The sequence below is a fragment of the Sinohyriopsis cumingii genome, chromosome 15 (assembly GCF_028554795.1).
Source record: "Sinohyriopsis cumingii isolate HCF-2022 chromosome 15, ASM2855479v2, whole genome shotgun sequence".
Classification (NCBI taxonomy): Eukaryota; Metazoa; Mollusca; class Bivalvia; order Unionida; family Unionidae; genus Sinohyriopsis; species Sinohyriopsis cumingii.
This window is the reverse complement of record NC_142975.1, coordinates 26427925-26488872: the sequence shown is the minus strand read 5'-3', so window position 1 is coordinate 26488872 and position 60948 is coordinate 26427925. Positions and strand designations below refer to the sequence as shown.

At 37.0% G+C, this 60948-nt stretch overlaps 1 protein-coding gene across 2 annotated transcripts; it reads right to left on the bottom strand.

The window, feature by feature from the left end:
- Positions 1 to 3398: 3398 nt before the first annotated feature.
- On the bottom strand, positions 3399 to 35212 carry LOC149781444 (uncharacterized). 2 transcript variants are annotated; one of them, XM_089935521.1, is made up of 3 exons: positions 35027 to 35212; positions 22585 to 22764; positions 3399 to 4582 (listed from the first exon to the last, which is right to left on the bottom strand). In XM_089935521.1, exons 1-3 carry the CDS (start codon positions 35085 to 35087, stop codon positions 4302 to 4304), a joined length of 522 nt encoding a protein of 173 aa, XP_089791647.1. In that variant the 5' UTR covers positions 35088 to 35212; the 3' UTR covers positions 3399 to 4301. The 2 variants fall into 2 exon arrangements, with proteins under 2 accessions (XP_089791647.1, XP_089791648.1); XM_089935522.1 differs by lacking the exon at positions 35027 to 35212 and adding an exon at positions 28152 to 28305.
- Positions 35213 to 60948: the final 25736 nt, after the last annotated feature.

Below are 60948 nucleotides of genomic sequence, written 5' to 3'. Positions count from 1 at the left end.
TGGAACAATGGAGGCAAAATGCAAAAATTTCCTAATGTGGATTTACTTGTAAAGCTGGCCGAATTAGCTCTTTGGCAAAAGAGGTGAGTGTTGGAGTGTAGGAAGGACTGTGTTATAACTGGTTTGAACTTCTAATGGGTGATTTTAATCAGGAGGCTGCAAATTTTAAGAAAAAAATCATTTGATACTCAACAAGGAATAATTGCAACTATTTGATTTAACAAGAACTTGTTTAATTAGCATTCAACGCAGATAGCAAGTTCTTATCGAGAAACCGTTGTAAAAATGAATTCAGAAGTGAGGAGGAAATTGATGGCTAAAACAGGTGTTGATTCATACAGTAGTACTAGCACAGCCAACTTAAACAGTGTATGATACTGACTGTGCAATAAATGCTATATTTTTCAACCTGTGTACCCAACGTGCTGATGAAGTATGATCTCATACTTTCATTGAACCTTGAAATACCATCGTCTATCAGGTCATTACTGTCCTACAGAAATAAGTAAGCTAAGCCTGTAGTGTCAATGGGTAGTAGCACTTCCATTGTAAATATTGCAATTCTATTTGACCCTGTCTTACCAAAATCTCCAGTTTTTACTTTGTTCTTCTACTAGTATTTTCTTCCAGACCAGTTACAGGTACCTCCTTTATTATGTAAAAATTATAATGCATAGCTATTTGAGTTTTGTTCTGAAGATATGGAGGAGGAATTTTACAATTGCTGCAGATCAAATGAAATTGTACAAAGTCGATGTTGTTATTCGATTTTAGGTACCATGGTTGGATAAGGATTTTTTTTCTCCTCCAGGGAGCGATTTCCTAGTATAGAAGTAAACGTTTAATTCAAAAACTGGTTTTGGAAACTCTGGAGCACCTTTCTCTGGTAAATGCCAGCCTGAAATACTGCAACCTGATGTTGTCAGTCATAGTACAAAGCAATTATCTGACCTTGAAAATATGTAGTTTTACAATGTAATGTGTGCCTTTGCATTCACTATTGTTTTAGATTGTGCTTTCAAAACTCTTCAGTTGTCTGTATATGAACATTTATTGGCAATGTTTTATATAGTGTGTATCTTTATGTTCATCTATTATGTCAACTTGATTGAAATAGTTTAATCAATCAAATACATTAAAATGAGTTTCTACACAGGGTAAGGTGCTCTACTGGTTACTTTCATTAACATGAAATCCATTTTCTTAAAATGTGTTCAACTGTGACATTTATTTATAAAAATGTGTTTTAATGTCCGAGTACTTCATCATCTATTTACATTGTCCATGCATATCTAGTATATGGTATTCGGTTTTGTCATTGCCTCCACATGCATTATTCTGTGACATTTGTGAAATTTTACAACTGTTGGTCACAGGGCCATTCTCAGAGATGCATATATATTCAAGTGTCTGTAATGTCCAAGATCAGATGGTAGTTCATGCTTAATTTCTGATATTTCCTTACTGACTGCTTAACCAATTTTCTATGAAGAAACATTGTAACACATCTTTAAAATCGATAAACCAACATATGTGGTATCTTAAATGTTGTTTTAAATCAGAACTAACTAAATGAACCCTACCACTAACAATCAGCTGGTAAAGAGACGTGTGTTTGTATGCACAAATTGAGGACTAGGTTCAGTAGTATGAGGTCTAGTGGAGTCTTATGCAGTAGAGAGAAGTGCTTCAGTTATCATTATATTATTTTTTTGTGTTATACTTAGGCAAAAGTAGGGAAAGTGTTCCAGCATGGTGACATTTGTATTTTGATTCATTCACTTGTAAGGAAAGAGTTCCAGCAATGACGGCATTTGTATTTTGATTCATTCACTTGTAAGGAAAGAGTTCCAGCAATGAGGTAGTTTGTATTTTGATTCATTCACTTGTAAGGAAAGAGTTCCAGCAATGATGTAATTTGTATTTTGATTCATTCACTTGTAAGGAGAGAGTTCCAGCAATGATGGCATTTGTATTTTGATTCATTCACTTGTAAGGAAAGAGTTCCAGCAATGATGTAATTTGTATTTTGATTCATTCACTTGTAAGGAAAGAGTTCCAGCAACGATTTAATTTGTATTTTGATTCATTCACTTGTAAGGAAAGAGTTCCAGCAATGATGGCATTTGTATTTTGATTCATTCGCTTGTAAGGAAAGAGTTCCAGCAATGACGTAATTTGTATTTTGATTCATTCACTTGTAAGTAAAGAGTTCCAGCAATGATGTAATTTGTATTTTGATTCATTCGCTAGTAAGGAAATTAGTCCAGCAATGTTGGTATTTTGTATCTTGTTTCATTCAGAAGTAACGAAAGTGGTCCAGCAATGATGACATGTGTATTTTTATTCATTCACTAGTGACAAAAGTGATTCAGCGATGATGGTACTTGTATCTTGTTTCATTCATTAGCAACGAGAGTGATCTATCAATGATGGCATTTGTACCTTGTTCCATTCACTAGTACGGAAAAGAATGGTCTATCAATTATAGTAGTTGTACCTTGTTCCATTCACTAGTAACGAGAGTGATCTATCAATTACAGTATTTGTACCTTGTTCCATTTACTAGTAACGAGTGTGATCTATCAATGATGGTATTTGTATTTTGTTCCATTCACTAGTAAGGAAAGTGGACCAGGAATTAGTAGCTAATGTACGAGAGTTCGGACATTTTAATTAATAATTCGATCATTTTTGTTTTATTTATTGTGGGTAGCACACCTCTCGTAAACAAAATTAACGGCCCCCCCCCCTTTTTTTTTATTCTCCAAATGAAATGATTGTCCTATATTACATACTTACATGGACGTTTATGTAAACTGAGAACGAATGGAATTTGTGTTGGACTGTTTTACAAGTTATCTGTCTTAGAAAAAATAAATGTTTGGGTGCAGATTTATTATTGTAAGTATTTAATGCATTTAGAGCAGGTGTTCCCTATGGGTCGGGCCATTCCTTTTTCTTTTGTACGTAAATGATGTCGCCAATAGCATGCTTAGTCGTACGATATTGTCAGTAGACGATAGTTCATTTACATACGCGACACAAAATGAAAAAGAATTCATCTTGAAGACTCATCTAGAAACTATCAATCTTGTATAGCAAACGCCTGGTGATCAATCCTACCAAAAACTGGTGTAATATTTTTTATACGAGACTAGCTACCACCCACACCCAAGAGTAGTCGTAGTTGTTGTTGTTAATTCTTTTCGGAGTAATTGTAGCAGTTGTTGTTATCGTTGTTGTAGTAATGGTAATTACACCATCGGCAGAAAACGTTATTGTGTTTATGATTACCGTAACGACAATCCTCGTATTTTATTTATAAAAAAGGAGTAATTTTTAACATACACCATATAGCACAAAATATCACATAAGAAACAAAACAGTCTGCCACATAAAGTTAATGTTCCTATTTAATTATAATTATGTTCATTTCAACCAATGTATGACATAACATTCACATTCATTAGTTTCATAACAACAACTTATACATTTTATATGACACACTGTTAAATAAGATTAAGCTATAGATTATCCAAATATTATGTGAGTTTGTCAGGCAAAGGAAGTAATTCCTAGAAGAAGAAAAAATACAGCTCGTGGCAAATAATATTCCAACTCATCTATAATTTTCTGCCTCATGGAAAGGTCCTTTCATTCTTATTTTGGGAGAACCATTTTAATCAACAGTCATCCAACAAAAGCGTAATACACGTAAAGATTATTATTTATATGAAGGTAAAAACGAAACCCATCCAGTAACAAGTTCTGCATTATGAATTCTTATATTTACTAAAGTATAAAATAAAGAATGTATCAATAAAATGATGTGCAATTTAAGAAAATATATCACAGATGAAGTAAAGGACTGAAAGTTGTCTGTTTGGGTCCGGACTCGAATAACAGTAGTAAGTTGTATGTTTATTACTCATTTCTTTTTACCGAAAAAAGAAGAGATATTGGTTGTGAAGGATTTAATTTATCTTTTTCGTTGGTAACAAATTTTTACAAAAATAAATCCACTGCGAAAAACGGTACATTTAATTGGGTGTTCAAGTAAACAGAGTCACCCTACAGTAGGTTCACAAAGTAACCTTGAAGCACTAAGATTACTGACCCAATCTACACGACAGCGCGTGCTTTTTGATTCTGCAATGCGTCAAGTTTGTGCTTACTACAACTATAATATATTCCTAGCATAATCATAACCTGACGTCAATAAGCAAAAGGTAAAATGTCACTCTCTCTAATATGGAAGCACACAAATACGCACAGCCTATCACTGGCATTGTCTGTCCTCAAACGAGGAAAAACATTGCTACAAGAGCCAAAGAAAAGATGAGTAATTTCATCACATGGCAGATATCATTTGCCGCGGATTCAGAAGGTCCGTTACAGAAATTAGTGGAATTGCACAGGGAAAGGCAAATGAGGTACTGGCCGTTGTAGACACAAGCTGTCTCATTGCTGTAGCTGTTACGGAGATCATCAAGTCGAGAAAAATTTGCTTTGCTACTTGGATCCTTATACGAGAACGTCTTTCCATCTGAACAGTCACGAATGAAACTCGTCGTGCCACCTAAGAAAAGATGTGTAATTAGAAAGACACAAGTGAATTATTGTATTTAGTTATTTAATAATAATAATAATAATAATAATAATAGCAATTTGCATTTAATCAAGACATCCTAGTACAATTTATGCCACTCACGTGGCTAAAATAATTTCACCTTAGTAGTGTAAGTAGATGATGTTCACAATCTGACTCAATGAGATCTCAATGATACAAGCATACATACCAAGTTTGATCAAGATCGGATCAGAAAACAGCTGTCAGAATGATACAAATCTCAGTCATTAAGATGCTAGAACACATCAATAATATCGCTCATAAATAAACTTGTACGAGATCTTGAGGATCAAGCTTTCCTATAGCAAGTTTGATCACAATATATTAATGTACATTAGATGAAGCTTGCTTGGACTTCCGCCAGGTAACCTATTGATTAGCAGTGTGAGTCTCTCTCTCTCTCTCTCTCTCTCACGCCCCCATACCGACCCATATCAAAATGAGTGCAATCACCTATAGATCAGTAGAAATGTACCGCATTCAGAAATAAAATATTAAAATCGTTATAAAAGTAATACTATTAATTTCATAAGATAGATTTGTATTTTGCTGTTATTCTTTATCAGACTGCTCTCTAATAAGATGGGATGCTACAGAACAATCCTTGGCATCTCTTACATGGACCAAATCACAAATGAAGACGTGCGTAACACTATCACGCGCAAAGTAGGCCAGTATGAAGACCTCCTCACCACCGTCAAAATGAGAAAGCTGAAATGGTATGGCCATGTCACTAGAGCCAACAGTCTATCCACAATAGTCCTGCAGGGCAGCGTCCATGGTGGCAGAAGGAGAGTTAGACAGAGAAAAAAGTGGACTGACAACATCACAGAATGGACCAGGAAAAGTTTTGCGGAGACACAGACATTGGCACATGATCGAGACAAGTGGAGGGAACTGGTCAGATGTTCAGCAGCACAGCGCCTCGACGACCACACTAGGTCAAGAGACTGATGATGATGCTGATGATGATGATGGTATGATGATACCAAGACATATGTTTGCTATTTTCTTCTCGTACAGGATTTGAGAACAGAACTTCCGTGATGAAATATTGTCTCATCCCTAACTGATTTTTAATTGTATACGACTCAAATGACACGATTTTAATAGTATGGAGCATCTGTGTTAGCAGCAGAGGGGGCGAATCCTACAAAGGTCTAGAGACCACCAAATGATAAAATAAGCCTTAAAAAAAAAGCTAATCCTACAACAAAACGAGACTTCCAAATGCTAAAATAAGCCTTCAGAAAGGGGGGGGGGGATTCTACAACAGCAACGAGACAAAAAAACGCGACCCCCCCCCCCACAACTTGTTGTCGCCGCCCGGGGGCTGCTCTCTTCGAGTTTCTCACGTTAACCATACAATGTATCAAGTCCGATACGGTATCGTGTCCGCGGGTCGTGTAAATTTATTGTCACAAATCCATGCGGGGTTCTTTGAGCGCGACTAAAGAAATTTTTGAATTTATTTATGTCCATATCACCGCTACACCATGTCTGATGAATGTTTCTCAGCGTGTGAACATCAACTCCATTAAACACCGCAAGAAGATTACAGTTGTCTCTAATTACTTTAGGAATTTGTGTATAACGCTGAGTAACATAAATCACATCAGTGTTTTTATGACGACCTCGTGAAAATATTCTTGCAGGATTTTTTTGCTTGTCCAGCATCACATCATGATACACTACTAGGTTATTTATTTCCCCGTTAAGGTCTTCCACGGACGGAGCTTCTTCAATATCAGTTATAAATTCAACAACATCCTCGCCGTCTTCACTCAGCGCTTTTGCACTCTCATTAAAATCTTTTATAACATCATAACAACGTTGATCATCCACAGACGGAGCTATCAAGTATAGTTTGTCCCATTTCATCCACTTCATTATCATGTTCAGTAGCAGTTGCGTTTTACCTGATCCTGACGGTCCTATGATGATCATTCTGATAGAATTTGGTAGCACGGAATTATGCTTGACTGGTTCTTTCCTTCGCGTCGCAGAAAAATCAGTGATCTCCATTTGTATATAAGGAATAATAATTATGGATCTATATTGTGTAAAGTGTAAGGCACGAACCCCTACAAACGAGATAACAACCATTACAACAAAAAATAACAGACAAGCACTCTCTGGTAAGTGTGCGCGATGTGGCACAAAAAAATTTAGATTTCAAAAAAAAAGCCTGACAAAGTCAGCGGAGGTGACATCGCAGCAACCCTCGGACGACTTCCAGGTACCCCTTGGGCTAAATATCCCGGAGAAAAACATCTTCCGGGATACAATTACTGCGGTCCAGGGACACGACTAGATATCAGACTTGATGAACAATCTAAACCAAAACCGGGAGAGTATCCGATAAACGCTATCGACGCAGCGTGTCACATACATGATGTTGCTTATCGAAGTAAAGATCTACAAGACAGGCATATCGCGGATGTGAAATTAATTCATGCACTAAGCGCCATAAAAAATAAATCATTTAAGGAGTCACTCGCTAATTGGTTAGTAAGATCAGCGATGAAATCTAAATTAGCATTAGGCGCTGGATAATTAATAACAATGGAAGCATTTCCAATGCAAGCGATTTATTATTCCCCAATCGGATACTGGAGAGGTAACTCAGCAATTAATAAACTCGCCAACGCGGCATCAGTAACACGCGAGGTTGCCAAAAAATGGCTGTCAAAACAAGCAATATGGCAAATCTACTTACCACCACCTCGACAAATCAACTTTGCACATTTTGATGTTAGTACCCCCAATGAAGTTCATCAGGCTGACATACTATTCCTGCCTCATGATACTGTCCGTAGAAAAACATACAAATACGCGCTAACAGTAGTTGATGTTGCTAGTAGATACAAAGAAGCAGAACCGTTAGCGACTAAAACAGCCGCTGAAGTTGCCTCTGCGTTTAAACGAATTTATCAGCGAGGACCTCTAAACTGGCCACGATTATTACAAGTTGATCCTGGTAAAGAATTTCAGGGCGCGGTATCATCACTGACAAAGCAGCATAACGTTGTTATACGACGAGGGCATACTGAAATTCATCGGGATCAGGCAATTGTTGAGCGATTTAATAGAACACTCGCTGAGAGATTATTCGGATACCAGTACGCGAGGGAATTCATTTACGATACAAGATCTCGTGAATGGGTTGCAAGACTGCCAAACGTGATAGCCGCACTGAATAATGAAATTACCAGAACAACAAACATGAGACCTGTAAATGCAATCACAAAAAAATATATACCCGGCGTCGAACGTGGACATATTTCAACGCAGCCAGGGACGCTAGCGTCCCCGTTGCTGGGTAATGTCACCGTTAGGTATTTATACGAACCAGGCGAACTAGAAGGAGGAAAAAAGAGAGCAACCGATCCAACATGGAGTGTTACTACACATAAGATATCCAGCATAACCAGATCAACTGGGAGAAACGCAATCTACAGATTAGATTCAACTGCTCCTCAGCGTGGATTCACACGCGAGCAACTTCAGGTGATTCCCACGGATACACAATTACCACCTCGATCACTTAAATAACTGCAGCAGCACCTCTGCGTCGATTACACTCAAGACAGGTCAACATCACATTTTCACGCGTATGACCGCGATTACTATCTATTCTATCTACGGTAAATTGCCTTGGATTATTTTTCGAATACTGCCACAACAATAAACAATTACAACTTGCACAGTGATTATTCTGCTGTTGTTGTAATTGTATAATAAATTCAGCATCGAGATCAAACTCTCTACCATTTTTTTTGTCGCTCTGTTTGTAACCGGCTAATTTCTTTCTTATTGTATCATCGGCGATTGATCTGTTGATGCTGTCGTTGACAACATCATCTAATACAATTCTTCGTAACTGACCTATCCTTCTTACTCTGGACACGGCTAAATAGACTAAATTTGACCACTCGATGCGATCATCAACAATCCAAACTGTTGTATCTGAAATAGTTAGTCCCTGCGAACTGTGGATAGTCATAGCGTATCCTAGCGTCCACGGGGATTTGCTCATTTTCAGTGCCTGTTCAACAGCATCAACATCAACTGTGACAATATCATTTAATACTAAATTCTGTTTCTCCACCCCCGACGCAGTCCCGCGCGTTGGAATATCAACATCAATATTCTGCAATCGCGTATCAGCTGGTCTATAACACAACGGCACTGGCAACATGGGAAATTTCTTCTGATGTAACTGAAATAACCGCTGCTGAAGTGTGTCCCTGACTATCTTTCTACTTGCCACAATTAAATCACCTGGTTTCCACGTTTCCCAAAAGTCGCTCAGCTCCGTCTCTGGAATTATTTCACGCATTATCTCACACTGGACTTTATTGGTTTGTAGCCTGATCAGTGCCTTAAACTCTTTCAGCGTTTCATCGAGTGCTCTAACATCGTTAGTTATTTCCTCATAATAATCTACAAAAGTTTTCAGCCACGTGTGTGGAGATTCACCTGTAAATGGGGGTGGTTGACCATGATCGCCGCACATCACCACTGCGGTATTTTTCTTTAGCAACCAATCCAGAAACTGTTTTAATATATCTAACGGCACAGTGTCTATCTCATCCCAGATTATTTTCTCGGGAATATATTTCGTTCCCATTCGTTCAGGTGTCCACGTGCCGCCGCTGTATTTGAAAAAACTGTGATACGTGCACGCGTTAACATCCCGTTGTCTCATCTCCCTGGCAAGTCTGTGTGTGGGAGTCAGCACGACCAAGTCAGAACCGCGAAATAATTCAATCGCCCGAGTTGTCTTACCAGAACCACCAGGTCCGTTCAGATAAACTGTTTTGTGTCTTGTAACAGGATCGTGCACCGGCGGCAGCAACGAAGTTGCCCCCGACGAAGATATTTCTGCGCTGCGATACTCATCCACGATTTCAACGTCAGCTGATTCACAATATCCGTGTAACATTTCATTCTTTATTCTCCACGAGCCCCACGATGGATCATCCGATATAACATTATTCAACACCGCTAAGTGTTTTTTATCGATATAAAATGAATCCGTTGCAACTCTCACTGCGACAACAGGGAATCTATTAATCATCGACAACAAATTTATGGATACATAAGCTAGCATCGAAGATCTCAAATGTGTGTACTGAGATGATTCTCCGTCGATATAACTAAAAACAGTCCCTAGTTTTTCTCCGTTTGACAGAAACACATCTTCGCGTTTACAGAACATGTTGTTCGTGGCTGCATCAGCGACAACAAGATCCAATTCAGTCTTGTCCATGATTAATCGACTGTGATGTTGTTTATGATCATACGCTCCACCTTGAGTGAATTTTCCTATTATTTTTCGTCCTAGATCTTTTGCTGTGCTTGCATCATTTTTGATAATATCGTCGATAGAAGCTTCTGGATATTCTCGTGGCCAATCTTCGATGACTTCTTGTGACGTAACCGGAGTTGGCAACCAAACTTCGGTTTGACGACAATAACATATAATCGCTTCGCTGACCGTCAGCGACAACAGTATTCGACTGTCAAGCATGTATCGCAATAACACTATCGGTGCCCATCGCTGTTCAACGAAATGTCTGCCAAACCAAACATAACACACAGGATGTAAATCCTTAGCGAATTTAAACGACGACACACAAGCAAATCCGGTCAGGTCAAAATCAGGCAATGGTCCGTTTACAGCAACTCTTGTCATCGAGTTTGTAACGTGGCCAAATCGTTTAAAATATTCGCTGCATTCTCCACGCCCAAGGAAACTTCCTGGATAACACGCCGTCATGTCCACGGATATCATATCGCGGTAATCATACCGAGTATTCCACAAACCGCCGTGTCCGTATTCAACACAGCTCTGTTGGATATCCGCAAGAAAACTTTTCGGAGTTGGTCTCCATGAATTTCGTTCCCGGGCTACATGCGCGGCAACACCCGGGACAGTAAAACAGTGTCGCAGTAACGTATCAGTGTCCGTCGCATGATATTTTTCTGCGAGTTTTTTCATTTCGTGCTGTAACGCCGCCGTTCTGTATATTTCCCCGTCGGGTCTCACAAACTGATTATATTCTCCATCTTCGCTCGAGAATAACCACACCGACACTGGATCGGTTTTACTTATCCGATGAATACAATCAAACATATTTCCCGAGGAATACTTCACAACACGGTCTCGCGGAAATATTCTAACCTGGTCAGTCCAAGCGTGACTGTTATGATCGATAATATTTATTGAAGCTCCATTGCGATTATATTTACACTCATACAATACCGTACCGGTTAACGATGAAACCGTTATAGGAAATCTCAGCGAGCGTTCCAACGCGGCAACATCATTTATTGACGCTCCTGTATCCGCTACTCGTTTAGCCCATTCTGTTATTTTATTTTTTCTGATCTCGGTTAGACCATTTCCACGTGGTGCATTTTTAAAATGTTCCATTACTCGCTCAGCAACACAATTCATCCTTGACTCTGTCAACGGCGACACCCTCATCGGGGCGAGTTTATCGACACTTGGTTTCTTTATCGGATAAATTCCATAAACGACCGCGGTCACAGGATACGCTCTGGCATAATACGGTTTATCAATCCCAACAAGTACTCCCGGGTTTGAGTCTTTGCTCAACAAAATGGTTTTTCTGCGCGGATCAAGAACAGGGTCTAGTTTGTCTCTGATAATCCACTTTCGGGTTCCCTCGTCGTCGACTCCAACAATAAATTTTATCTGCACGAAATATCTTCTCGTGTCGAGATACTCAATTATATTACGCGCGATTGTATCGTTGATGGTACCATCAATGATGAAACTCGAAGAGTTTTCACGGGAAACTCTTCGATGAGCGATGCTAGCATCGTCGGGGATAATTTTATACGAAGACCACGTGTGTGCGGCACCATCACGACGAAACTCTTCTTTGGCATCCTTGATAACACCAATTACCGTTGCTAACTCTCTTCGTCGACGATCAGTGGTTAACCGGTCAAGATCGAATCGACCGCCTGCGGGTTTTATTCTGGATAGTCTTTCAAAACTCATTATTATAATTAAGACAAGTATTTAAATAGACAAATATATTATATGCACCAATGCAAGTGGATTAAACTAAATTCATCAGCGCCGTGTAGCAGACGTTGCAGAGGCGAATACTGTGGACAACATGCTCAACAGGTCCGCGGTGGGAGTCTAGGACCGATACCGTGTATCAGATGCGGCATTGGAGTACGAGGAAAAACACAATTATGTTCAGCGTGTGGGGGAAAACGCTATCGAGAACTAAAACGGTATTATGATAAAAAATATCCAGCCTCGAACACTCTCTGTGAGCGTGATTACATAAATAAGTTTTCAGACAAATTATGAATTAGACAAATGATTTGCTTATAGTATAATGAATCAAGAATTCGTCCCCGAACAAGAATTTGTTCCACATCCAACTATTCCAAATTATGAGGCAAACCGAGATGGCATAGTACGACACTGCACGCGAAGACGACCAGTTGGTGGAGTTGATAATGCTGGTTATTTAAGATTTACTGTTGGGAAAGGGAGGTATTTATGTCATCGTTTCGTCTATGAATGTTTCTTTGGAGTGATCCCTAAGGGTTTTGTCATTGATCACATTAACGGTAACATACTTGATAACTCTATAAACAATCTTCGCGTGGTCACTCAGAGCAAGAACTGCCTACTGGGTAACACAGGGCGTTGTAAAACAGTTGCAAGAAGAGCTATTAAATCTATAAACGCAATTACAGGTGAAGAAATTGTATTCCAGTCAATAAACGCCGCCGGTAGGTATTTCGGTATTTGTCCACCTTCTGTACAGCATGTCGCAGATGGGATCCACAAAACAGCATTTTCAAAGAAGCTCAAACAGAAGATTTCATTCTGTTATATAACTCTTATCGTTGACACAAACGACGATAACTCCTCCGAGAGTGTGTAACGCTTTGCAGAGTTGTCGTCGTCAGAGGATTTGCTCCCCTGAGAAAGCCACCTTGATAAAATATTTTATCGAGTTCATAACATGTAATCATTTATTTACCGTAGAATATATATTTTTTTACAAACAATATCCTCGTTTTACTGAATATATCCGACTGTTTTGCTCTTCTGTGCTTGTTATATGACCGCGCTCGAGAAAACATACAATTAAAATATTTTAAACAAGTCCCGCCCACTGCTAGAGCGAATTTCCAACTCGCAAGTAACAGTTGGGTTATATACGAAATCGCTCCCTAAGACCTTTGGGTCGATCGAAAGTCAGCACGCGCAAGCAAAACCATAAATTTAATCCGCCAATGGCGGGTGTCTTTTGTGCACCATCCAATGGTCGATTCAATGGATGGTTTTGCTCTGCTGCTGACCGTAGAAAATGACCCACCTGTGTATGTTTGTGTCGTCATAGGATAAGGTCTTAGGATAAGTTAGGATAAGATTACATGTTCATTGTGCCTTTACTTGCTGTCATACTCGAATCAGAGGTAAAGGTTGTTCTGTGTTGTATCGTCCCTCCCGAGCTTCTAGACCGTTATTTGACGATCTAGAAGTTCCTCATGGGGTGAGTGACCCCCAAAAATAAACAGATAGATGGATGCATAAAGCTCTACGTCACCTGGGTGCCCACCAATAGAAACATTCAGAAAGAGTGTTGGCCAAAAATAAACGGTAACATGAGGTGCCTAAGGGAAAAATCACAACACGAAGGTCTAATATAAGACCAAGAAAAAAAAATCCTAACAAAGGACTCATGAAAGAACCGTAGGCCGGTGAAGAGTACCCAGTAAGTGATAACCGCTCATCATCTATCTGTTTATTTTTGTTTTTGGTGATGCTAGCATGAGAAACTCTTCGAGTTTCCTCGCTCATGCAAAGCATTTTTCATGCATTTAAAAATATGAAAATATATAATAATATGAATCACGAAAACATAAATACCATACTTGTTGAAATTAAAGAATTACAACAGCGAGGTTTTAATATTTTACTAGACACTGAAACAATTATGTCAGATTTTGAATCCTTGAATGAGCTATCACAATCGGGGAAGAACAATCTCCCCGCCCGTTATAGGTTCATTAAGGGTTTGCAAGATCGCATTTACAGATCACTTGCCGGGATAACTGAAAATCAGGTATCTGAATTTATTCCACTGTGCCGTGCAGTTGAGAAGATTCGTCTTGGATTGTCAAGCGAGTATGAGACTCGAAAATTAATTAGCACCAGGGTGAGACGGTTAAAAGGTTATATAAAGAATCTAGACACGGAAATGCCTTGCATTTCTGACGAAAATACTAGTATTTGTGACTACGAGGCCGACAAGGAAGTATAAACCGCATAGCGTGTGACTCACAGCACAAAGTGAAAGTAGAACCTGAGAAACGCTAGCCCCCCCCCCCCGCTTAAGTGTAAAGCACATTTCCACGGGTAAAAAAAAAAGTGTATTATTTTTTTTGCCCGAGCGTGGAAACTCTTCGAGTTTCTCATGCTAGCATCGCCAGAAACTCAAAGCATTTCTCTGGAAGTCCAAAGGACTTCTCAGGGGCGTTTTCAGAGTGTGAAACTCAAAGAGTTTTCGAAATGTTTTACATGAGAAGTCCTTAGACTTCCAGGATTTGCTCGAGCGCTTCAACATCAATACAACAATGAGAATAGTTCATAATCTGTTCTCGTTGACACCAAGCTGTAATCATATGATTTTGCTGTAGCTGCGTCAATTGTGACGGAGTTAACAAGAAGTCTTCGTTGCCATACACGTCAACGATTATTTTAACGGGGAAATACTGTTCCCCTAGGGAAACCCTAGGGGGCTGACTCTTTGAGTTTCCAGAAACGCTAGCGTTTCCAAATGCGGTTTTTATTGCCGTGTGAAGAATTTGCTTATCATGAATATGAACTCGTGCGTGGATGTATTCGTGTTCCATTATACACAACTGTTTTTTTTTAATTGTGAAACGCTATGCATTTCCAAAATGTGCTTTGCGCATTTTCAGGATTTCACCAGTAAGTTCACGGAGACAGTCTCGCCACGCAGGTCCAACAAATTTCCCCGTTGGTCGACGAGTTTGAAATTTATCGTTGACAACCACGGATTATTACACCGCAGATAGACCACATTGATTGGTTCTTGCACAATCAGAAAACCAGGGGGGTCTTTTGGTGTGAACGTATACAGGATAAACCCCTGTTGGGCCGTCGTAGTATCTGATGCGCTGTAGCTACCGTCGATGACGTCACATACAAGATTGACCGCAATAACATCTGTGATATTTACGATCCCGGGTGAGATGTGTCTGCCATCGGATGCTGTACTGTTGTCGTGTCTTAAAATAACAGGTTGTGGTTTTGTTCGCGTGTACGCGGCAAGAATATCTTTAAAAGATTTATCAATGAGATCCTGAACCGATTTTTTTAACTCGGGCACATTATATCCGGGGAGTTTAAACCCGGGAATATCTTCCACGCGGATATTATTCAACGTCGCAAATTTTATTCTTCTGTCCGGGGTAGGATCAATCAGAAATCTTTGAATTACTATATGATTTGTAAATATCATCAAGGATGCGAGTTTATTTAGTTTTTCTATGGTAGTGATAATTTTATTATGAGTCGCGATTTTATCACTGGAAGAAATATACTCTTGAAAATACCACCGCAATAGTCTTAGCTCTTCTTGATGATATTGTTTGATCAGATCAAATATATTTCCTACCAGGGTCACGTGTATATTAAGGGAACCAGGGGACCCGGTTCGGTAGAACCTTAATCCCAACCCGTCTTCGAAGGTATCCATGAAATAAACTTCATCATATAGTGGTGGAAATTGAAGTATGCCACGCCTGTCGGTCCTTGGTCGTGCGAAAATGTCGTGTAGTTCTTCTTTCGTTGTCTCGAAATCCGATTTTTTAGGTTCTGGTGGACCCTGTTCAAACCCCGGTTGTATTTGTGGCCATCCTAATACGGACCTGATTGAGCTGCTATAAATATCCACGGCGTATCCCGGTGTTGAGATTTCAATGACCGCAGACAGCGTTGGTTCGTGCGCGGTCACAGATATTTTGGCTTCCTTGCCGGTGATTCGTTTTATTTGGCGTTGTATCTCATTGTTGATTTCTTCGATCTGATAACTCCCAGTGGGTAGCGTAATTGTATCCCATTCAAGTTCACGTTGTTGTGGGTCCGCGCTGGGTTTCCCGAACACAAACGAATTATTCGGCTGCAGACCACCAAATGATGCCGACCTGACATTGGGCCAGCTGTGATACACACTGAGCTTCGACAACGCGATTTCGTTCACCCGAATTGGAGTTCGAAAATTAATGCTGAATTCTGGTGTCGTCGAGGACACTGAGATCATTGTGGTCCTTACCGGTGTTGTGTTTGTGACTATTTGCTGAAGCAGTTCTTGTGACATTATTTATTTGTTTAGTTTTCAAATAGTCATTGTACGCATCTGACATTAGTTTGAATTCAGAATCTGATATCAACGCAGCATCGCTGGATTGCACGTCTAACGATGATGATATCAGCGATGATAATTTCTGATATGCGGTCGTGGCTGTATTTAATTTTGTCGTGTAATCGTGTAATTTTGTGTTAGCACACGAGGATATTTTTTTTGCTATGATGCCGAAAACTCCTGCCGCGGTAGTGGTCGTACAAACACAGATCGTGGCAGCGACTACTGCTGTTACCGGAGTGACCGCTGATAGTATTACTCCCGCGGATGCAACAACGGCGGATACTGAATAAACCATAACGTCTAACACTGTTATGCGTCTGCGGTATTTTTTTACTTTTTGACTGGTTACTTCGATGACAGTTTTTAACTCAGATTGCCACTCACGGACTTGATTGTATCGATATTGTTGAGCATCTGGAAATCCTTCGGATTTCAACGTTGACATTTATTTAAAAATCGCTGCCGATTTTCAATTACGCGGTAACCAATTGAGGCGTTGCAGCGACGAATTCCAAACAAAACCAGTAAGATGTTGCTGTTAAACTATCGTCCTCGGCTTCAAGCATAAATGTTTCCTCGGTTCCGCTGTTTAGTATTACAGTGCAAACCCCGGAATACTTATCGGTGGAATGTCTCCAAGGATATGTTGTGAAGATTTCAAATTTAGCGGCTGAAAACACAGACAACCTGTAAACACCGGTGGCTGTTGCTGTATATTTGATAGTGTTATTTTGTCGTGACCATGTTGCGAATCCCGATGATACCGTGAATACGATGTTGGTGATATGCCCGGGAGTAACTCCAGTGGGAACTTTAATCAGACTGGTTTTGTTAACGATATCAGGAATTCCCGCTACGATATTCTGCTGTGTTTGTTTGATCGTGTTAATGTTATTTTCTATTATCTGAACTTGATCTGAAAAACTTTTTTCCGTTCTGACTACACCTAACCGGGTATTAATTTTGTTGATATCGTTGGCGTTATTAGTAAGATTTGGTATGATTTCAGAAAGTTTCGTGTCGACGACTGGAGGAGTCCCAAAGAACTTATCCACGACCTCATCAGTTTTTACGAAGTTTCTTTGGAGTCTTTTAAACCCGTTCACGTGAACATCATACTCTGACCGCAGCGTATTTAGTTTACCGTTGACGATGTCCACGTATTGTTTGTTTGACGCATCCTGGTCGGATTCGGGATTCGCTAACGCGGTTATTTTGTTGCCGTTCATGCTGAGTTCTCCGGTCATTACGTCGCCGGATTTTGTTACTTTATCGCTGACTAGGCCAGCAACGAGTTGGTACTGCGCGTCGACGTATTGTTTATTTGCGGCATCTTCGAGACCTTCCGGATTTTTTAGAACGGTTATTTTGTTGCCGCTCATGCTGAGTTCGCCTGTCATCGTGTCACCGGCTTTTTTCACACATTTATCAACACCTTTATCAATACTGTCTTTGATGCTTGCGATTGATATATTCGAGTCCTTGATCCGGCCGCCATCACTAAATGCAACGAAGTTATCCTTGGTAGCTCCAAGAACTCTGCGAATTATATCATTCCACTTAATGTTGCTCGTTCTTAGTTTTCCTTGCCTGTCTTGGAAAATAGCAACTTCATCTGGGTCAACTCCAGCTATATTCAAAAGATTATCGACTTCATCTCGGGTCGCATATTTTGAGAGATCAACATCTGTGCTTGGTTTACCTCTTCGTGTGAAAGGTCTTCCGTAAATATCCACCATTATTCTTATTGCTGTTTTTCAAATGCTAGCATGGGAAACGCTAGCGTTTCTCGATGCGGTATATTCATACATTACCTTATGAGGAGGAGTTGCTGGATTTCTTGAGATTGCATCAAGAACATTTAAAACCTCGTTCCCACAAATGGGCGGATCAATTAATGTTTGTGTTGGTAGCGTCGACTGCCACACTGGAACATTAAAAAATCTGCTGTTGAGAGTGCGAGGCACTCCGCGGACATACTTGAGAAACTCAACTGGCGGTGCTAAACCGTACGAATCAAAATAGATAATTCCACGTGGATCGATCGCGTAAGCAACCCAGTGAGTTCCAGGACCATCTTTGTTGTCGAGATTGATAATGCCAGTTTCTGGATTATTCGGCCGCGTCGGTAATTGATCTCGCATAAATACGCCTCTGAAATGTTTTATACGCAATTTTTTAACAGCATCGAGTAAATCAAAATTGCTCATTGGAGACTGCGTCTCACGAAGCGTTTTTAAACCCGTTTTGGATACCATGATGCCGGAGTTCCTGGTAGTCTTAGCCCTGATCCGCGAGTGGATCTCCCCTTTTTTTTCTTATACCCGTGTCCGGTTGCCTTTTTAAGTGCCATTCCAGCTGCGGTTCCAACTGCACCTAACGCTGCAGCTTTTGCTACGGCTGGTGCTGCCGCGGCAATCAACGCCGGTATTGCTGCGAGAAGAGGAAATATTCCACCGGTTTTGGTCATATCTTTGATTGCACCAGCAGAGAAATCTATTCGTGCTCCTTTTGATGCCGCGATGGCTTTGTTGATGCGATTTAGTTGAGTGGTAGTTACCGATATTTTGTTTGGACCGCCTCCAAGTTGACCTTTTTTAAGCGTTATTGTTGTACCTGAGATTGCTTTTTTCGACTGTAATTTCTTTACTTGACCGGGAGTTAGCGTAACATTAACGTGATTGTACGACATTTATTTAAAACGGGGTTGATTTAATTGCGTTACAAATCTCATAGATTTTCTACTGGAGCGTCAATAACTCTCATTCGACCACCAACACCTTCAAGTAGCATTGCTTTGTCGGAGAGTATAACCGCGACAGCTCTAAAACCAGCAGGCGGGCCGGCGGGAAACTCACCAATGTTAGCCTTGAAGTGTATATCAACGACCGATTGTTTGGTTAGATCAAGATGTTCCAGCGAAAAGTAATAAATCGGATACAGCGTTGTAAAATCCAGTTGTGATATCTGCAACCCGGTATCAATATTTTGATCACGTCCCATAAATGTCATCAAACGATGATACGCACACGCAACTTGATTATTTGTAAAATCTATCACTATATCCTCGGATGGTTCTTGATGTCCGTTTATTCGCAGCGAAACTTCAGAGACATCAAGTTTGTCAAATATCATATGCGATCGTGTTTGACTATTTACTCTCACGTTAGCCTGGAGTGCTATGAAAATATGTCGTGGTGCTGACACCCCCTGCTGTGATGCTATGTGCCACGTAAACTGTCCAATACCGGCACCTTGAATAGAATCTGTTGTTGTTGTCAACCATGATATCAGTGATTTACTACCATCTGTGTTCATAAAAGAAAGTAACCGTTGCTCTTCAGCGAGTGATGGAGACATTACTGGCATCCACAACGCAAGCTTGAATAATATTACTTTACCGGCAGCGACACCGGCATCATCGTCTCGCCAGATAGCGTCGTTGTCATCACCTTTTCGGTTAAGTACAACCGTATGCTTGGATCCAAAAATAACCTTTCGGACATTTCTGCAGAACCCAAAGATGTGAGACAGTGGAATTGCGCATGAAAATCTCCTACGTACACCTGATAACATTAATTTACGCGTAGCAAAACCAAGATTATAATTAGGGTTGGGAAATGAAAAATGTTCTACGTCGTTAAAATCAGCATCAGCAACAGGAGGAACAGCACGGTTGGTTGGTTGTCTCATAATGCTAGATCTATGATCCGGGTTATTAGAATTATCCTTAGCAAACATCATAGTCGGACCAGCTGATCTAGTGTAATCATCTGAGTATCTTGCTAATCCCAGGATTGTTGTTGCAACGTCGACGTTATCCTGAATTGTTTCAATTTCTCTCCCGTCAATGCTGTATGAGGCACTTTTAAACAGCGCCATGATACCGTTGTTAACAAAACCAACTCGAACATTAGCTCCGTATTCTGTATTAATAGGAACATCTGTTACAAGTTCACCCGTGACTTCCAGAAATGCTTCAGCGGGCAGGAAATATCTACTTGTATCCTGGACTCGTAATTCAATTCGTCCCCGTTGATTAGGTACTGTTGCCTCATAAGAATAATACTGATAATCGCGCACGGATTCGTCTTTAAGAATTGGTGCTTCCATATCAAATGCTGGATCAGATACGCGTTTAAACATTTTATATAAAATTATTGTCGTCTAAAACGAAGACCACTTCGGGAAATTCCGCTTCCTGATATCAGGCTTGTATTTATTTGTTCGGGTATTTGGGTTACAAGCTCTGCAAGTTTTTGATTGGCGGCTTGATTTATCACTTTACTGACATCCGCGGGCATAAGTTCAGTACTGGCCAGTTTCACCGGTGGCGGTTTTTTTGATCTACGAGTTAACCGTAATAGTCTATCCTTAATTGACGCGAATGCCTTCCCGGCGAGATCACCAACAGATCCAAGGGCTTTATCCTTGACAACATCAATAGCTTTCATCGACAATTGTTTTGCAATTGGAATCGCTTTAGGGGCTATTCTTGAAAACAAACCAGTAATTGTATCACCGAGACCATCTCCGTAGGTTGCTCTGTAAACTGGTAATCGCGAGTTCACTACGCGGACTGATAACACACTAGCGTGTCTAGGTTGAGAATTGTGCACGATCATTTTATTTAATTATTGTTTCTCTAACTAAATTCACTAGTCGCTGTAGTAACCATCCGCGAGTTCATCAATGAGTTCCCGGTAAACGCCGATATCCATAATGCCACTCTGAAATAGTCTCTGACAAATATTTGCGGCTTCATTTATAATTTCCCGAGAGTTGTTTCCGGCTCGTTTTCCTCCTATGAGAACTTCCAACCGTGATACGTCATTGATGATATTATCAGGGCAAGTAATGTGACCACCAAGACCACTACCTGTAGCTTCAAAGAGGCCAAGATCTCCGAAAACATCACTGCCTTCATCTGGACGCCTCTCTGGTGGCGGTGAATAGGGAGGAGGAGATCCTTGTTGTCTACTTTTGTCAATTTTCTTCATTGCGCCTATAAGTGCTGAAAATTTTGAATCGTTAGATTTAACCGTTTTCTTGTCGTAGTATATACGATACACCCACTTAACAAAATTGTAATCAGCCGTGGACTTATATTTCTTGTTTAAAACTTTTTCTTTGTTGCGTAAACCCCCTAATATCAATTCAGGTAATTTTTCTTCTGGCGTATTTTTAAGGAATTTAATAAAACCCGGATCAAATCTCGCAGTTAGTTCAACAATTTCCTTTGCTGGTTGGGGTGTAGCAGCTTCGGAGACTTCAGCGACTTCAGCGACGGGCGGAGGCTGAGCTGCAGCGACGGGTGGAGGCTGAGCTGCAACTATGTCAGCCGGAAGATCTTGTAAAATCTTTTTTGTTTGCTTCGTTCTTTTTGCTATTTTTTGAGTCAACGGGATAATACCCAACTTTTCTCTCTCCTCCTCTTTAATATCGCCCCATATTGCCCTTTCAGCGGCTGTTGCGGCTTTTTCCGTAGCTGTTGTAACGGGCTTAAATAATTCTTCTACACCGGTTGCAAATTCGATTTTTGCTTCTTGTCTTGCCTTTAATTTTTCTCTGACACTATCACGGACGGGAATAAATTTTTTAATTGCTTCGAGTCGTTCTCGTGCTAGTCTAGATGCGCGAGATTCACCAATATTTGCCATTATTTATTTGTCCATGATTTAATTCCCCCGCATGGATTTGTGACAATAAATTTACACGACCCGCGGACACGATACCGTATCGGACTTGATACATTGTATGGTTAACGTGAGAAACTCGAAGAGAGCAGCCCCCGGGCGGCGACAACAAGTTGTGGGGGGGGGGGGGGTCGCGTTTTTTTGTCTCGTTGCTGTTGTAGAATCCCCCCCCCCCTTTCTGAAGGCTTATTTTAGCATTTGGAAGTCTCGTTTTGTTGTAGGATTAGCTTTTTTTTTAAGGCTTATTTTATCATTTGGTGGTCTCTAGACCTTTGTAGGATTCGCCCCCTCTGCTGCTGTGTTACAATATACAAAATAGAAATGATTTGGGCCCAGCATCACTGATGCAAAAGCAGAAATCATGCCTCTGTTTCCTCTTCGAGTATGCAACTAGCTGTTCTGACTAGAATTTTGTAAATTACCATTAATTCGTAATTCGGAATGTAAAATGTTGTCTAAGAAGAATGAAATTATCAATTGGTAATAGTTTATTAATCAACTAAACATCCATCCATAATTTTACTCAACAAGAACATTTACTTTCAAATGTGCAACGTGTAAGGAAGAAAACGTAACATTTCGATTTAATGCATCCAAGATCGTAAAAATCAGTACGACCTTCCTGTATTACAGGCTTTCAATTTGTTTTTTTAACTTTTAACATTTGTGTTTAAGAAACAGAAATACCTTGGTTATCTTTTCCTCACAAAATTGAATCAAACATCTGCTTTGTAATACAATAGAAATAAGTATAAAATAATCTTTTCTTTTGAAATTAAGAGACGATTACCAGATTGCATGAAGTGCTCGATGCTGCAGCATTCGTCAAATGGCGGTTCGCATTCTTTCACAAATGTAAAAGACTCGTTCTGCTTCTTGGCATTGATTAGCAAATCTACATTCACTTCGCAGTCCGCCCCAGACCCTGTACTTCCACACGAGTAACACCACTTAACTTGCCCTGAGATTTCTGTGAATAATAATAATGATAATAATAATAATAATAATAATAATAATAATGCATTGTACTGCTTTTGCGATAAGAGTCATCAGAAAGTTGAAATGTTGGGAGAAAAACAAGTGGTGCACCGCTTGACCGTGAGTGGCTAAAGATGATTAGCTTAGACATGTCCGTCTATCCAGTCTTATGAATTAAACTTGAATGCACTGAGAAACAAAGAATGAAAAAAAAAGACAGGAAACAAGAAAGTAAAGAAGAAACAAACGAATAAAAAATATGAGGTCACTAACATTAACTCGGAAGAGACTGAATAAATGAAACAAGGAATATAAATAAAAAATAAAATAAAAGAGAAGAAAGACTGCTAGAAGTCAGCTTTACATAAGTATAGGTTATTGACTGAGGATTGAAAATTATTATATTCTTCATTAGTTTAATATCGTTGCTACGGGTCAATACCCAGTGGTATTGACCGGAGTTAAGTAAATATATTGACAGCTTCCTTATATGGTAATTACGTGCCCGCGTTTGAAGAACTACTTTTGTCCACGTCTATCTACGTTTAATACAATTGAAACAATACAATTATTTTGTTTTGTTTCATATTTCACAATTTTTGAACGAAACCTGAGCACCGCGCATTAATATACATTAATACTATGAACGCGCTCTTCAGTAGTGAACAAAACGTAGCTTGTAAAAGAGAATGGAATGTTGTGTAGCCAAAGAAAAAGAACGAAATATTGATACGAGAAACAAATATTTATGTGAGGAAAAATTGACTCAGTACATCAATACAGCAATGGAAAGGGAAGGTACACTTATGAAAAGATACGCCAGAATAAAAAAAAGCGTCGAATAGGTCTATGGACTTTGTGGGCGATTTGTTCGCTTTAGACGATGCTGTCATAGCCGAATAAGTAAATGGGGAGTGAGGTGGATTTGGAACAGTAGTGTACTTCAGGATTGAAAAAAATATTCCTTCTGCTTATTTACACTTAATTAAGAGTCGTATGCCGTGGTTGATGAAGTATGTTTTGTATTTAGAGAGCTGCATGATTTTATTTGGTGACACTCCGGATTTTGTGAGTGTGGTAACTGTTGTTGTCCTGACGAAATGATTTATGAATCTATTCTAAAGTCCCGCATTGTCAGCGGCAAATTTCATCAACGATCCCAAGGTGTTGTGACCCATCGGTCTTGGGCAATACCTCAAAATATGGATTGATATTCATTTTCACGTCGCTGTGTTCACGAGATTCCAAGTAAGGGATAAAACAATGTTCTTCAGAGTGGATAAAAGTGCACCGTTTACTTGAAACAGAACATGCCCATGAACCTGAGGTTAGTGTGATGTTCTCAATACCCTCCCCCCCCCGTGTGTTTCCACATTTTTCATGCAATTTTAAGTCTCTGAAATTTGGTGGTGATTACAGAAGGTATCTGGCAGTTTGCAAGTGCTACTTTTCTTCTGCATTATTGTCAATGGCTGCTTGCAAATGCTACATTCATAATTCGAGTAATGAGTTTTCTATTCTTCATTAGCGCACGCTGTAAATGGCTGCTAGCAAGTGCCTATCCTTCTGCGTCATTGTATCTTGCAGTTTGTCAACTACTGAACTGATTCTGTAGTTTGTCGTATGGCAAACGCTATGTCAGTTATTACAAGTTTGATATATTACTTCACCGTCTCCAGCATGTATTTGGCATTCATGACACAGCCTTACTGTGGTTCAAGTCCTACTTGGTCAACAGGACACAAATTGTGTCTGCAAATGGAATACACTCCTATACAAAGTCCTCATTATTATTATTATTATTATTATTATTATATTCTGTTTATAAACTTGCCATATTACAATTACATCGTTCCAACTTGCTGTTTTCATACAGATTTGGCTTTGGAACAATGTAAATACTAAGTTTTATCAGCATCGTCTTTGTTGCTTAACTCGTGTCGCTACCTGTTGTCATAATGGCATACTAGATATCAGCATGGCATTATAACAGACGGTGCTCTAAAGTTCTAAAGTTTTTCCTTTACCAGAAGTAATGAATGCTCCCCATGGAGCTTGACGGCATTCATTTTGAGTCGATAAACTTTGTAACTCTTTCAGTCCCCCTTTTTAAGGTGTAAGTTAGCAACGAAGGTTTAATCGTTCTCTAAAACCATGTCCTTTCTCGAAGATCGAAGTGAATTATAGCACCTTACGAAAACAAAAACACACACACTACAGCATCAATCTTCTTCAACATTAGTTTTGACGCACTTAAATATTTACTTCTACCATTTAAGAACTCTACTTCTAGTGATATCTCATTACTTTGGCCAAAGGTAGCCATTGGTTTATATTATTTTATGCACTGAGTTATCTACTAGTTTATATATTTTATGCACTGAGTTAGCTATTGGTTTACATGTTTTTATGCCGTGAGTTAGCTATTGGTTTATAATATTTGATGCATTGAATTGTCTACTGGTTTGTATTATTTTATGCCATGAGTTAGCTATTGGTTTATATTATCATATGTCCTAAGTTAGCTATTGGTTTATATTGTTTTATGTCCTAAGTTAGCTACGAACCCAAGCCAAAACGTACTCAAGTCAAAACGTACCCAAGTCAAACGTACCCAAATTTAAACATGACCCACACTCGCTTTAGCTAATGACATACTTTGAGTGTATTTTGTTTCTTGAAAGTGAAATGGAAATCGGCAGACGCAATGGAACTATCTTGTCTTATAATCTAGCTTCAAGGCACATCAAGAAAAACGTCTTTAAGTTAAGAAGTATCGCTTGAATATATTTATGTTGAGTTTTCACGTGGAGAATATTCTGCCAACATATCTGAACCATGCTTCATGACTGCTTCATGTGTTTTAACCAGTAATCAAATGCACAGGTTTCATACAATTGTTAAAGGAGACTAGAAATCAAAATTTTCCTCCTACGTATGTAATTCTCTACAGATTTTAATTCGACTGTCATGTTTATAAATTAAATATCGTAAGCGGGTAGTGATTTTATTGCATGGAAGATACCACGATTCCGTAAATTGCCGAGTTTTTCCGAGTTTTAATGAGACGACAGATCACGTGGTACCGTGACGCAATACTAGCCAGTCCTCGAATACAAACATAAACATTGGCGAGCGAGGCAGACGGAAGGAGACCACATCTGGGTTGCACATTCAAAACTTGAATCTGCAGTCTGATATAATAGTTTATGTACTGTACTTGTCAGTGCTAAAAGAAATTTTTTAGGCACAGGCCCCGGGCTGGTGACTTAAATAAACTCAAGCCCTGACTGAAATTCCACAAGCCCGGACAGTTCATACCTGTCAATTCTCAAGCCGGGAGAAAAACCTCCCGATTTTGGGGGTATTTCCTCATCTACATCCCGATCTCGTAATATCTCTAAACTTTTCGCAGCGAAGTCCCGATTATTACATTATGTCTGTCAATTTTCATTTGTCAGAAGAAAAAACCCCCAACCCCAAACCATTTATAAATAGATATAACGTATGTAATCCACAGTCTAAACTGCCACACTGCAGACATCGTAGTGATATGCCAGAAAAATTGTTAAAGCTACGTTAAATTTCGTTTTCTATTTCGCAATAGAAACATATATGTATACATCTGATGACTAAAAGCTTACTTTTGACTTTTTATAATTAAAAATAAAATTAAGAACACAAATAATTTCCATTTCGTCTTCATTGGTGCTTGTTCCATTTTTCCATTTCGTATTTTTTAAATTTTTTGTTGCGTTCCATAATTTCTATTGTGTATTCAAGTTATACCAGTTTGAATCATAAGTACTACTCGGTTACTGTGACAATTAACTGCTCCTGACAAAAAAAAAATGCCGAAAATGCCAAGAACAGAAGCACCCTAAATTTAACTGGATTTAGGTGAGTTTTTTGGTGTTTGTCAGCACATATTTCCAGTTCACTTGTCCGTATGCGATGCATTTAATTAATGTAATAATTGCATTTCATAGGACTACCGTAAAAACAAATGCAAGAGCATATAATGCAAGAAAACTGTCGGCCAGTGAACTCTTTTATAATAATTAGCATCTCTGCCGAATGTTACATAGGACTTGGATAGATTGGAGGTGTTACATTGGATTTGGGTGGATTACAGGTGTTACAGCGGATTTGGGTGGATTACAGGTGTTTCATTGGATTTGGGTGGATTGCAGGTGTTACAGTGGATTTTATAATAATTATCATCTCTGCCGAATGTTACATTGAATTTGGATAGATTGCAGGTGTTCCAGTGGATTTAGGTGGATTACAGGTGTTACATTGGATTTGGGTGGATTACAGGTGTTTCATTGGATTTGGGTGGATTGCAGGTGTTACAGTGGATTTTATAATAATTATCATCTCTGCCGAATGTTACATTGAATTTGGATAGATTGCAGGTGTTCCAGTGGATTTAGGTGGATTACAGGTGTTATAGTGGATTTGGGTGTATTACAAGTGTTACAGTGGATTTGGGTGGATTACAGGTGTTGAATTTTTCAAGATAAACTGATCTGATTAATCTAAAAGGTGTGTAGGAATACACGGATTTTAATGCAGCTAACTTTTTTTTAACACTCATTAAAAGCATTAGTATTTGACAAAAATAAGTAAAGTATTACTGATGATTTAAGCTGGCATGACTAAAATAAAGAATGGGCAAATGGAACGCCATGGAAATAAAATGAAATACAAAATGGAGAAATGGAACGCAACGCAAATAAAGACGCTTTTGAAGTAGTCATCAATCATGGTTCAGAAAACTTTGTAGAATTTTCTCCACGGGGAAACGCAACATAAATACATTGAAACCATACTTAATGACTTAAACGTGTATTTCGTAATGTGCGTTGGAGCTAGATCATAAGATAAGATAGTTCCATTGCCTCTCTCGATTTCCAATGCTCATCAGGCCGGTCACTGTCATATGAAACACATTACACTAAAATTATGTCATTATTTAAAGCGAGCGTTGGCCATGTTTTAATTTGGTTACATTTTGACATGGGTACTTTTTGACTTGAGTATGCTTTGACTTTGGTATGTTTAGGTCTGGGTACGTTTTGACCTGGGTACGTTTCGGTTTGGGTACGTTTTGACCTGTTCCCATATATAGTATCTATGCATAGAAACATGTTAGGCTTTTGTTGATGGTACGACAAAACTAGTCACTTATTGTGATCATGATCGAATCTTCTTTAAGTACCAAAACCAAAACAACACTTTCCCACCTCCATTCCCCGTTTATGTGCTTTTGTGTATACATGACTTCAAGAGAGTGCCTACTTACTTCTAAAATCATTAGACAAATAAGAGATTATGTATCGCATACACACTTAAGAAAATTTAAATAATACCTACCTTTATGACACAGAAATAAAAGTAAAATTCCAACATCAATGTATATACCCCAATAACCCATTGTAGTGCCTTTTGACAAGGAGGAAGTGACTATAATGATTCTAAACTGTTCTGGGCGAGGCGCATATCGAGATATTGGTATGTAATGGTTAGATTTGAACACTTCATTTGCCATTATCTATGGTATCCCACAGGGGACTATACATCTGTCAACTGGATAAGGCGCTGATTGACATATTGGCGCGTATTGGTATAATATGAGCAATGTAGTGGCATGTTATCTGGTGTAGGTTACACGGTGTAAATGACACGTTATCTGGTGTAGGTTACACGATGTAAATGACACGTTATCTGGTGTAGGTTACACGATGTAAATGACACGTTATCTGGGGTTGGTTACACGGACTAAATAATGTGATGTGAAGTTGACCATTCTTTAATGACAGTATGATGTGGATGATCCAAGAGCACTGGTCTTCCGCACATTCAAGTGCCTCACTTCATTTGCGAAGAGAAAAAAAGATCTGGCTTCCATGAAATTCTTCAAGTCGGATATTAAGAGAATTATTTTCCTGTACCATGATCGCAGACAGTGAAGACACTAAAATTTTATTTCATGCAAGCTCTTAAATATTAAATCAATTGTAAAGAACAACTAATCACCTTCTGTAGAGTCATCAGAGACTTTGGAGAGAAATATATGTACACTTTGTGCAGAGATATCAGACTTAGTAGAGAAATACCTATAATTTCTGTAGAGTTATCATAGACTTATATAGAAATATCTATATACTATCTGTGGCGTTATCAGACACTTAACAAAGAAATATGTATACACTTAAAACAAGTACACCCATAATAAAATAGAAGGAACATTAACAAATACATATTCCGTACAATTATACTTTGATAAGTCACGACATGAACATGGTATATAGTTGCAAACCCCAGATTTAAATAGGGTGCACTAATTACGAAACAATTAAGGAAATATTTGTCTTTACCAATTAAACTTGATTTTTGCTTTTCTATTAGGGTGGAAATTTGGTACATTCCTAAATAAAATACAAAATACAAAACATTTCCTTTCTAATTATTTTAGACCTAACTGAATGTCAACATATGATTTCGAAATCAGCATGGGCGGCAGCTTGTTGTCCACATTCGTTTAAGTGAATATACAGCAGTACAGCCTTGAAAACTTAATAAGAAGAAATGTTTCTGCAAGCGAGGACCACAGCTGGTTCAGATAATGGTGGTTGTTTATTTCAGATGAAAATATTTTGTGTTAGTCTTTAAGTACTGAACATATTTATAAAAAACTGGTTTTTTGAAAATTAAAATATTGTTTGCATGGTTGACGAATAACTCTTAAGACGCCTTTATTGTTAATATAATCATTTCACCCCTACACGGGAATCCTTCCTTGGAATAAGATGAACATTTACTCATTTCATATTATTATTAATTTATATAAATATATGTACATATCTATGAGATGTACTAAGTGTTACTATGGCACAATGTTTCAGCAAATCAGGATAGAAGAAAATAAAAGTGACAAACCTCATACGAGTACGTAAATATTGGCAGTCTTAAAACGCTTGGGAATATAATTAGTAAGATTCTTGAAACACGAAATCAATAATTCCCTATAAATAAATTAAATGTTTACCTCTCCCAGCAAACAACTCAGACAACCATTCGGAAACAAAGCCACTCTAAATGACAGTACCAGTATTGCCTTTTTAAGACTTTACAAGTGATTTAAATGTTCAGAAGTTTACATTTTTTTAGTTTATGCGATTTGACTGTAACTAAAATGCATCTTGTTAACAGAAAGAAAAATCTGCGAAGACCTCTCAAGACTTTACGCCTGCCTTAATGATACAAATGCAGTCTCTTTAAATGTACTTTTCTTTTTAAAAAGTATATGCAGGGGTGATCTATAGGAGCATGCACTGCGAAGAGAATAGAAAATCAATATTTGCAATGTTCCTCGGACACAAACTACACGTTATCAATATAGCTTATCAGACCAACCAGGATATTTACAGTGTATAGCATGCCCTCAAGGGGTATAAGTGTTATTAGGCTGGATTTTAATAACAGTTTGAACATATATATATATATATCTGTGCTATATCGTACCAAGGAAACGGGACACTGCCGAATCAAGATAACCTGGGGGCGGGTCCCAACCCGGGACCCTTGCATTATGAGTCATATGCCCTACTAAGTGAGATAGGTAATAAATTTAAATTCAAGCTCGAAAGTTCATGATATCCCTTCAAAATCAGAAACCGGAAGTCAGACCAATACAGATCCAATCGATATTGCAAACGACCTAAATACATTTTTACACGCCATTAACGTCAATACTTAGAGAACAGTCTTACACATAAAAAGGTTCTTCACTACTTGTAGATCTTGTAGCGTCGAAAGTCCCACACAGCCTTACCCAGATTCTTTAAAAATATGTTCAAGATTTTAAAAATATTTGCAACAAAGCATCAAACCTGGATGAAATCTCACCAAATACTCAAACTATTAACTCAAGTTGCAGCCCCTTCAATTGCTAACCTAATGAATAAAAATATTGATGGCGGAATCATTCCAACCAATCAAACATTAGCCAAAAGTGTTTACAGTCTTTAAAGAAGATGACAGATCATTGATCTATATCAGTATTCTAAACATTCTCTAAATAAATGTAAAAACACAACGACTTTCTTCTTCGCCGATTTTTAACGAAATATAATCTTCTACGTAACTCACAATCAAGTTGCAGAGAAAAACATCCATGCAAAATTGCTCTGACGAAGTTTTTTGATTAATGTCTCACAGCTATAAATGGCAACAATGATCAGAGCAATTTATTTAGATTTTTAAACGCGTTTGATTTATTAGATCATGAGAGTGATGAAGACACGCAAGACGTAAAAAAACTGAGAAATCTCCTACATGGTTAGATTATGAACTGAGAGGATGGCGTGTTTCTGTGGCCAATACTACATCTTCTTTGCAATACGTCCAAAGTGGAGACCCTCAAGGCCCTATTCTTGGCTCATGGCTCTTTCCTCTCTTCATTAATGATTTACCTCTTCATATGAACGCCACTGAAACTGATCCGTTTGCAAAGGACATAGCCTGACATGCCATGAATGATGTAATACGTTTTCCTGAATAAAATGTACAGCAGCACGTTGAGGCTGCTATGCTGTGGTGCGAATCCAATCAAATGCAACTCAACACAAGAAACTAACATTGGGACAATTGGAAAAAAAGGCAAAGAATGTAGAAATTAAAGGATATCAATATATTTGTTCAGATGACTAAATTAAATAACATCTTAAATCAAAAACGTTCACGTGTGGTTACTGACAGGCATTTATTGTGGGGAAAGAGAAAAAAAGCACACAGTAGTCCGACAATTATTAAAACAAATTCAGCTCAGTGCACATACATGCATAGAGAAGATATAAATTACAGCAACGTTTACTGACTGAATAACTCAGTCGAATAAGTCGAATAACAGTTTTGAAAACCAAGGGATGATGTGTTCAAGACTCACGGCCAAGAAAATATTTTGCACCTATAACTGAGCACCTATAGCTGGCTAGATGAAAGCAGATAAAAACAATCTATACACAAAAGCGAACAAGATGCCTGCATAGTGTACGCAATAAGAACCTCGTGATACAATGCTAAATTAATAAATGGCTTTGAAATTCATAAACGAAAAATGTAACTGGGTACAAATTTTATGACGGTAACATTCAAGTCTTGTCCGAATTGTCAACGCCATTGAACCATTCCCGCGAAAGGTAATACAATCATTAAATTTGGTCTTGTACAACTTTAGCTTGACTGAACTTTTAAACTTGTGACAAGACCAACACAAGATAGAGACGGTTAAATTCAGGGACGTTTACTACAAGACCTGTGAAAATAACAAACAGAGCTGAAATGGATAATGTATTGGAGAGTGTATTCAACACTTCGATGTTAAGTAGGATTGAATTCATGACACGACACAAAGACATGTATTGACTGATAAAAGTGAGATTATGTACACACGTTCTCTCTGGTTTCTAATTATGTCTGAGTTCCTTCTCCATATTAGATTTCAGTACTATCCAGATGGAAGGAGTCTTGCCTCAGTATAGTTTCGAAAATTGATGATCAATACACATCTAGACATTAATTTCGTATTCTTCTCAAATTATTGTTTCTTTCTATCAATCTCTTTTTTTTTAATTAATTCATCGTAACCTTAATACAACGCTGTTTACACACATTTTCGAGCTCAATAAGGTTTGAACGCATACGTGTGTGTGTTTAGTTTGGTGTTAACGCTGTCATTGGTACCACTTTACGCGAGTGTTTTTCTATTCATTCCAGTTTTAACAGCCTCTATGTTTGTGTCAACTATGTAAATGCGGCTACTTCACTCGAGTGACTTTTTATCCACTTCTGTGTGCATGAACTTGGAGCTAAATACGGTTGACGACGTATAGTTCTAAATGCTCCATTGTATAAATCTGTGCTAGCTTGTTCGACTTCAGCTTGTCATTTGCTGTCAAACATGGTGAATGCAAAACGTTTTATATTGCTTTATCAATTAGATCTGCGAAACCGTATTCATTGATCACTTCGACCTTGAAGTGATATATTTCCAAATATTTTGTACCTACCCTTTTTACGTACTGTGGAGGACACATCGTGACAATATACTTCAATGCAATACTCATTTCCAATGCTGATGCTTAGACTGTTAAGTCTGCCACCTTGTAACTGATATTAACTGATATTAACATTGTACGAAACAAATTCTTCGTGAAAAACAATATTAACTGGCGAAGACACGAACAAGCGGCATTACTTTAATTTTTGTGTTATTGGGTTGGTCCAGGAAAATAGACACATTTTGAGGTTTTTCACATCCGTCAACTTTCTCTGATTCAGTAGACACCTGTCGAGTTCTATAGCTATTGTATTCCAACATTATAGTATTGTAGAGTTGTAATTGTATGACTATTGAATCCCAACAGTTTATTATTGTATTTGACGCATGTAGAGTTCTATGGCTACTGAATCCCAACCGTTTTGTATTGTATTTGACACCTGTAGAGTTTCTATGGCTATTGAGTCCCAACAGTTTAGTTCTGTATTTTACGCATGCAGAGTTCCATGACTATTGAATCCCAACGGTTTAGTATTGTATCTGACGCCTGTAGAGTTCTATGGCTATTGAATCTCAACAGTTTTGTATTGTATTTGACGCATGTAGAGTTCTATGGCTATAGAATCCCAACAGTTTAGTATTGTACTTGACACCTGTAGAGTTTCTATGGCTATTGAATCCCAACAGTTTAGTACTGTATTTAACACCTGTAGAGTTCTATGGCTATTGAATCCCAACAGTTCAGTACTGTATTTGACGCATGTAGAGTTATATGGCTATTGAATTCCAACAGTTTTTTTTATTGTATTTGACGCATGTAGAGTTCTATGGCCATTGAATCCCAACAGTTTAGTATTGTATTTGACACCTGTAGAGTTTCTATGGCTATTGAATCCCAACAGTTTAGTACTGTATTTGACACCTGTAGAGTTCTATGGCTATTGAATCTAAACAGTTTAGCATTGTATTTGACACCTGTAGAGTTTCTATGGCTATTGAATCCCAACAGTTTTGTATTGTATTTGACGCATGTAGAGTTCTATGGCTATTGAATCCCAACAGTTTAGTACTGTATCAGACGCCTGTACAGTTTCTACAGCTATTGAATCACAACAGTTCAGTATTTTATCTTACTATATCTACTGTGCATCTGTTGTTACTCGGAGTGGTGTTAACTTTTATGCTTCAACCATGCGACATTTATACTTCCTTTGCTGTCACAGTTAGATGTCATTCATTCTTTAACTTATTTATTATACATGTTGAGGTAACCATTCGGAATCAAAACAAAGTTTCATTCTTGTCATTGATGTAGTAAAATACTGTTTTTTAGTTTGTCTGACAAGTTGTAATACCCAACATCAAAGTGTCTGCAATGAAATGTATAGTCTACCATTTCCGTTATCGATTGGGTTGATAAAATAGGTTTCGTTTTCAGGTGGTGGCTCAGTTGAAATGTTGATCTCTTGATTTCAGTTGTCCAATTATCTAACGGTGATTATTTACCTCTTCGTATCTTTTTCATGATTGCGTTTTTCATCTCTTTGTACTTGTTAATGATAAACATGAACTCATCCTGCATTCGGTGATCGCTTTGCTTATTGATTCGCCACTAGGTTTGCTGCCTTGGGTATTATCTGATTAATCGGTTGAAATAAAAAGAGATGTTGACGTGTTTGAGGGCAGTGAGTAGAGGAGGACACCAAACACCTTGGTATCACACATAGAAAGGTCACTAAATTACATGGTGACAGATTATATCACAAAGCAATACTCATACTTTTATGTTAACAAAGTTACGTGTGTGTTACATAGAATCCATACCCAAATATATACTGATATGTTAAAGAAAGTTGGTGATGAAGACTTGATACGTATTTGGGTGACTTACTCTAGAACCACTTAAAGAGAATAAATTTTGCTGACAGGTGTGAGACTTAAACATTTGTTATAAAACAAATAAGCAAATACATATACACACACGTACACAAACCCTTGAGGATCTCTTCTAGTTCGTGTGTGTTCCTTTGTGTAAACATTACTTTTACGAGAGTATCTACTTATTCATTTACAATATTATTAAATAGATCATGTATCATACATATAAAGACACACACACACACACACACACACACACACACACACACATATACACACAAAATAAAACAGACAACTGAAAGCTACTTACCTTGCTGACACAGAACCAGAAGAAAAATACCAAATTCAATGTACCTACTCCAATAGCCCATTGTTGTGACTTTGACAAGGAGGAAGAGATCGTTAGATTGTAAACTGATGTCGAGATAATGGCACGCTCTAGTTTGATATGAACACTTTTGGTGCCATTACATCACGTAAGCCACAGGATGAAAATAAATGACTGCAAACCGCGCATGTCACTGATCGAGATACTGGCATGTACTAGTTTGATATCAGCACTTCCAAGGTCTGTTATCTGGGGTACTCCACAGGGTGCAGATACTTTCACATGTCCTGGATCGTTTCTTTAACAACAGTATGATGAGCTTAAAGCTCAGATTTAGACGGGTTATACATTCGACGATTGCACTTTGCCTTCACGAAAAATTAATCTGGCAATTATGACGTTCTCTCAGTTATACACCATGAACGTTTTGTAATACACAATAACTCAGTTATACACCATGAACATTTTGTAATACACAGTAACTCAGTTATACACCATGAACGTTTTGTAATCCACAGTAACACATTTATACACCATGAACATTTTGTAATACACAGTAACTAAATTATACACCATGAACATTTTGTAATCCACAGTAACTCAGTTATACACCATGAACGTTTTGTAATCCACAGTAACACATTTATACACCATGAACATTTTGTAATACACAGTAACTCAATTATACACCATGGACGTTTTGTAATCCACAGTAACACATTTATACACCATGAACATTTTGTAATACACAGTAACTCAATTATACACCATGAACATTTTGTAATACACAGTAACTCAATTATACACCATGAACATTTTGTAATACACAGTAACTCAGTTATACACCATGAACGTTTTGTAATACACAGTAACTCAATTATACACCATGGACGTTTTGTAATCCACAGTAACACATTTATACACCATGAACATTTTGTAATACACAGTAACTCAATTATACACCATGAACATTTTGTAATACACAGTAACTCAATTATACACCATGAACATTTTGTAATACACAGTAACTCAGTTATACATCACGAACGTTTTGTAATACACAGTAACTCAATTATACAACATGAACGTTTTGTAATCCTAAGTAACAGTTATACACCATGAACGTTTTGTAAAACACAGTAACTCAGTTATACACCATGAACGTTTTGTAAAACACAGTAACTCAGTTATACACCATGAACGTTTGTAATACACAATAACTCAGTTATACACCATGACCGTTTTGTAAAACACAGTAACTCAGTTATACACCATGAACGTTTTGTGATACACAGTAACTCAATTATACAACATGAACGTTTTGTAATCCTAAGTAACAGTTATACACCATGAACGTTTGTAATACACAATAACTCAGTTATACACCATGACCGTTTTGTAAAACACAGTAACTCAGTTATACACCATGACCGTTTTGTAATGCACATTAATTCAGTTATACACCATGAACGTTTTATAATGCACAATAACCCAGTTAGACACCAAGAACGTTTTAAAACACACAGCAACTCAGTTATACACTATGAACATTTTGTAATACACAATAACTCAGTTATACACCATGACCGTTTTGTAAAACACAGTAACTCAGTTATACACCATGAACGTTTTGTAATACACAGTAACTCAATTATACAACATGAACGTTTTGTAATCCTAAGTAACAGTTATACACCATGAACGTTTGTAATACACAATAACTCAGTTATACACCATGAACGTTTGTAATACACAATAACTCAGTTATACACCATGACCGTTTTGTAATGCACATTAATTCAGTTATACACCATGAACGTTTTATAATGCACAATAACCCAGTTAGACACCAAGAACGTTTTAAAACACACAGCAACTCAGTTATACACTATGAACGTTTTATAATGCACAGTAACCCAGTTAGACACCATGAAAGTTTTGTTATACACAGTAACTCAAAATTTATTGTCAAGTACCATTTTGATGTACATTCCCAATATTCAAATATCGGTGAAGCTAAATATGATAAATGAATTAATTTATCTAAAGTTAAAAATGTGCATGAAACAAACGTGATTTTGAGTTCTTAATTTAAATAAAAAAATTTCAGAATCTTTTCCAGTGTGCATATACAGGGGCAGTATGGAACTGAACAAGCAATAAATAAATAGATAAATTCAGAAGCCTGCATTACCATAAAATATTTATTGAGTGATTGGGTAGTGAAGAATCAGATGTTTTGAGAGAGATAGAGAGAGAGGATATATATATATATATATATATATATATATATATATATATATATATATATATATATATATATATATATAAAGACATAATGAAACGCAGTACAATTCTACCGTATCAGGGTAGCAGTATCAGGGTAGCAGAATAATCGTCATATTGAAGTAGTATTGATTTGTACGTTATTTTATTTATCGTACCTATATCACTTCGAATGATTTATGTTCACATGTCGGGTCGTAATCCGACGTAGTACACTTAAGTTAGGTAAATCCATACTGTGCAAGGTCATTGCCGCCATAAACATGAAATTAAAACAAGGTAAGTAAATTTGCAATAAAGCAAGTAAAGCTAAATTACTACATGCATTGTTGTAAAATGAACGATTAAGGCTGAAACAATGAAATCAATCCTCAGATAAAGCAAGGAAGGCAGAAAACGAAACAGACACGCACTGTATGATGTATGTAGGGGAATAAAGTAAAGAACAAGCCGAAAAGGCTGATGACGTCTAAAACAGACCAAAAGTCAAAATAGCACATGTTTAACCAAGCAATACTCAAGTATGACAAACAAATGTTAAATGAAACGAATAGAATGTAATGAAAAAATGAAATAACCACATACAAAAGTAAATGTTAGTGAAACACAAATGTCAAACAAAAAAAAAAAAAAAAGCAAAATGCGAATGAAACTATCAAACACCAAACTTCAAGCTGGTTAAGCTTACATATAATTAAACAAAGCAGCAACATAAAGTTTAAATAAGCACAAAAATATGCATCATCCATGCGCAAATACTACTAATAAGTAAATGAAACATCCACCTATTGATGGGGAGATTATTTTTTTTGCGCCAAGAACACAAAACATTAAAACATAGCTTGATGTCCACATATCAGGCAATGCATTAAAGTTTGCAAAGCCCCGATGTTGATAAATAACAGTTACACTCGGCGGTGCAAGCCCATACAAGCCAAAATATTAAAGATATTGAATTGTCACTTCGTACCTAATACTGTTCGTTCTAGGTCACGTTGGCGACCTAAAGCTGACGATGCCGGTTTTCAATGAGAGGGGATCATGAACACAAGTTCGTCCTGATTAGAGACGCCTTGGAAGTGTTTGATTGATTTTCTTATCGTGAGAAAAATTGGCGATCATCAACAGCTATGCCACAACCGAACAATCTGTCCGCTTTGAGTCCGCCAGAGTGGCCGAAGACCTATTTGTAGGCCTGTAGGTTCCACCGATTGCCTTTTATACAGCTATCCAGGGTGCGGTTCCGACGAACCCTTAGTTAGACGCTTTCGCAGCCATGGGATCAGCATCTGTCAACAGTGCTAGTATCGCAGCGAGAAATGGAAATACTTTCCACGGCTCTTTTCCATTTGCATCACTCCCGACTTGGACTGATTTAAATGTTAATAAGGTTTTCTTTTGTTTGGCCATCTTCACATGATCAAGTTGTGCTTTGATTAACATGATGATATTTCAGGTTAGGTTTGCAAGAAGAACGTTTTAAATATAAAGTTAATATACTTGTCATCTTCGTATTCTTAACTTCATGGTATGCCCATCACTTTAGTTGCATGGATCAGTTACGAGTTTTCCACTGTCGCGTCAATGACCGTCATTCAACCACCCGTGACCTATAACAACAGAGACTTCTCCAAAAGAGTCATAGCATGATATCTTTGACCGGTAGAGACATCAATAATGCGTGCTTTGAAGTTCATGTCAATCAGAGACTGCTTTAACAGCCCAGGTGTTCTGACAAAAATGAATAAATCGAGTACATTGTAGTGAAGTCTTTATCTTAAATCTGCAGAGCAGTGTTAGTGTTTTTGTTTCGGTCTATGGACGACAACAACTTATCATGTGTACGTGCCATTTTATTGTTTTCAAAGTGAAGCCAATTGTCTTCCTAGAGTTCCTTATAACCGCAGAGAAACTCCAGAAACTTGTCAAATATGATCGTACTAGCGGTCTGTGTACCATACACGGAGACACAGACCGAAACAAACGCGTGACTGGGTGTGCTAATACATTGTTGGGAAATTATTTGCCATAATAACTACTGAACAGTGTTGTTACGACCCTATGGTCCTAAAGAAAGTAACAGAAAAGAACAAAAACCAACTGTTTGGTAACATTCAACAAATAACTTTTTTTTTCTTCCAACAATAGAAGGGAAAATATGTAAAAAGAACATACAGTATTGCGAAATAAATTCCAAATAATCCTGGAATTTCTAATGATTAAAGTTCTGAAAAAAACTTTAGTGGTGTTCCAAAATAAATCCAATGCTGGAAGTGTTGATGTGTCTGTGATGGTCTATGTCGTAGCGATGTGTCAACAGTCTATTGTTGATTCACAATAATACAATCCAAGAATATATTATCATTGAATATATTCTTATTTGAATTTGACTATAAATCCAAGTCTCTATTTACAAAAACTGTTAGTTTTGAGCACTTTGTATTTCCAGAGACGAATAACTTGAATTAAATAATTTGAATAAATAAATTCCAGCCCAGATGAATACTGGACACTACAATAATGCAACTGATTATGTTCATATCTTACAGAACGAATGACTAACTTCTAGACAAACAAGATTATAAGTCCTCTACTTAAACTCAGTTCACAATTAGCATGTTCTTAAAAGAAACTATTACCTAATGGAAAATTTCTTTCTGGAAGTTTCCGAATATTTACTAGATAAACTCATATTTATTATTAGAAGGTCTCTTGCTAAAATTATAACATAAAATATGGCAAGGACAGGTAGACCCTGCAGTTCATGGGAAATTTCCAAAGTTCTGGACTCCGATTGGGATAAACATGTTTGTTTTTTATGAAACTAAAATCAATAATTCAGGTAGAGAACGAGCTTGACTTTGGACAAGGCCAAGTCCAAAATAACATTATACGTAGCATATTATGAATTTAAAAAACCTAACAAACAATGCAAACTAAATACACATAACAGTGTCTTCATGCGAGTCTGTGGTGAGCGCGAGAAAAGTTAATGTTCATGCGCCTCCGGGGTCCACAAATGACATTAAACGGTCTATTACACCCACCGAAGGAGTTATGACAAGCATTCACAATATTAATCATTACGAGGTTAGTGTTAGGACTGGTTGGCCTGGTATCAGGGTAATGTGATTGGGTGGGACATCGTGCTACATGCCTGCGGCATGATGCTCCAGTACTAGACATCACTATAAACTGACAAACTGCAGACACATACACTATCAATTTCAAAAACTCATCTTTGCCAGCGGCAACTCCATCACGAAAAATTACATGCTTGTCGTGACCTTTACGGTTTAAAACAGCTGTGTTTAGCTCCGAAATAAAGCATTTGGAATATCCGAGAGGAATCGCAGAAGTAAACATCATTGAGTCTCCATAAAGTTCTGACTGAATCTCAAAATTTGCAATTTGGATTGAAGGCAGTTGCAGCAGGCTTTTGTATATTTCTTGCCACTTTTTGACTTTTGCAACATGTTGGACATGATCTGCATGGTCGAATGTATTTTGGCATACATCATAGATATGCCAACATACCTGCATATTGCTCGCTGCATCTGGCGAATCCGAGAATTGTCGTGGCAACGTCGACTTTGTTCAAACATTTTTCGATTTACTTTCAGTCAATGAGATATCGTGCCCTGTTGAACAACGTCATGATGCCGTTGTTAATCAAACCAACTTTGGTGTTGGCGGCTTAATTGGCATCGAAGGCCTGTTTAAGTTTTCCATTGAGTTCCACAAAGTCATCACAGGACAGAAAATATTTTCATGTAACATGCACTTACACGAGTGCACAGCGTGAGAACCACTTGCCCACTAACTCAGTTGCACTAGCTTAACACCACATACGATATGTGGCCGCATCACGTGGTTTTTCTGATTACGACTGGTGCCGAAACAATCCGAATTGTAAGATTCCGCACGTAACAACTTCGACGATTTTGAATGCGTTATGATTATTGTTAGTGTTTTTATACAATCTAAATATAATTGAAATAAGTATTTTTTACACAAACATCATTTCATGTTTAATCTTTTAAAATATAAAGTGAAAAATATCGCTAGCATCACAATGTTCTGATTCAACCCTTATTGGCATCACGACGAGCACAGACTAGGAATGACTGATCTAACTGTTTATTTGGTCAAAACAATTTGTAACATTACTATGCCAGGATGGGAACAGCAATCACCTCGATCATGGATATTATTTCATTCACTTTGGTGTCTTTTCGACAGCGTTGACGTCGACGACATAGATGACATTTTCCTCAACAGCATCAACCACGTTTCCCATTTGTGCTTACGCGTGCGCGATTATATTCGTCAGCAGATCCTCATAGATTATTATGCTATTTGATTCCGATAGCACATATGATGCATGGATGAGCGCCTGTGCCAACACGTATGTGTTTTACAGTATTCATAAGGGCATGTTCACTTTTTTTTTTCTTCCAAGGCATAAGGTGGTTTATGGATAATGATTCAAGACGGATAATCCAGATCACAGATTGGAGCTTTGGTGTCCTTCAAGAGACGTATAATATTTTCGTTTTATCGTGATTCGAAATTGTAAATCAGGTGTCTGCAAATAAACAGGCTTACTCTTTCCAGAACCATTGTAAACTTCGCTTGCAAGCCTGGACAAAATGTCCATCAAGTAAGTATCGGCCCGATGAGTTCAAATGACCCATGACTAAATGACGAAGTGCATCAACTCAAACACGGTATTCAACAACATTAAATATGTTGCAATGACTGTACATCTCGGCTATGGGTTTTGCTTCATTAAATATTGGAGACGGTTTCGGAGAATTTCACGTAGTTTCTGCATTGCTCCGCCTTGCAGTTTTGTACTCCAATTCAGCCTTTGAAGATTGGCTAGTGTGGATGCCATTGATATTGCATAGATCATAGGCATTATCGAATTGTTTTGCTCATGATAATCTTCGCTGTTTTCACTGGTCATTCTAATATTGTTACTGTCTTCACTGGCCAAGCAACAGCGACTTGAAGATTTTATGGCACATTACTAAGCAATGGCTGTTCACGATACCTGTCGTATTCATCGCCGAGTTATCGCGTGAACGTTCTAAAAGGACCAACAACCCTATTAAGTTTTCACTGTGTTTCGAGTACATGTTTAAAAACCACAGCATATTCGGGCCTCATTGGTAAACCGATATAATGTATTCAACCTAAACAGAAATTTGGCTATTTCCACAACAGTATAAATTCACCACTACATGGGTAATTTAATTCCTACATCAGTTACACGTATGAATTTTCACGATACTGTGCGTGTTAAACGGTATTCAACATTATATAATACCCGCTGCAATTATTTTATATTATCTCACACAAAAGGAAATAGTCTCCGCTAGGAATGTGCCTTTCAATAGTGTTTCTTTGAGATTTATTGGATACTCTGCTATCTCTAGCTGTTGCACAGATATTCCTTAAAGTCAACCAACGTATTAGTAATCTGTTCGGGCGGATTACAGGGATTTGGATTTGCAACCCATAATGATGCATTAGAAGGACAAACTACTTCCTGGAATGCTCAGAGATTGTGTCAAACGAGATTATGTCTCAAAACATATGTGTGGCTGGTATTTATAATGACTGATAACCATAAATTACTTTGTTTTATATCGCACTGATAATCATAAATTACTCCATGTTAAATCACGCTGATAATGTTACATTACTCTGTGTTAAATCATATTGATATCCATATATTACTCTGTGTTCAATCATATTGATATCCATACATTACTCTGATCAATCACAAAAAATTGGAACATATCCTAGTGTGTCATAATATCATATGAAATTTCTTAAATTTGGATTGTTTTGTCAGTAACAAATCCAACTCAGAATATAAAAGCCCTACTTTTGAGACTCTATTGCATTACAAGAATATAACATAGTTTTTTTGTAGGCTAATCTGTTGGATTTGAGAGATTAGTTTGTTCAGTGGCCTCAGAGTGTTTTGCTTATTGTTGGTTTGCTTTATTGCACTACTTACATTATACAGAGCTTGCTAGTTTCTTTTGTGCCTCATTTGTTTATTTGCGTATTGGTCTTACTGTCTGAGCTTTGATCTTTTTAAAATCATGCTTGTTTTGCTGCAGCTTTTCTTGCTTTATTTAAATGTTACTTATTTTGTTTTAATTTCATATTTTTGATGGCGATGGCCTTCCAGACAGTTCTATAAAAAACAAATAGGCCACTTTGAAGTCAACAGTTTCATGGAATGAAATGAGTCATTGTTTCGCAGCAAAGCAAAGGTGTAAAATAATCACTTTTTAATCCCATTTTACTGAAGGATTTAATTTAGTCAAGGAAACTTGTTTGGCAATTCCCTTTATGGTGATGTCAGCACTGTTCAAAATTTATTTCTTCATTGTTTCTTTGTTCATCATTGTATTAGCAGTTGCCTGTTTGTAATAGAATCTGAATTTTCTGCTATAATGGAAAGACTTGGGGATACCATAGTTGTCTACCGTGAATGAAATATTCGACTGGGCCTTCTTCTCTTTTATTTTGACTGCTTCCTTGTTAACGCCAAACTTTGGGTTGTGAAAATATTAGTTGAATTTATGCATGTTACTGGGATTTATATATGAATTCCCATCATTTTTCAAAACTGCCATTGTAAAGCCTCTGCTGAAGAAACCAACACTAGACCATAACGATTTAAAGAACTACCGCCCCGCCCAGTTTCTCATTCATATAAAAAATCTTAGAAAAGGTTGTTCTACTCCAGCTTGTATCTCGTCTGAATTCAAACAGTCTTTTTAGCAATGTACAATCTGCATATCGCCCTTGCCACAGTACTGAAACTACTCTTCTAAAAGTAGTTAATGACATTCGCTCTGCTTTGGATAGCGGAAAGATTACAGTCCTCATCCTCCTTGATTTGTCTGCAGCATTTGACACAATAGACCATGATATAATACTTCACCGTCTCCAGCATGTATTTGGCATTCATGATAGAGCCTTACTGTGGTTCAAGTCCTACTTGGTCAACAGGACACAAATTGTGTCTGCAAATGGAATTCACTCCAGCCAAGTTAATCTATGTTGTGGCGTTCCACAGGTGTCTATTCTTGGAGCTGTTCTCTTCATTCTATACACTCAGCCGCTCTCAAGTGTCATTGATGATCATCCAGTGTATCACCAATTGTACGCTGATGACACCCAAATATACAAATCTAGCCACCGAACTGAAGTTGATGCTACCATCCAAGGTGTAGAGAGGTGCATTTCTGATGTGAAATCATGGATGATATGTAACAAGCTGCAGATGAATGATGATAAAACTAAGGTCATTCTGATAACAACACAAATACTCTCATTCACATCCTTTACCTCAAAAATAAATATCAGCAACACCAACATTAAATTCACACAGTCAGTACGGAACCTAGATGTTACTCTGGACAGTACTCTCACATTGCACCAAAATGTCATGAACATATGCAAGGCTGCATATCTTGAGCTGAGACGCATCAGCTCAATTCGCAAATATCTTTCAGTTGATGCCACTAAAACACTTGTGTGTTCATTAGTACTTTCAAGACTGGACTATTGTAACTCAATTCTGTCTGGTTCATCTCAATATCTACTCCAGAAACTTCAAAAAGTTCAAAACACAGCTGCTCGGATCATACTTAGAGTACCACGATCAGAGCACTCTGCTGCTCTGTACGATACACTGGCTATCCATTTGATCCAGAATCAAACACAAAATTTGTTCTCTGAGCTACGTTTTACTGACGGACTCCAGTCCAACATACCTATCCGACATCACCCATATGTACACACCAACAAGATACTTACGCTCCTCTTCTGACAATCGTATACTCATTATTCCCACTATGAAAACAAAGTCATAAAGACAACTTTCTTTTGCATTCCAGGGCCCAGTAACGTGGAGTGAATTGCCCACTGAACTTAACCACAAAGACACAGTGATCCCATTCAAGAGTGCTCTTAAAACTCACTTATTTCGACTGCAAGAACAAACTTAAAGACCTAATATTTCCAACCTTAAATATTTTCAGCATGTTTTTTTATGTTTTCTAATTTCATAATGTTGTTTTTTTGTAATCGTATCATTAGATATGTTTTTTATGTTATAGGTGTTGTCTAATTTTGTAAAGTGCTTAGAGCTTCTAAAGATTAGGTGCTATACAAAGTTTTCATTATTATTATTATTATTATCTATCGCCTCCAACTAGAAACTGAGTAGTTTCGCGGATGCATGGCCTGCACGTATCAGCCTCCATGCTATTTCTTCATATCTGCACCCCCTGTTATGAATAGATAAGTTGTATTGTGTGCTTGACTTTTGTAGGTAATTATTGGTAGAGGTCTACCTGATTACTTTTATGTTTGTCTCGTTAGCAAGCTATAAATATGTTTTCACTTGGATTTGTGTTCCAGACCCAGGGTTAATTATGACCTTAGAAACTTTTCGGAACGTATTTATTTATTTATTTATTTGCACTTTGGGGTTATTTCCCATTAAGATGGAGGACTTGTTTGTGCAACATAGGTTAAGTGGTTGTTTACATCAAAATTATTATTTCCTCCTGTTGATATCAGTCTGTAATCGTTTAATGTTCTATCCAGATTAAATTTGAGAAGAGTAATTTATTTAAATAATTTTGATGGAATTACAAAGCGCTTTTGGAATTATTAAAAATGTATTCAAAGACATTCTGGATTATATCATTGTGATACATCAAAGCTATTGGCACATCAGCACATTCAATATTGGAATTAATTCGGAACACGACTGGAATTCATTTTGGAACACTATACTTTCGGACTTGTGATAGAACTTTTAGGATTATTTGGGATTTAATTCACAATACTGTAATTTCCTTTTAAATTTTCACTTTCTATTCGAGAGAAATAAATTATTCGTTATATTTTACTAAACTTGATGGTTTTACTTTTTTATGTTACTTATTTTAGGACCATAGAGTCGTAGCATTCTTTCGGTTTGCCGTTGAACGTGCAATGTTATGCTCTTTCCGCAAGTGAAAACATCTACCAACTATTGCCTTTAAAGGAAAACGAAATTAAACATTTATGTGTAGTCAAACTTATAGACTGATACGGTGGAGGTCATAACATTAGTCTTTAAAGTATTATTATAAGATATTTGAAGGCTGTGCTTTTTTTTACTGTAGTAATATGCATTTACACGAACCGCAAGAGCGTGAGGTCGTTCATTGAATAGAAAATAAAGACGGTACCTTCCACAAATAACTATACAACCAAAGGTTCCAGCGCTAGAGAATTTCTTACACGTTCAGGTATGCTAGCTAAGGCTCCCTCTACAGCCGAATTTTCCCTGGCCTGTTAGAAGAAAGCCCCATATTTCGCCATTATAAGCCAAGGGGCGCCATGTGAGGACTAGTAACTGGATAACAGAGAGTTCCTTGTAAATATAAGGCAAAACTTAACAAAACAGATGAGGCTTTACTTTCTAAGACTGAAAGTGTTGATTTACTAAATTGGTCCATTATCTTAAGTCAGAATCCGGCGCTGTTAGGAGTGCTGTGCATGCTGAGGTTAGAGTGCTGTGGATACTTAGGTTAGGAGAGCTTTGGATGGTCTGTGGATAGTTAGGTTAGGAGTGCTTTGGAGGGCCTGTGGATAGTTAGGTTAGGAGTGTTATGGATAATCAGGTTAGGAGTGTTATGGATAGTTAGGTTAGGAGTGTTATGGATAGTTAGGTTAGGAGTGTTGTTGATAGTTAGGTTAGGAGTGTTGTGGATGATAAGGTTAGGAGTGCTGTGGATAATCTGTGGATAGTTAGGTTAGGAGTGTTGTGAATAGTCTGTGGATAATTAATTAGGTTAGGAGTGCTGTGGATAGTCTGTGGATAATTAGGTTAGGAGTGCTGTGGATAGTTTGTGGTATGTTAGGTTAGGAGTGCTGTGGATGGTCTGTGGATAGTTAGGTTAGGAGTGCTGTGGATAGTATGTGTATATTTAGGTTAGGAGTGCTGTGGATGGTAAGTTTAGGAGTGCTGTGGATGGTAAGGTTAGGAGTGCTGTTGATGATAAGATTAGGAGTGCTGTGGATGGTAAGGTTAGGAGTGCTGTAGATGGTAAGGTTAAGAGAATTGTGGATAGTTAGGATAGGAGTGCTGTGGATAGTTACGTTAGGAGTGCTGTGGATGGTAAGGTTAGGAATGTTGTGGATCGTTAGGTTAGGAGTGCTGTGGATAGTCACGTTAAGAGTGCTGTAGATGGTAAGGTTAGGAGTGCTGTGGATGGTTAGGTTAGGAGTGTTGTGGATGGCAAGGGTAGGAGTGCTGTGAATGGTAAGTTTAGGAGTACTGTGGATGGTAAGTTAGGAATGCTGTGGATGGTAAGGTTAGGAGTGCTGTGGATGGCAAGGCAAGGAGAGCTGTGGATGGTAAGGCAAGGAGAGCTGTGGATGGTAAGGTTAGGAAAGTTGTGGATAGTTAGGTTAGGAGTGCTGTGGATGGTAAGGTTAGGAATGTTGTGGATCGTTAGATTAGAAGTGCTGTGGATAATCACGTTATGAGTGCTGTAGATGGTAAGGTTAGGAGTGCTGTGGATGGTAAGGTTAGGAGTGCTGTGGATGGTAAGGTTAGGAGTGCTGTGGATGGTAAGGGTAGGAGTGCTGTGAATGGTAAAGTTAGGAGTGATGTGGATGGTAAGTTAAACGTGCTGTGGATGGTAAGGTTAAGAGAGCTGTGGATGGTAAGGCAAGGAGAGCTGTGGATGGTAAGGTTAGGAAAGTTGTGGATAGTTAGGTTAGGAGTGCTGTGGATGGTAAGGTAAGGAGTGCTGTGGATGGTAAGGTTAGGAAAGTTGTGGATAGTTAGGTTAGGAGTGCTGTGGATAGTATGTGGATAGTTAGGTTAGAAGTTCTGTGTATGGTACGGTTAGGAGTGCTGTGGATGGTCAGGTTAGGAGTGCTGTGGATAGTCTGTGGAGAGTCACGTTAGGAGTGCAGTAGATGGTAAGGTTAGGAGTGCTGTATATGGCAATGTTATGAGTGCTGTGGATGCTAATGTTAGGAGTGATGTGGATGGTCAGGTTAAGAGTGCCGTGCATGGTAAGGTTACGAGTGCTGTGGATAGTTAGGTTAGGAGTGCTGTGGATAGTCTGTGGATAGTTAGGTTAGGAGTGTTGTGGATGGTCAGGCTAGGAGTACTGTGGATGGTAAGGTTATGAGTGTTGTGGATGGTAAGGTTAGGAATGTTGTGGATAGTTAGGTTAGGAGTGTTGTGGATGGTAAGGTTAGGAGTGCTGTGGATAATCTGTGGATGTTAGGTTAGGTGTGCTGTGGATAGTCTCTGGATAATTAGGTTAGGAGTGCTGTGGATGGTAAAGTTAGGTGTGCTGAGGATGGTAAGGTTAGGAGTGCTGTGGATGGTAAGGTTAGGAGTACTGTGGATAGTCGTGTTGAACAAGCAAAGGAGAGAATAAATGAGGTAAGACTAGTATGCAATTTTACTCAAATAAAGTTGAGGACTAAATAACCAAAGGGGATGTAGGTGCATAGATAATCAGACAATGAAACTACTAAGTAATTAAACCAGGGTAGGTAAAGAGGTGAATGTTCTTAAGTTTGAATTTTTTAAATAGAAATATTAATGAACCCTTCTAGGGTGTGCCTGATAGAGACAGTCATGAAAATATGCAAAATGTTATTCGAAGTTTCCTTAACGAGACACATGGTTGGCTAATGTATACAAGCTCTATATTGACATATCTTGATTCTAAGCAGTCATATAGTACGATTGATGATTTTTGAGGATGACGATACAGTGTGAGCATGGTTAATCAGCTAACCAATGAACTGAAAATTGCATCATTTTTACCCCCATTCATGAATAAAAGAGAGAATAGTTTGCAAGTACCGCTTTTTAAGTTACCACTCCCTAGTAATTCAGTCCATACAATTAAAATAACAATCAGAGAAATTGTGACATCTCTGGTTATGGAGCAGTTACGATGAGTGCTGAAAACATAAAGCGTTTATGGACTGTTACTTGCGCTGCGATTTCTAACACAAATGTCCTGCACTAATTCTTGCGCTTACCCAGGTGGACTAGTGTATGGGTTAATTCCGGCTAATTTAAGATGACGACGAAGCAAAAATAAACCGAAAATCGAAAAGAAAGAAAAAGAATTTTGTAAAATAAATTGGTAATTGTCTTCTAAAGTATAACATGGGGGGGGGAATATAAGGATTCTCATTTGAAAATGTTATTGTTACATAATGCCATTACTTTCCTATTCTGAATACATTCTTTATTTAATGCAGGCTTCGTTTTGTGTTCAGGTATAAATGCCACGTTCCTTTATTTTGCACATAAAATAAATGTTTTTTTTTTCTTTCTAAATTGTTGTTTTTGTTTTGTTTGTCGACTTTTACGTAGTTCAGCCTTGCTTCTGTACCTTTTTTTGCAATAGGCCCCAATATCTTTCTCTCTTCCCTTTGAGGAGAGGCGGTGGCTCTTTGGTTATCATGCCGAATTCAGAACCGAACGTTTGCAGGTTTGAATCCTACCATCGGACCAGACTGGGTCAGCTACTCCGTGGTATGTCACTTAACTCCAGTTTCCTTGACACTAAATAACCTACTTGTGTTTCTGTGCTGCAAAGAGCCAAACCAATCTAAACCCGTCACTTTGCATTACATTGAACCAAACAAATCTAAACCCGTCACTTTGCTTTACATTGAACCAAACAAATCTAAACCCGTCAATTTGCATTACATTGAACCAAACCCATAATGTACACAATACATACTCATCTTTTGTTCATTTACTTTTTCTCTGATATTTTTATTGTTTGGCAGAAGCAAATAACTCATATTTTGTTGGTGCAATGTTATTTTTTATCATGCACTGTAATGCAGCATGCAAAGTGATCACTGTATGCGGAATACATCACAGTCAATATCTGGATTAGCTCCCTTTGTCCACGCATTATAAGTTTTGGGCAACGGTGCAAGTGAGGTGGAAGGGTTTTGTCGGTCGCATCCGTATGCAGTATTATTTAAACAAGTGCGTACTTATTTGTTTTTTATTTCTTGCCTTTATTTGTCTCATATACCACGCTGTCGTTCGCCTTGCTCGTCTATTTCTGTCCTGTATGAATTTCAGAGCAGATCCTTTTAACGCATGAGAAATACCAAAAAGGCGCTATGTCTCAATTTTCTTGAGTAAAAAACTCACCCAATATATGTTTAAATAGTTCCAGACGAGGCAGTATACAATTATTTGTCTCATATGGGGATGGAAATGTTTCTTTAACTCGCATGCTGGCCAGTCTAGTGCTGCCTAAATCCTTCTCGACAGTAACTTGGATCATCAGTTAAACAGTTTCTAAATAGATACAACCGTTTTGTACAGATCTATTACCAGAAGGAAGACATCTTTCACTGGTTCATGTATATTGTCTTAACTATGATATACCGGCATTTTAGACAGAGATATTAAAGGAAATATTTACATTTCAAAACGTATATCAAACTGCTTACGTAATTATGACAGGAGTAGTGGGAAAGAATTTGAGAGCATATACCTTTCTCATGCAAAACTAATTTTTGCAGATAATTTCTAATATACAAAAATCGTTTTTATATGACATTTTTCACATAAAATTATTTGTTTACAACCAATTTCAGATATATAAGATGATTTTTGCAGTTCATTTCTAAGGAACAAAGTCATTGTTTGCAAGTCATAAAAACGATTTTTAGTGTAATTCTTATATAAAATTTGAACAAACATTTGACCAAAAATTAAAAAATACACTCCCTAGAACAATTAGGGGAATAAATACATAAAAGACAATTAAAAAAAAATGAAATGAGAGGATCAGATTGAAGCCAGTTCAAAGGACTATAATAAAATGAGCGAGAGTAGATTTTCAGAAAAATTAAGCAATAAATGGGTTGTAATTATAATTTGGGATTTCAGTTTTAATAAAGTATGAGAGGTTTAGTTGATTTAAAAATATAATTTCAATATTGATTATATTACAAAAGAAAAGCGTGAAAAATTGAAGCAACAGATATTAGATTATAACAAAAGGAATGCAGATGAGAGAATAGCAAAACAAAAAAAACCCAACAATTTTTAGGGTTTTTAAGAGTACCAAAGAGAAACCCAAAATAAACAAGGAAGCCAAACAAGATATTTGCAGTTTCTGAAAGTAGACAGAGACAAATAATATACGACGAAGACAAAAGAAAGTAATGCAAAACAACACAATAGGAGACCGGAAAAAGCAATTATTCTCTTATAAATCAGTATGCTAAAACTTACCTTAGCTGCAGAACAAGCACGATTAAGTTTAGATTGAAATGGTTTTCCGCAAGAAGAAATGTAGAATCTCTAATACTCCATTAGTATTGTAAAAAATGAATTAAACCAATCTAGTATAAGATTTCAGATATCACTCGATGTAATTTTTATGAAGACAGACGCTGCTGAAAAAATGCTGAAGCTTTTTTTTTAATGTCCGCATAACTTGCTTAATGAAAGCATTTCTTATGTATATTTAATTTGTATTATTTGTTGGCTTTTCTTAATGCTTATATGTTATATACATTTGCATTTTTACTTGACCTTGTCCAAAATCAAATTTACCTGACCATGAACATTTATTTGGTAAACAACATAATACATAGCTAATATTTCTTAATTAGTTTGTATTAAATATTCAGATCATTATTATCTGATTTGAGTTAAAAGATACAGCCTAGATTCTGACCTCTGGATCTTCTAGAAAGGAAAACTACATTAAGTGACAGAATATATCAGAAAATAATGATTGCAACATAGATCAAGTAGAAGGGTACATAATCTTGTTTACCTAAACGTCACTTATTCTCCATAACATTTTGAAGCAGAATCATTCTTATTACTATGTTCAGTTTTCATCTGGGTGAATTTATTTATTCACATCATTCTTCGCTTGAAATACAAAGTTCGCATCAATACTATTCTTGGACTGGAACATTATATTAGTGCGATACATCAAAATCCTGTTAGCACATCATGACACAACAGATCACGGGTATATTATCACATTAGAGACAACAGGCACATCAACACGTTTAATATTGAAATTTAATAGGAATACCAGTGAAATTAAGTTGGAACTTTATAAATTTGGACTTGTGATAGAACTTTCAGGACTATTTTACATTTGATTCACAATACTTAAAGCTCTTTTAAAATTGTTACTTTGTATTCAAAGGAAATAAATCATTTGTTGAATTTTACAAAACTTATTGCTTTTCGCTCTTATTGAAAAGAATGGTCATACATGTTTCATGTAGTCTATGTTTGCCGCCTCATCTTAAGCTAACCGCGCTGGAGGGAGAGTATAAAAAAATGAAAATTATATTAATAAACAAAACTTTAATGTATTATAATACAGTGATAGCGCGAAGAGAACTTTGTGTTTACTGTTACTGGGACACAAACATTATTAGATACTAATCAATGTTATTGTTTAAGTGTTTGCGAATTACCGGTAGGATAAAATAAATCGCAGGGCCAGATGTAAGGAATAATATATATCAGAAATCAGAAATCAAGAAAATAAAACGCAATGAATCTATATTGATATTGAAACATTAAACTAACACTTAACAAACTCGTGGAGATTACACCTGGTAAAATACAAAAAGATAATCGAGTATGTACCGTCTTAATAGGGCTACATTGGTTTAAGATATGTAATGGGTAATATTCATTATTATCGAGATTAAGATGAGGTACAACATTATATGAAAAGCTCAGAGGCGACAACAGATTAAATTAGTTGACATATAAATTAATTTAAAACTCAATAAATATGAGAGAAGAAGATGCAATTATTTATTAGCCATTAACTGTCTGTCACGAACGTGAAAATGATTCGAAAAATCTCAAATTGAACGTTATAAAAGTGAGGGGGAAAATACCAGGCTGCTGCAAATTTTGTTTGTAATAGTAAAGAAAAATCCAGAATAAATTAATTTAAAAAAAAAGCGCAAAAAAAACAACGAAGAATAATATGAAATAGAAGCAGTTGTTTGGTTTATATAGAAAAGAATTTAAGGTAGTAAGGGGCCATTTTGTTGTTCATAATTCACTGGATTATCACTGTCATTTTATTATGAAAGAGGGATGAAAAATATCTGAATAATTTTTTTATGTATTCCGAAATATATTTAACAATATTTACAATTAGAAATCGGGCGGTTAACATTTTTGTTTTAAAGATTTCAGTTCATATCGTGTAGTCGTAATGAAATGTGAAACTATTTAAGTGATGAAAATATCAAGATTACAAAGAAAATTGTAATATAAATAAATCTATATTTAACTTATTTATTGAAAAATAGAGTTTATCTCTCAAAATGTGGGCACTCTCGTAAACAATTACCGGGAAAATACTCTTTAAACAATGATTAGTGTATTAATTTCTTAAAAATGAAGCAGTAGGTTACGGTGAGAATAAACATGGGCTGAATATAAAAAAACATTTAATGGAGATTGGGGAGTGTAATTTCTATTTAGCAGCAGATGTTCGTATTGTACTGAGATGTTCCAAATATAGAAAGACGATGATCAAAGAGTATAGTCTAGATCCAATTCATTTCATTACCATCTTTCGCGTGGGATTGCAGATTACAATAATTACAATATGACAGTCAAAAATTGGAATGGTTGACAGAATCGAAATGCATTTATTTGAAGAAAGACCAATAATACATGGTATATCAATGGTAGAAGGAAATATATTCTGAAAGGCAAACAATAAATAGATATGGAATATTATGATAGATATACACGATCAAGTTATGTTATCTACCTTGAAATTAACACATTTATCCATCAGTTATGGTTGCACCCTTACTGGTTAACACTGTAAAATGAGTAGATATAAATAAGATAACAATAAATGAAATTCTTAAACCTCAAATTATTCGGATTAATGATGCCAGGTTGAGGTAGATCACCTCAAATTATTCGGATTAATGATGTCAGGTTGAGGTAGATCACCTCAAATTATTCGGATTAATGATGTCAGGTTGAGGTAGATAACCTCAGATTATTCGGATTAATGATGTCAGGTTGAGGTAGATCACCTCAAATTATTCGAATTAATGATGTCAGATTGAGGTAGATAACCTCAAATTATTCGGAGTAATGATGTCAGGTTGAGGTAGATCACCTCAAATTATTCAAATTAATGATGTCAGGTTGAGGTAGATCTGGAGTATCCTGAATAACACCATGAGTTAGACATCGATTATCCGCTTGCTCCAGAATGTATTCGTGTAGTGCAGCTGATGTAGAGGGAGCATGACTATTAGATTTCCAGAAAGAAAATATTTTATCAAATAATACGTAATGATTTAAATATATATGAAACTAATTTCAAATTTGGCGAATAAATAAAATTACATCGTTCATTATAATTTAGTCAGATTATGAGGAAAACTAGGTTTAAAAATAACCAAATTACACCGCGTATTAAAATTAAACCACAAGCATTGATTACAACAATACATACACTATAACATCAAAATAAAAAAAGCAAACAGTCGTGCAATTGCATTAAGAAATTAACGACTCATTATATCGTCAAACTGAAATTGTCATAATCTCGTCAATCGGTCGGTCAGTCTACACGGAACTGCTGCATATAATCATTTCTCCAAAGTCGCCTGGGGAAGAAAAAGAAACAAACCTTAGCAACAGTTTGCTAGTTTAATAACCATCTACACCATACGTATTGTTTTGAGGGTCCCTTCCATTGGAAGGGGTGCTAGGGTGGGAAATGGTCAGTGTCAAATGTACAAAAATTTATTATCAAACTTTGTATCTGCAATCATAAGAGGACATCTGAGTCACGGTCTAGAGCAGGGGTCTCAAACACGCAGCCTGTGGGCCGCATGCGACCCGCCAAGCCATATCATGTGGACCACAAAATGATTGGCGTTACAAGGTGTCTTGAGAGATAACAAATGTGGTGCGGCCCTTGGGCCATCGAAAATGACACTATACGGCCCTCGGGGCGGTTTGAGTTTCAGAGCCCTGGTCTAGAGGGTCTGTTATAGGCATAAGTCAAGTACATATAATCAAAAAGTGAGACTTTGCCGTACAGAGCTATAAGGACGTAGCTGTAGTATTACTTAATGGAAGGCTAACGCAAAAATCCGATTCAATCAAGATTTTAAAAAAGAATGATCGAATGCCACGTATCTGAGTACATTGTGTTCATGCATATTAATCAGTAATGGATGAAAGACGCCTCGCTTTGTTAACTTTTGTCTATTTCATATTCAGTATGACGGTCTAATTACTCGGGTCTGCATTTTTTTTTTATCAAGCTATATACGTAGATAATGATTTTGTACTTTAAAAAGGTCCATCACCTGTGTCTGAACTAAAAGAAGTAAAATTAATTTCAAAGCTGTGGCAAAATGATGCATGTAAAGGCGTTAACATAATTTTAAACATATAAAAATAATAATGTAGTACCTTTTTGTTTTCCTGGAACATATCTAGGTTTGTTTATAAATACTGGAGTTTCATGTAAACTATTTACATAGCGTGCCACTTTTTCCGGATTAATTACAAAATGAACGAGCGCGTGCCACCACTAAAACAGTAGCACTGTTTAAATCGAGACTATTTTCTGCCATTCAAGTGCTACACAAAACCTCTTGACGTGCCACCTTGTGGCACGCGTGCCATAGGTTGCCTACCCCTGATATCAACTTTACTGAATACACTGTATATTTTCTTATAACAAAATAACATATTTGTGACGAGGAGCTTTTTTTTGTGGTTATAAGAGTTTGAGGACCATGCACATTTTTTAAAATTTATTCTTAGAATTTCTTTTTTATGTTCTACGCCATAGTCTGGTCATTGATCAGAGAGAAATTCCATTCCAGACGTACAAACATTAACATACGTGATTGCATATGAGTAAATATAAAATATAATTACCCCAGTTCTATAATAGCAAAAGCATATTAAATTCATCTGTATAATCTTTCTGTATTGTAAGTGCGTAACTCAACTTCATTAACCAATCGGTGAGAGCAGAATAAATAAATTATGAGAATATGATATTTGATTTGTTAAACACGGCCATTGATAATGAAACTATTACTTCACCTGAGTAGTAAAAATAACAAGTAAAAGGAAATGTCATAAGGCTCTAGTAGTTTCTTTGTGTCCACAAAGCTTGTATGATCTTTCTTGTTTTCTTCGCAACAAAAGCAATTGCAGATTATTTTAACGCGAAATGGTCAAAGCAATTGTCAGAGTGATTCAATGCATAATGACAAAAGCGATTGCCAGATTGATTCAATGCATAATAACAAAAGCAATTACCAGACCGTTACAATGCATAATGACAAAAGCAATTGTCAGAGTGATTCAATGCATAATGACAAAAGCAATTGCCAGATTGATTCAATGCATAATGACAAAAGAAATTGCCAGATTGATTCAATGCATAATGACAAAAGCAATTGTCAGAGTGATTCAATGCATACTGACAAAATAAATTGCCAGATTGATTCAATGCATAATAATGAAAACAATTACCAGACCGTTACAATGCATAATGACAAAAGCAATTGTCAGAGTGATTCAAATCATAATGACAAAAGCGATAGCCAGATTGATTCAATGCATAATAACAAAAACAATTACCAGACCGTATAACGCATAATGACAAAAGCAATTGCCAGAGTGATTCAATGCATAATGACAAACGCAATTGCCAGATTGATTCAATGATAATGACATAATAAACTGCGAGACTGACTCAATGCAAAATGACAAAAGCAGTTGCCAGATTGATTCAATGCATAATGACAAAAACAATTGTCAGAGTAATTCAATGCATAATGACAAAAGCGATTGACAGATTGATTCAATGCATAATAACAAAAGCAATTACCAGACCGTAAAATGTATAATGACAAAAGCAATTGTGAGAGTGATTCAATGCATAATGACAAAAGCAATTGCCAGATTGATTCAATGAATAATGACAAAAGCAATTGCCAGATTGATTCAATGCATTATGACAAAAGCGATTGTCAGAGTGATACAATGCATACTGACAAAAAGAAATTGCCAGATTGATTGAGTGCATAATGACAAAAGCAATTGTCAGAGTGATTCAATGCATAATGTCAAAAGCGATTGCCAGATTGATTCAATGCATGATGACAAAAGCAATTGTCAGTGTGATTCAATGCATAATGACAAAAGCGATCGACAGATTGATTCAATGCATAATAACAAAAGCAATTACCAGACCGTTACAATGCATAATGCCAAAAGCAATTGCGAGAGTGATTCAATGCATAATGACAAAAGCAATTGCCAGATTGATTCAATGCATAATGACAAACGCAATTGCCAGATTGATTCAATGCATAATGACAAAAGAAATTGCCAGATCGATTCAATGCATAATGACAAAAGCAATTGTCAGAGTGATTCAATGCATACTGACAAAATAAATTGCCAGATTGATTCAATGCGTAATAAAAAAAAAAATTACCAGACCGTTACAATGCATAATGACAAAAGCAATTGTCAGAGTGATTCAAACCATAATGACGAAAGCGATAGCCAGATTGATTCAATGCATAAATACAAAAACAATTACCAGACCGTAAAATGCATAATGACAAAAGCAATTGCCAGAGTGATTCAATGCATAATGACAAACACAATTGCCAGACTGATTCAATGATAATGACATAATAAATTGCGAGACTGATTCAATGCAAAATGACAAAAGCAGTTGCCAGATTGATTCAATGCATAATTACAAAAGCAATTGTCAGATTGATTCAATGCATAATAACAAAAGCAATTACCAGACCGTAAAATGCATAATGAGAAAAGCAATTGTGAGAGTGATTCAATGCATAATGACAAAAGCATTTGCCAGATTGATTCAATGAATAATGACAAAAGCAATTGCCAGATTGATTCAATGCATTATGACAAAAGCGATTGTCAGAGTGATCCAATGCATACTGACAAAAAGAAATTGCCAGATTGATTCAGTACATAATGACAAAAGCAATTGTCAGAGTGATTCAATGCATAATGACAAAAGCGATTGTCAGATTGATTCAATGTATGATGACAAAAGCAATTGTCAGTGTGATTCAGTGCATAATGAAAAAAGCGATTGCCAGATTGATTCAATGCATGATGACAAAAGCGATTGTCAGAGTGATCCAATGCATACTGACAAAAAGAAATTGCCAGATTGATTCAGTGCATAATGACAAAAGCAATTGTCAGAGTGATTCAATGCATAATGACAAAAGCGATTGTCAGATTGATTCAATGCATGATGACAAAAGCAATTGTCAGTGTGATTCAGTGCATAATGAAAAAAGCGATTGCCAGATTGATTCAATGCATGATGACAAAAGCAATTGCCAGATTGATTCAATGCATAATGACAAAATAAATTGCCAGACTGATTCAAAACATAATGACAAAAGCAATTGTCAGAGTGATTTAATGCATAATGACAAACGCAACTGACAAATTGATTCAATGCATAACGACAAAAGAAATTGCCAGATTGATTCAGTGCATAATAACAAAAGCAATTACCAGACCGTTACAATGCATAATGACAAAAGCAATTGTCAGAGTGATTAATGCATAATGACAAAAGCAATTGTCAGAGTGATTCAAATCATAATGACAAAAGCGATTGCCAGATTGATTCAATGCATAATAACAAAAGCAATTACCAGACCGTTACAATGCATAATGACAAAAGCAATTGTGAGAGTGATTCAATGCATAATGACAAAAGCAATTGCCAGATTGATTCAATGAATAATGACAAAAGTAATTGCCAGCTTGATTCAATGCATTATGACAAAAGCGATTGTCAGAGTGATCCAATGCATACTGACAAAAAGAAATTGCCAGATTGATTCAGTGCAATAATGACAAAAGCAATTGTCAGAGTGATTCAATGCATAATGACAAAAACAATTGTCAGAGTGATTCAATGCATAATGACAAAAGCGATTGACAGATTGATTCAATGCATAATAACAAAAGCAATTACCAGACCGTAAAATGCATAATGACAAAAGCAATTGTGAGAGTGATTCAATGCATTATGACAAAAGCGATTGTCAGAGTGGTCCAATGCATACTGACAAAAAGAAATTGCCAGATTGATTCAGTGCATAATGACAAAAGCAATTGCCAGAGTGATTCAATGCATAATGACAAAAGCAGTTGCCAGATTGATTCAATGCATAATGACAAAAACAATTGCCAGATTGATTCAATGCATACTGACAAAAACAATTGTCAGAGTGATTCAGTGCATAATGACAAAAGCAATTATCAGAGTGATACAATGCATAATGACAAAAGCGAATGTCAGATTGATTCAATGCATGATGAGAAAAGCAATTGTCAGTGTGATTCAATGCATAATGACAAAAGCGATTGACAGATTGATTCAATGCATAATAACAAAAGCAATTACCAGACCGTTACAATGCATAATGACAAAAGCAATTGCGAGAGTGATTCAATGCATAATGACAAAAGCAATTGCCAGATTGATTCAATGCATAATGACAAAAGAAATTGCCAGATTGATTCAATGCATAATGACAAAAGAAATTGCCAGATTGATTCAATGCATAATGACAAAAGCAATTGCGAGACTGATTCAATGCATAATGACAAAAGCAATTGCCAGATTGATTCAATGCATAATGACAAAAGAAATTGCCAGATTGATTCAATGCATAATGACAATGCATAATGACAAAAGAAATTGCCAGATTGATTCAATGCATAATGACAAAAGAAATTGCCAGATTGATTCAATGCATAATGACAAAAGCAATTGTCAGAGTGATTTAATGCGTAATGACAAACGCAATTGCCAGATTGATTCAATGCATAATGACAAAAGCAATTGTCAGATCAATGCATAATGACAAAAACAATTACCAGACCGTTACAATGCATAATGACAAAAGCAATTGTCAGAGTGATTCAAATCATAATGACAAAAGCGATTGCCAGAGTGATTCAATGCATAATGACAAACACAATTGCCAGATTGATTCAATGATAATGACATAATAAATTGCGAGACTGATTCAATGCATAATGACAAAAACAATTGTCAGAGTGATTCAATGCATAATGACAAAAGCGATTGCCAGAATGATTCAATGCATAATAAAAAAAACTATTTCCAGACCGTTACCATGCATAATGACAAAAGCAATTGCCAGATTGATTCAATGCATAATGACAAAAGCAATTACCAGACCGTTACAATGCACAGTGACAAAAGTAATTGTGAGAGTGATTCAATACATAATGACAAAAGCAATTGCCAGATTGATTCAATGCAAAATGACAAAAGCAGTTGCCAGATTGATTCAATGCATAATGACAAAAGCAATTGTCAGATTGATTCAATGCATAATGACGAAATAAATTATCAGATTGATTCAATGCATAATGACAAAAGTAATTGCCATATTGATTC

What these genes read in the sequence shown, in the direction of transcription:
- LOC149781444 (XM_089935521.1), bottom strand. Translation starts at nt 35,087, where the DNA reads ATGGGCTATTGGAGTAGGTACATTGAATTTGGTATTTTTCTTCTGGTT. An exon ending in TCTGGTTCTGTGTCAGCAAG is followed by an intron (nt 22,765 to 35,026) that starts GTAAGTAGCTTT and finishes TATTATTCACAG; the next exon opens with AAATCTCAGGGCAAGTTAAG. An exon ending in CGAGCACTTCATGCAATCTG is followed by an intron (nt 4,583 to 22,584) that starts GTAATCGTCTCT and finishes ATCTTTTCTTAG; the next exon opens with GTGGCACGACGAGTTTCATT.